Source organism: Lycium barbarum, chromosome 3 (assembly GCF_019175385.1).
Source record: "Lycium barbarum isolate Lr01 chromosome 3, ASM1917538v2, whole genome shotgun sequence".
NCBI classification, from domain to species: Eukaryota; Viridiplantae; Streptophyta; class Magnoliopsida; order Solanales; family Solanaceae; genus Lycium; species Lycium barbarum.
This window is the reverse complement of record NC_083339.1, coordinates 96659892-96731980: the sequence shown is the minus strand read 5'-3', so window position 1 is coordinate 96731980 and position 72089 is coordinate 96659892. Positions and strand designations below refer to the sequence as shown.

The following is a 72089-nucleotide window of genomic DNA, read 5'->3' as shown; positions in this document are numbered from 1 at the left end:
TATATATGTGTTGTTCATGAAAAATATTGATGCGGAAATATGGAGGAAGGCCACGGGAAAATATTGGAATTTCGGAAATTAGTTTCGTGAATTGCGAAATATGAACTAAAAGAAATTGGGCTTTAAAAATCAAAAATAAAATAACAAGAAAAGCCCAAATTAAGGGTGGTGGCCGGCCAACTTGTAGTGGCCCAAGGCCCATGTGGATCAATTTCATCCAAAATTATAAATAAATGAAGGGTCCTAATTTGTCTTCACTTTCTAGAGTGTTCAAGAAAAACAATATTGTGAAAGCACAAAAAAGGGGGCATACGGCTAGAACAAGGAGAGAGAAAAAAAAAGTTCCAAGCTCTTCAATCTTGATTTAAAGATTTGTTTCCTCATGTATTTCTACTAAGTGCAAGACTCCCTCCAACATGGTATAATTATTTTGGCAAGGAAACAACTTTGGTGGCAAGTGGAAGTTTTGGGAAAAAGATAAGAATTTCATGTTCTTATTATGTTATGGAAGGTTATATATGTTATAGTATGTAGAAATGAATGAAAAGTATGAAAATCTTGTGTGTTGTGGATATGGGTGTGTTGGCCGTGTGCATCAAGTTGGAGGGGGAATATGAATTAAATTATTTAGTATGTTAATTGTGTTGTTGTAGCCTTGTGATGAAAATGGAAGGTTAATGGTTCTAGTTGGCATGAGAAAATTGCTGTTAAGTTGTTATTGGAAAGTATGTGATTTCATTATAGTTTATGTAATTTTGAGAATGAAGTTGTAAGATGCAAATTGTTGTTGTTGTGGATGAAATTGGAAGATAAAAATGTGTTGTGAATGTTTATGTTGAAGATTGAAAGTTTTAGGTGAATTATGGTTTTGGTGGAACTATTGTATACTTTGTGAAATAATATGAACCGCTCTCTAATTGTATGTGAATGGTCTTAAATTAGTAAGCGAATATGAAAACGTTTATATGGGTTTGAAAATGTGAAGTTAGAATAGAATTTGTGACATTATGTAGAAAGGAAGACCATTTATGTTAGAATGTGTTTTGTAGTCGATGTTGATATTGTGGGTATTATTGGAGTAATCGTTGGTATTGTTGTTGATATTGTGGCCGAGTTAAATTCTCGGGTTTGTTGTTGTTGTATTTTGGCCGAGTTGAATTCTCGGGGATGGCGCATTTAAAGGAGAAATGCTGCCGAAATTTGTGTAGACAAGTGCTACTTTAAGATTCAACTTCTAAAGGCTTCAAACTAATGGTTGGTAAATGTGACCATTCGTAGATTTTGGAGAGTTTTGGATTTGAGTTTGGAGAAGCGTAAAGAGCGAATAAGGTATGTAAGGCTTCACTTTCCCTTGTTTTGGCATGTCTTAGATCTATTAGGCTTAGATACGAGCCTCGAGGCCAACTCTATTTCCAGAAATCCGCGTTTAAATTTGACCCCTTTTCATTCAGTAGAATTGAATTAGATATGTCATGAATAGTTGCATGAATTGCCTAAATATCTAGAACTTGCACATATGGAACCCGACTACCTTAAAACTCTCACAAGTGATGTCATGAAATGTAGCGTATGTAAATTGAGTGCGCCACCTCATTTGACCCGAGGTGGGCCCTTAATCCCCGACACCTAATTGTGTTGTCCTAGTTGACTCATTTCCGTACAATAATTAAGGAAAACTTTTGGTTACTGTTCCGAGTTTTCCGTGACTCGTATGCAACCTCTGAAATAAGCATCTAGAAACTCTGATACGAATATTCTGATTTGACTATTCTGATATAAATAGTCCGATACAAGCGATTTGATACGAGTGTTTCCAACTTTGACATAGGTATCCCGATATGAACATTTTTTATTCGAGTATTTCGATATGAATATTTTGATATAAGTATCTCGCTATAAGTGCTCTACTATGAATACTCTGATGTAAGTGTTCCGATATAAATATTTTGGTATAACTATTCTGTTATAAGTAATCTGCTTCGAATATTCCGATAGAAGTATCCTTTGTACACTTTGATGTCTTGATTTTCAAATAATAGCATTTACAATTATTCCATTGAGTCTTTGTAAGCGTTATATGATTGAGTAATGACACCAATATTCTGATACAAGTATTCGGATGTAAGAATTCTGATATAAGGATTCGGGTAAACGTATTCTGACATACATATTCTGATATAAGTATTCTGGCATAAGAATTCTGGTGCAAGTAATTGATATAAATATTCTGTTATGAGTAATCTTCCACGAATATTCTGAGGGTACGTTCGACTACTCCTTCGAGTCCTTGACATATTTTGACATGTACGTATGATTCCGAAAGTCATATTTACTTTGATCTATATGACGCCCGAAAGATATTTGACACGATGATTTACTTCGATTATTCAAAATAGCTTCTAAAACGCTTATGGAACGTTCTGTACTTCAAACGTTCGTAACTTTTTCAGACTAAGTCGGATCGACCCGAAACTTGTTTCTGAGCTTTCTGATGTCAGTAAGTATATGTCTCCATCGGGTCTTGATTATGTGAATATGGTTTCGCACTATTCTGTTCGTGCAATCTACAGTATGTCTTTCACTGAGCCCGGGCCAGGATATGTTATCGTGCGCACTCCTTTGCATTGTTTACCGAGTCCCTTAACGGGCTGGGTACGGTATATGTATATGATATGATTATGGCACCGAGTCCCTTAATGGGCCGGGTATGATATATGTGCACATGACTTCATTTACAGAGTCCCTTAACGGGCCGGGTACGATATGCTTACATTTACCGAGTCCCTTAATAGGCCGGGTATGATATGACTACATTCACCGAGCCCCTCACTAGAGGGCCGGGTATGGTATGTATATGTATATGTATATGCATGCATGATGATATGAAAATACGATGACATGATTTTCACTCACCGTGTCCCAGGGTGGGCCGGGTACGGTATGTGATATGAAAATGTATGATTCCACTCAGTACGACACAGGTATAGTAGTTTCTTGATTTTGATACTTGACTTCTGGAATTCTTTATTCTGTTTATGATCTTTCAGTTGCACTTTATGCCTTACATACTCAGTACATATTCTGTACTGACCCCCTCTCTTCGGGGGTTGCGTTTCATGCCCGCAGGTACAGACGTTCGTGTGAGAGACCCGATAGCCTAGGTTATCTGTTCTGCTGCTTTGGAGTGCTCCCTTGTTCTGGAGCTCATCCTTTGGTACATACTCTTCTGTCATGTATATGTATGTGTATATTCAGGGGTACGGCGGGGCCCTGTGTCGTCATATGATTCTGTTATGTCTGTTAGAGGCCTGTAGACATATATGTGGGTCGTGGGTCGCTGTTGTTCGGTTACGTTTGTGGTTTGCTACGACGGCCTCAACGGCTTGTATGTATTTATGCTTTGGTCTGATACGTATGATATATGCGACCATTTCAGAGTAAAATCCATGTAAATTATTATACGTTGAATATGAATAAGATATGGTTACATCGATTTGGTAAACAGGTAGGTGCGGGTGTCCAGCTCGGACACCAGTCATAGCCCACAGGGTTGGGTCGTGACAGAAGTGGTATCAGAGCGGTTAGTCCTCGGAATGTCTACAGGCCGTGTCTAGTAGAGTCTTGTTTATCGGTGTGTTGTGCACCACATCTATAAACAGGAGGCTACAAGACATTTAGGGTGTTACATTTCTTTGGATCTTAGATCGTGCGATAGAGCTGTGTTATTAGGATTATCTCTTCTGACAGATTGTTATGTTTTCAGCGATGCCCCCAAGAAAAGCGACAGCTGCCCAGAAGGGCAAGTCAGTAGCAGTTGAGGAGACCAGTCAGGCCCAGACAGTTATTCGGGCCCATACTCAGACTATACCCGGGGTTATGCCCCAGTTAGAGGGCTCTGCTACGCCACCATCATCAGAGGAGCCGGAAGCAGCAGCCACTACCACTAGGGATCAGGAGGCGGCCCCGCCATTAGCTCCAGAGGCTCCAGCGCCCGAGCCTCCAGCTCCTCAGCTAGAGGCAGAGGATAGGGCGATGAGAGAGGCAGTACAGTTATTGACGAGGATAGTAGCAGGGCAGGCTAGCGAACATGGGCTAGGAGGTGATGATGTGGATAGGCGCGACAGTTTGAGGGTCCGCGAATTCTTGACTTGTGGTCCCCTAGAGTTCTACGGGTCTAAGCCCGAGGAGGACCCCTATGATTTCATCCGACAGATGCAGCGTGCACTGAGACTGGTTAGGGCTTCCGAGACCGAGTCTGTCGAGCTGGCTTCACACAGACTGCGGGATGTAGCGGTAAATTGGTACGAGTCTTGGGAGCTGTCCAGTGGTGCGGATGCTCCTCCAACCGTATGGGCGGAGTTTACAGCAGCTTTTCTCAGCCACTTTTTGCCCCCAGAGTTGCGGCGGGCGAGAGTTGACAGATTTTTACAACTGAGACAGAATGGTAGGAGTGTCCGAGAGTACAGCTTAGAGTTTGATTCTCTGGCCAGATACGCACCTACCATTGTGGCGGATATGGCTGACAGGATGCATCGGTATGTGATGGTGTTAGATCGCTATTTGATTGACAGCTGTATGGCGATGGCGTCGCAGACTGGTATGGACATTGCCCGGCTACAGGCTTACGCGCAAGGGATGGAGGACCGACATAGAGAGGATCGGTTGGGTAGAGATGGTGACAGGAGACAGCCTAAGAGGGCCAGATCAGCTAGATATTTCGGGGAATCTCGAGGCAGTCAGCCTCGGCAGCAGCACAGTGGATATTTTTCTCAGCCAGCCCGCAGTATGCCTTCACAGTTCACGGGTAGGCGCTTTGATAGTATTGGGCATGCAGGAGTGGGCCAGAGTTCTAGGGCCTCGGGTTCACGGGTGGACAGAGGTTCCGGTCAGACGAGGCCACCTTTGCCTCGGTGTTCTCACTGTGGTAAACCCCATTTCGGGGAATGTCGTTTTGGTACAGACGCTTGTTTTGCTTGCGGTCGTCCGGGCCATGTTATGAGGGAGTGTCCGTTTAGGGGAGGTCCAGGTGGTTCAGCTCAGCCCACCGGATCAGTTGCTGGCTCATCTTCCCCTTCTGTAGCTATGCGGCCGACGCCGGTAGGTCGCGGTAAAGGTCGAGGCAGAGTCCCCGGTTCTAGTGGTCCTTCGAACCGCACATATGCTCTGGCCAGTCGACAGGACCCAGAGGCGCCACCAAACGCAGATACAGGTATGTTAATGTTCTTTTCCCGAAATGTATGTGCATCGACAGGTTTAGGTTCTATTTTGTGATATATTTTCCCCTCCTAGTCCCTGATAGAATTGGGGATAAGACCCAAATTGATAGAACCGTTTGAGATAGATATTTATACGGATAAAAAAGTGAATGTTGAGAATTTGAAAGGCTAATTTGGTAGTTATATAATCAGAAAAATGAACGACCCTCTCTAGATCGGAGTGGGACTCGCTACGAGAACTTTCTGGAAATTGTTAAGACCCCGACTTGTCCTAAATTATGTGGAAAAAGTCGTGCGGGGTAGTGGGTGCAATTATACTAGCATTAATGCATCAAAATGTACGGAAGTTACGAGGTTAAGAGTGCTACGGCCAGAGCAATTTTGGGATGGGTGACCCCCTGGGAAGTACACCAAAAATTTTTATAAATGTGAATATAAAAGACAGATGGGAAATCTGGGGTAACCTAAAGGAAATGAGAATGTACCGAACGGTCAGCAACCCTAAATAAGTCGAATAGGCTAGGACAGACTCGGCCGGTGAAGAAGAAGGAAGCGTAATACAGATCTGGAATCAAAGTAAGTTTGAATGAGTGTTTGGAAATGTTTCCTGAGCAAAATGATATTAAATGTATGTGTATACGTATGACACCCCATTTATGACTGTACCGATCCGCGGTGGGCCCCAGCGGCTAGTGTTGCGACATATGAAAGACGTTAGCTAAACAAAATTTAGGAGACAAGTAAAAGGTGTGATACAGATGTTACGAAATAAACGAGTACTGATCTCACTACAATAAGGGTAGAAGCTTCTGATACGACAATATTAGGAAAGAAGAGAAACGTAGGTAAATGGAAGAAAAGGGGATAGAAATTGCAACGTTTGGAAATTTTTGAAGGAAAGACCGAGACCTCCCCGAATGTATTAAGAGACCCTATAAGGTCAGTTTAACATTCGAGGACGAATGTTCTAAAGGGGGTGAGGATGTTATATCCCGTAATTTCGCGTATTCAGGAAATTCGAAATAATTTTGACTTGTGAGAAACAAGGCCATATTTTGATTCTATTAATATATATATGTGTTGTTCATGAAAAATATTGATGCGGAAATATGGAGGAAGGCCACGGGAAAATATTGGAATTTCGGAAATTAGTTTCGTGAATTGCGAAATATGAACTAAAAGAAATTGGGCTTTAAAAATCAAAAAAAAATAACAAGAAAAGCCCAAATTAAGGGTGGTGGCCGGCCAACTTGTAGTGGCCCAAGGCCCATGTGGATCAATTTCATCCAAAATTATAAATAAATGAAGGGTCCTAATTTGTCTTCACTTTCTAGAGTGTTCAAGAAAAACAATATTGTGAAAGCACAAAAAAGGGGGCATACGGCTAGAACAAGGAGAGAGAAAAAAAAAGTTCCAAGCTCTTCAATCTTGATTTAAAGATTTGTTTCCTCATGTATTTCTACTAAGTGCAAGACTCCCTCCAACATGGTATATTTATTTTGGCAAGGAAACAACTTTGGTGGCAAGTGGAAGTTTTGGGAAAAAGGTAAGAACTTCATGTTCTTATTATGTTATGGAAGGTTATATATGTTATAGTATGTAGAAATGAATGAAAAGTATGAAAATCTTGTGTGTTGTGGATATGGGTGTGTTGGCCGTGTGCATCAAGTTGGAGGGGGAATATGAATTAAATTATTTAGTATGTTAATTGTGTTGTTGTAGCCTTGTGATGAAAATGGAAGGTTAATGGTTCTAGTTGGCATGAGAAAATTGTTGTTAAGTTGTTATTGGAAAGTATGTGATTTCATTATAGTTTATGTAATTATGAGAATGAAGTTGTAAGATGCAAATTGTTGTTGTTGTGGATGAAATTGGAAGATAAAAATGTGTTGTGAATGTTTATGTTGAAGATTGGAAGTTTTAGGTGAATTATGGTTTTGGTGGAACTATTTTATACTTTGTGAAATAATATGAACCGCTCTCTAATTGTATGTGAATGGTCTTAAATTAGTAAGTGAATATGAAAACGTTTATATGGGTTTGAAAATGTGAAGTTAGAATAGATGTTGTGACATTATGTAGAAAGGAAGACCATTTATGTTAGAATGTGTTTTGTAGTCGATGTTGATGTTGTGGGTATTATTGGAGTAATCGTTGGTATTGTTGTTGATATTATGGCCGAGTTAAATTCTCTGGTTTGTTGTTGTTGTATTTTGGCCGAGTTGAATTCTCGGGGATGGCGCATTTACAGGGGAAATGCTGCCGAAATTTCTGTAGACAAGTGCTACTTTAAGAATCAACTTCTAAAGGCTTCAAACTAATGGTTGGTAAATGTGACTATTTGTAGATTTTTGGATTTGAGTTTGGAGAAGCGTAAAGAGGGAATAAGGTATGAAAGGCTTCACTTTCCCTTCTTTTGGCATGTCTTAGATCTATTAGGCTTAGATACGAGCTTCGAGGCCAACTCTATTTCCAGAAATCCGCGTTTAAATTTGACCCCTTTTCATTCAGTAGAATTGAATTAGATATGTCATGAATAGTTGCATGAATTGCCTAAATATCTAGAACTTGCACATATGGAACCCGACTACCTTAAAACTCTCACAAGTGATGTCATGAAATGTAACGTACGTAAATTGAGTGCGCCGCCTCATTTGACCCGAGGTGGGCCCTTAATCCCCGAGACCTAATTGTGTTGTCCTAGTTGACTCATTTTCGTACAATAATTAAGGAAAACTTTTGGTTACTGTTCCGAGTTTGCCGTGACTCGTATGCAACCTCTGAAATAAGCATCTAGAAACTCCGATACGAATATTCTAATTTGACTATTCTGATATAAATAGTCCGATACAAGCGATTTGATACGAGTGTTTCCAACTCTGACATAGTTATCCCGATATGAACATTTTTTATTCGAGTATTTCGATATGAATATTTTGATATAAGTATCTCGATATATGTGCTCTACTATTAATACTCTGATGTAAGTGTTCCGATATAAATATTTTGGTATAACTATTCTGTTATAAGTAATCTGCTTCGAATATTCCGATAGAAGTATCCTTTGTACACTTTGATGTCTTGATTTTCAAATAATAGCATGTCTGATTATTCCATTGAGTCTTTGTAAGCGTTATATGATTGAGTAATGACACCAATATTCTGATACAAGTATTCGGATGTAAGAATTCTGATATAAGGATTCGGGTAAACGTATTCTGACATACATATTCTGATATAAGTATTCTGGCATAAGTATTCTGGTGCAAGTATTTGATATAAATATTATGTTATGAATAATCTTCCACGAATATTCTGAGGGTACGTTCGACTACTCCTTCGAGTCCTTGACATATTTTGACATGTACGTATGATTCCGAAAGTCATATTTACTTTGATCTATACGACGCCCGAAAGATATCTGACACGATGATTTACTTCGATTATTCAAAATAGCTTCTAAAACGCTTATGGAACGTTCTGTACTTCAAACGTTCGTAACTTTTTCAGACTAAGTCGGATCGACCCGAAACTTGTTTCTGAGCTTTCTGATGTCAGTAAGTATATGTCTCCATCGGGTCTTGATTATGTGAATATGATTTCACACTATTCTGTTCGTGCAAGCTACAGTATGTCTTTCACTGAGCCCGGGCCAGGATATGTTATCGTGCGCACTCCTTTGCGTTGTTTACCGAGTCCCTTAACGGGCCGGGTACGGTATATGTATATGATATGATTATGGCACCGAGTCCCTTAATGGGCCGGGTATGATATATGTGCACATGACTTCATTTACCGAGTCCCTTAACGGGTCGGGTACGATATGCTTACATTTACCGAGTCCCTCAATGGGCCGGGTATGATACGACTACATTCACCGAGCCCCTCACTAGAGGGCCGGGTACGGTATGTATATGTATATGTTTATGTATATGTATATGTATATGCATGCATGATGATATGAAAATACGATGACATGATTTTCACTCACCGAGTTCCAGGGTGGGCCGGGTACGGTATGTGATATGAAAATGTATGATTCCGCTCAGTACGACACAGGTATAGTAGTTTCTTGATTTTGATACTTGACTTCTGGAATTCTTTGTTCTGTTTATGATCTTTCAGTTGCACTTTATGCCTTACATACTCAGTACATATTCCGTACTGATCCCCTCTCTTCGGGGGCTGCGTTTCATGCCCGCAGGTACAGACGTTCGTGTGAGAGACCCGACAGCCTAGGTTATCTGTTCTGCTGCTTTGGAGTGCTCCCTTGTTCTGGAGCTCATCCTTTGGTACATACTCTTCTGTCATGTATATGTATGTGTATATTCAGGGGTACGGCGGGGCCCTGTGTCATCATATGATTCTGTTATGTCTGTTAGAGGCCTGTAGACATATATGTGGGTCGTGGGTCGCTGTTGTTCGGTTACGTTTGTGGTTTGCTACGACGGCCTCAACGGCTTGTATGTATTTATGCTTTTGTCTGATACGTATGATATATGCGACCATTTCAGAGTAAAATCCGTGTAAATTATTATATGTTGAATGTGAATAAGATATGGTTACATCGATTTGGTAAACAGGTAGGTGCGGGTGTCCAGCTCGAACACCAGTCATGGCCCACGGGGTTGGGTCATGACATTTGCAGCTGTGAGAGCTTATATATATAGACTTGTGTTGCTTTGGAGATTATATATGTTCAGGTTGAGTATGATGATTAGCCTAATGTGAGGTGCTCGGTAGTCAGCTCCGGGTACCCATCATGGCCCCCTAATCGGGTCGTGACACATATGTATCCTCAAATATGCACGAGATACCGTATAAAGCATGAATGTGAAATGCACAACAATAAGAAATCAAGCTAAGTATTGAAGACTCAAGCTTTAGCTCTTTTAAACGAGTATTTCGGAGTGATAGGAACAATTAATCATAGGTAAGTAACATAGAATCAATAAATAAGGGATATCATGTCCCCATCAATATATAACGGATCTCATATTCCAAATCACGAATCACACAATCGATATATGTTATCATCTAATGCCCAAAGCACGACATTCAGACCGAACTATACAATGTATATATACGCAAATATACAAAACATGGCACCGTACCCGATACAAGTGTTCGTCACCTCAAAAGTATCGGGACTCCCTTAGTTACCCCATTACTCCCTCTTATTTAATCAAATTAAACCAACCATGACGCTTTAAATAAGGTCAACAAAGATCTTAAATTGCTTGATTTAAAGTTTGAAGCTCAAGCGATAACCACACAGCGTTTCCCTTCTTCAAAGCCTTCAAACGATCCCAAACTGTTCAAATAAGTAATCTATGTAAGTATTCCATAGACACCCATATTGCTATGATAAAAATTCGGGTCCAAAAAGTCACCCAAAAAGCCAATCCCGAGCCTCAAAGGTCAAAACTATAACTTCGTTTCAAAATTAGATCCAATATAGTCGTACTCTACGAGTCTAAATGAGTCCAATGATACCCATATTTCTATACTTTAATTTGAAACCCAAAAAGGTCATTCCGAGCCCCCAAGGGCAAAACTGGAATTTTATTTAAAAATGATTTTCTCGTAACTTATATAGTCTAGATCCATAAAATCACCCAATTTCATCCATGAATCGATCCCCAAATCGAGATTATTCATTCTCTTATCCTTAGGGCTCAAAACCCCAACTTCTACAACCCAAACACGGATAAAAATGATAATCAATGGAAACAATCATGGGGAAACACCAAAATAAAGATTAGATACTTATACTTTCATTGAGACGAGAGCAACCCCGTGAAAATCACCTCAAATGGAGCTCTAGCACTCAAAGTATGCTCAAAGTACTAATTATTTCAGATCTGTCAAATTTATATACTGCCCATGCCTTTTTTTACACCAGAAACCAGCACCGGGAATATTTAGAAAAATGGCCATATCTCTGTAGCGGGCGTTGGGAAATTCTAAGTTTAACCGACTCGCACATACCTCATGAAAGGAGGGAGGTGTCCCAGGGAAGTACGGTTGTGAATCGTACCGGGAAAGTCGGAAAAACCCGCCAACCACTTAATGGTGCTCTAAAGGACATATTTTAGAGTCGCCACCTAATTTTTAGAAAATTAGGAAAACAAGTTCGAAAAGGGTTCATTTAAAATATTTAAAAGAATCCTAATCTACCAAAGTCTGGGTTCTGTGATCCCCTGGGGACGGTGTTAGTTACCCCGATATTAAGGATTCATTCAATTGCGGTTTACCTACGGGTTCTAATAATTTACCTTGTGATTATAAATCGTTTTGGACAAAAATTGTTTAAGTCTAGATTTATGCAATAAAAGGGCGTCATTTACATGCAAAAGTTCATTTTTTTAAGAAATCGTCGAAGTATAGTTCTGCTCAAAATTGAGCATGGGTGTCGGACTTGAACACCTAAGCCAATACCCGAAGGCTCTTAGCCTAAGTAGGACTCCACGTAAGTTCACCAAAAAAAAAATGAAAAAAGGAATTTTAAGTTATGAAAATAGTTTTACGAAAATAGTTTTATCATAATATACATATATATATATACCATAATTAATTATGCTATGTTATTAATCTATCAATTATATTCTTTGTCTAACCAAAATTTCAATCCTATTTTTTATACATATTTGCATAAGTCCTTAATATCAATAATCAGTTCGCAAGTTTAAAACAGTCCCAAAACGGTGCCAGGCAGTTCAGTCTCAAAGTTCCAATAATGTCAATTTAGTCTAATAATTTTCCTAAGTCCAGCGTTCCGAGTCCAAAATAGTTTCTTGGTCCATTTTATTATTATTTTTTCACACGAGTTGGATTTTAAAAATCAATTTTAGCGACTTTAAATTGTATGACAATCATATAAGGGTTCCAATATATTGAATTTAAAGGCACAAATACGGAAATCGCATAAAGTAGAGAGTAAGGATTTTGGGCCGACCAAGCCCAAATGAAAGATTTATACAAGTTGGTCCCTAAGTCCATACGTATGCTCCATTTTGCTCTGAATTTGTTCGAATCAATCTAGATGCGTTAGTGGGCCCCGTGGGGGCCCACCAATGGGTTTGGAATGGACAAGGATGCAAACGACTATACACAATATTAGTATACATTCATAATTTGAACTAACTAAGAATTGAAATGTAGAATAATTATTACGTTGCCAAAAATGAATCACAATTATTGGGCCGAGCCTATTTATTATAACTGATAACAGTAGGTAATCAAGCGGCCAGTTAAAAAAAAAGACCAAAAATACTAGTAACATTAAGTCAAGCGTAGAGACGCTAACAGCTGACCCGAGGCCCAAACCATTTTTCCCTCTTAAAATTTTCATAAGTGTCAAAGCTGTGTATACATGATATACCACTAGTATAGTACCCCCCCCCCCCCCCCCCCATTTCTTGTCAAATTTTTCTAAGTGTCAAAGCTGTGTATACATGATATACTTACTGGGATATTACTAAAATATGAGGAGCAAAACCCTTTGAAGGGCATACCCTCCATATGCACTTGATATACATTGTAATATTCAATTAACCTCAACTCTAAACACCATATTCAGGTTATATACGAGCCATCACCACCACCCCCCCCCCCCCCCCCCCCCAGAAATTCACCCAATTTCAAGGTCAATTTCCAGTTTCAAGCCAAAGCAAATCAAGCAAGCAAAGAGGTCTATAATAATGCAACTTCATGTCAATTTTCAATGCATATAACGCAGGAAGGTTACAAAACAGCTCAACTAGTTATAGAAACAAATGAATCAAATAGTTTTAGAAATTATAAGAGTGATGGTGCAAGGCATATCAAATGTCAATGCTCAAAACAGCAATAGCACACTCAAGGGGAGCAAGGCAAGTTTCAAGGTGACAAAACTAGTAGGAGCAACGGTGGAAGAATAGTGAAGCAAAGAAATACAGAACCAAGAGGTGGAGGGGGAAAGGAACAACATAGGGGCAACAATCATCATGCTCATGGTCCATGTTCTTATCTTTAAAAGGACATCAGTAGTTAAGAGAGATAAGGCAATGAATTGTTTGATCAAGAGTTCATTTTTAGTCAATAAGAAGCTAAGCCAATACCATAAAACCATTTTTTAGCCCATTCTTCATTTACCTAAAAGTCACAGAGACTAGCTTAAGATCTAGGGTCCTCTTTATACAGTTTTGACTCAAGCAGGTCTAACTATCAAACAACACAGTGTGCAGGCTAACCAATTACTCCCCAGGTTTTTTGGATCTTGGTTTAAGTCCTATCATTTGATCCCAGAGGTCTCAATTAAATAATTCAAGGATTATTTAATCTATAAAGAGCCTCATAGGAACATCTGCAGAATTTTTTTTAAAAACAAATAATGGTTTAACTTGGTTTCAACCCTAGAATTAAACAGATAGATCCAAACACAAATGCAGGATCAAGCACAGTCTTTATAGACCATAAAGGGTAGTCAAAACAGGATCAGTGAGTTTACAGAAGAAAGGGGCATGAAACTATCTTTTAGACTTTGAGTACTATTTTCAAATATATCAAGACTGCAAACAAGTGAGGGCGGAAATCATGTGTTTAAGCCACAAAAGGGCTTAAGCAGAGTCATGAATTGTAATACACATACTACACTTACTCTTCTTATGGCAACTTTGATTTTTAACAATGCATTGGGCATAATAAATTCCAACTTTGACAGGCTTATAGTAAGTACGCAACTAAAGATAATGCACATAAATGACCAGATGCCCACATGGTAAACAAAGGAGGTACAGGCCAAGCTTTAGATTCAGTTTAGACCATTCAAAACACATGATGTTCAAAAGATAGGCATGGAATGGAATATGTAAGTTTTAGGATAAACCACATGGAAAACAAGTTTGGATGAAAGGACAAGTTACAGAAGAAGCATGAACTGCACACTACAAAACTCAAAACAAATAGCCTAGCCCCTTATCTATCAATTCTTCTACCTTCCATGATTTATTTACTTATTATACTTCTCAGAACAGATGATCAGCACACGCAAAGGACCAAACAGGACTTAGACTTTCCTAGAATCAGCATAAGCTTTTCAAGTCTCGATTTCTTTGCAACAAAAACTTTCAGTTTTAGAAAACTTCAAACCATGCACAGCAGTTCCAGGATTCACAGAGCAAACAAGTGAATGACTTTACTTTTTAGGAGCCTAGCAAGATCTAAAAATGACAGAGTGCATAAAAGTGAAGCCAAGCAGTCACAAAACATACAAATCCTCTTCTTATTATCTTGACATCCATTTAGTGAAGAATAGAGGAATCAGAGGTTTGAAATTTTTTAAAGGTTCAGAAGCTTTTACAGACAGATCTGTTGGTTTAGGGATTTGAAAACTGTATTTTTTGTTGCAAATCCTCTTTGTCTTAAAAGAGAACAAGTTCAATCATGGACATGGAGAAGACAAGCAAACCAGAGGCCTAAATAACTTTTAGTTCAATATATGTAAACAATACAGGGACAAGCATCATATTCAGATTTTCAAGGTCTTTTAAGTCTGAATTGATCATAGAGGTTCATATAAGTCTAAACAAGTGTCAGACCTCACAATCTTCAAAAATACACTCAAACAGACCACTTTAAGGGAAGGTAAAAGGCTTAAACTCCTTTTTCAAGAGGCCATATCTTGTTTAAAGATCACTTGACCACTTCAGAGATACTTCAAAACATCATTTAGCCTAAACCTAAATTACTAATCAATAAATATAAAAACATGAACTTATTTCAAAGGACCCTAGGCAGTTTTAGATGACAGACACATGGCAAACATCTATAAAACAAACCAAATGATACATGCTTCATTTAGGGTCATCCAACAACTTAGAAAAATGAACTAAATAACCATAATAGGACTGAGAATGCTCAGAAACTACAGAACAGTAACCAAACAGTCTGTAAAGATATCACCCCAGCCCCTTAAAACTAACAAATGAAACAATAAGCAAGAAACAAAACTATCAGCCACTTCATTTTAACTTCATTTTAACCTTAAATCTACCAGTTAATACTTAAAATCCCTTTTAACCCCATCATAGTAACATTATAGCACAACATTCTTACTAGGCCAACAGACAAACTACTAAGCAACCTTTAAGTAAATGTTAACCACATTAGCTATACAAAATAAGTCAACTCTATAAACAGCAACTAAACAACTTTTATACTAGCATAAGTACATGTGTACAAACTATATTCTATAAGAATAGTGACTTAAAACCATCTTTAAATAAGTCTAGTCAAGTTAATGCATAAAATGCATTAAAGTAGTTACAATAAAACTGGGGATACTCAGAAATCACAGAACAATAATCAGGCAGTCACTAAGATGGAAGGATAGCTCCCCAATCCCTAAAGATCCACTAATGAAGCAGTAAACAAGAACCTAAGCCAACACTTAACTCATTTTTACCTGTTTTAGCCTTGATACCTTAGCAAGTATCATTTAACAACTCCTAAACTCCATTGCAACTATCATTACAATATAGCAGATCAGAAAAATTTCAATGAAAGCAGTAAACAACAACTAGGACCAAAATCTTCTTCTTCTTAACTTGTTTTAACCTTATCACCTATTAATTGACACTTAAAATCCTTTTAAGCCCGATTATACTAGCATTATAACATATTAGCCTTAAAGTTTCAATAAAACATTAGCCAATCAGCTCTTATATTAACATAAACAACACTATTTCAGATACACAAGCTACATAAACAAAAAATAGCAACTTGAAACAACTTCTAATTCAAATATGAACAAGGTAGTGCATCAAATAGATTGAAAACAGGAAAGAGATGAACTAGTATGGGGCATTACATTTTTGTAGGGCAACCAAAAGATCAAAGGAGAGGGGTTGAATCAACAATTCAAATATCCACACCCAACGAAACTTTAAAACAGCCTTGTTTTGTTATTTTTTGTGTAATAAAGCTCTATTCCAAAAGTAGTGTAACCTTTTATAGCATTCTTATATATAGTATAGTAGTAATATTTTTAGATATTTGTGTAGTATATGGAGAGGAATATTCAAGACTTCTTAGAACTCTTGATACTCAAAGGGCTTTTTGAAAGAAAAATTGCGGATCCTTCCATGGTCATAAGACCCTCTATATATAGTAATAGGTGTAGGACTTAGGGACAAAAGAGGTAAAACAAGAATTTCCACAGATTTCCCCCCTCATTCTTAAACCCTAAATCAAACAAATTCAAATTTAATAAAAGACAAAACCATTTCTCCACAAATTGGTACTAACAGTACTATAACCTTATCAGATTCTGTACAAATCACACAACAACAAAAAAATCTGAAGGATTACACCCTAAAAATCCGAATAAAAATTCAGCAAAAATAGGAAATACTAAGATAGTACTGTGAGTCACACAAGCAGCCAAAATTAGTACAACACAACGTTCATATAGTACATTTAAAGGATAGAATTCCCAAAATCCCTAACCGATTCGGATCCCTTGGGCTTTTCCCCTTTAATTCCCTCCATTGTGTGTCATAGTGCCAAGTTAACAATAAGCTCAAAGGCCCCTGTCCATGGCACCTATGACACGGAGAAAACAAGAGTAAACTCCCAATTAAGATTTTGACTCGAATATGAAAACGTAATTAAAACTTAAAAATAAGCCTTCCATTAGGGCTAGGAAGATAAGGAGAACAAAACCCCTCAAGAATTTATCCGAAAGCAACTATGAAATGGCCATGGAAAAGATCGCGAAACCAGAACCCTAGAAATCACCATTAGAGCTTAGAGACAAAGAGACACACAGACGGGAATAGAAGGGGACCAAAGTTGCTCAATTGCAACTTTGGTCCTCTACGTAATATATACCCCCCACCCCCTCCCCCCCTTTAAAATATTTTGCAAGTTTGTTTTTAAAAAAAAAAAAAAAAACCTTGAGTTTTAAAACAATATTTAAAGGTCCCTTGCACACAACTTAAATAAACATGTACAATTTTATATAACGATGTATTTACATAAAACATAACACGTAACTTCGAAAAAATAAAAATAAAGTTCATAACGCGTCATTTAAAAATACGAGCTTCAAAATGAGCCCAATATTGACACGATTCCGATCAATATTTAAAAATGCGAAAAATGCGGTCAGAAGTGCCGTAGTTCATACGTTGTTTTAAATTAACAACTTTCTCGAGCTGGACAGAACGGAATGTATATTTTAAAATCAAATTCATAAAAGCAGATAACTCGTAATTTATTGTAATTGTTAATTTTACACAACTAATAATAAAACGTCAATTTTTGCAATTTTCAGGATTTTTATTTTATTTTTATTTTTATTTTATTTTTTGTAAAAGGCATCCTTACTCCGTCTTGGACTCGGGAAATATGAAAATTTAAACCATATGTCTTACGCAGTGAAAATTGGGTGTCAACAATCTCCCTCATACGATATCGAAATACGATGATTCTTATTGCTATAGTTTCGAAATTATGATACGGATCTAATAGTTCAATCGGACCACAAATCAAAGCTCGTTTGCTCAATATCGTACCCTTTATGCTCAAAATGACGTCGAAATAAAAAACAAACACCATACAACTCAAATTCAACCGAAACTCATTGGAATCTAACTAAAATTTGTGGACAAGTTCAAATTCATCATACAAACCTGCTTGAACTCTCAAAACATCCAAACAGGATCGTCTTGACCTGATGTTGTCCGTGGTAAAATCCAAATCATCTCAAAAGCTAGTTTCTCAACCAACCACCTAAATCACACCCGAACCTTTCGGGAACCAAACCAACTACTCGATTAAGTGAAAATCACATTCCGAACCTCATGGAATCAAAGAAACTTCAAAAAGACTCATTTACCCCTGGTGTTGACATTGGTCAACCATTCTCAATTCCTAACTTAAGGATTTCCAAAATATACTTTTCCTTATCCAAAACTCATCTGAAATCCTGGGGAATCATACCACCGATCTCCACAAGTCATAAACTTCAATACAACGCTAATGGAACTAATAAATTTCCAATCTAGATCTATTACACCCTATATCTTCGAAGAAGCATTTATCAAATTTGAAACGTGAGTACGTTGAGTTATGGTTAAGTAAAACAACTTTGAAATATAAGAAGCAATCATTATTAAGTATATTTAATGAGTGAAGGATATATATAAGGTATACCGGAAGGTTTTATAAGGAAATAAGTGGAAGAAATGGAGTAGTACGACTTTGGAAAAAGGATGGGTAATGTTTTGTGTGAAAATTTTGGTCCAAATTGAGGGACGAATATCTCTTAGCATATGAAGTGTTTTGAAGTGAAACAAAAGCCTAAAATTAAGTTCGTCGAGTCTAGTTGCCAACGCAATAAACCGCTCATCTATAGAACATTGGAATAGATAATTATGGATGTTACAAATTCGGCTGACAAAGCATAAACGCGTGCTACAGTACTGCTACAGTAACCGACTGCTACAATGAACCCGACCCGAATTTGACCCCTATATAAAGGGTAATAACCCCTTTTTTTCATCAGATTTTCCTAGAAAATTCTAGAAATTAGAAGAGAGAGAGTGAGGGAGTCAAGAAGTCAGCAATTTTCAAGTAACGGAGTAGTGGTTTAGGTCCGGGTAACGCATGGTTATGCTTCTAGTATTATTTTGGCGGTGGATTTTAGCGTGGATATTGAGGATATTGCTGTCTTAACAAGAAAAGGGGTATGAATCTTTCTCTTTTGGTATTATTTAAGGCTTATTTACGGCGATAAAGTCGTTAAATAATTGTACAGTAAGTTGATTAGTTATGAAAGTTGAAAAATAGTGTGTAGGCTGTTTTATGGTATAAATTGGTGTTGGAAATGATGTTGTTGATGTTTTTGTTATTGGTTGTTTAGTTGAGGTTTCGAGCTAGGCATATAAGCAGGGGAGATGCTGCCCGATTTTCGGCAGGATATAGAACAATTTTACTTGAAAGCTTAACACGAGTATTCTATGATGAGTCTAATGATAGTGTGAATCCTTTTAAATGTAGACTCACGAATTCGGACGAATAAGTGTGGATAAATGGAGGTTAAACAGGTATGTTAAGGTTCGTCCCTTTCTTTCAAAGGCATGATTCCTATGTTATGATTCCATAAATGTTTCCATAACCGCCTTGTTTTCAAAAGCTAGAAGTTTACGACTCTTAAAGATTTTTACGATGTTAAATGAAAAAAATGTTCTATGATGATTGTGACGATGATGATGATCCTCTTCTAGAAACTTCGAAACTATGATTTGAGAGCATTACGAGATTATTGAGTCATTCCAATGAATCCCTTGATCTTACTTATTGTTGATGGTCTCATCTCGTGCCATTCATTCCTTCGAGGTGAGATATAGCGAAGATCACAATTCTATTTTCAGTGCTACCTACGTTCATTATTCTCGAGACTCCCGTGACATCGTCGATTTCATCTTACGATGGTTGATCCTTCAAGGAATGATATCGTGACAATGGTAATGCTAATGCTAATGATTATGTTGATTTCATTTATGTATTTTTATTTGTATGTATGTATGTATATACATACATACATATGTCATCTGGAAAGACTTCTGGAAATTCACTGACAACTGGTACTGACTGAAGAGCTGGAGTCTGGGCATCTGTATCCCTGACTCGAACTAAGTGGTAAATATACCCCTTGGAGATCATCTTTATGGCTCTAAGGTAGGAAATAAATCTACCCCTGGGTGCTACTGAATTACCTTTCCATTTTATAATTTCATCGGGAAAATCAAATGTCACAGTTTTGGTTCTACAACCCACTGAGGCATAACAGGACTTTAACCCATCCATACCCATGATTACGTTAAAATCTACCATCTACAATTCTATTAAGTCTGCTATGGCGTTGCGGTTGTAGATTAACACTGGACAACCCCTATAGATACACCTAGCTATAAATGATTCCCCAACAGGTGTGGATACTTCGAAAAGTTCATGCAACTTTTCAGGTTCTATCCCAAATTTCTTAGCAATATATGGGGTTACATATGATTGAGTGGATCCTGGGTCCATAAGAGCAAATACATCGAAGGTGAAGACTGTTAGCATACATGTGACAACATCTCCATGAACCTCTGTATCCTGGCGACCTGACTGTGCATAAAGACGGTTCTGACCACCGCCCGTATTACCAGACCTTGCTGCCCCGCGCCCCTGCTAGGCTTGGGAATTTCGGGGAGCTGTTGAATTTGTGGACTGAGCTACATTACTGTTACCTCCGGTATTCTATCTTGCTAACAAACAATCCCACAGAAAATGACCTGGCTGACCACACGCAAAACAACCATCCATGCATGAATGGCATACTCTTGAATGTCTCTTACCACAAGTGTTGCAAGTAGGGAGTTGAAAACCACGGTCGGTCACGCTAGCCTGTGACTGTGAGCCTGCTATTCCGAAGTTTCGGCCTTTCTGGTTAAACTTGGACCTCTGAGATGGAGCACTAGCTGTAGGGGGAGCAGGTTCTGATGCCCTATTCTTAAAGAACTAATGGTTGCCACCTCCCTGAGATCCTCCCTGACTGAAATTACCAGCAGACTTATCCCTCTTGTTGAACTCTCTATCTTTTTGCTACTACAGCGCTTCTTCTACATTCAACCTTATCTCGTTAACTTGCACAAATGCCATGTCTTAGAAATTGTCATCTTGTCATTCTGAGTAGCAGTATTGGTGTCCCTGTGCAATTCAGGTTTAAGTCCAAGTACAAACCTTCTAACCATGGCCCTCATATCCGGAACCATGTGAGGAGCATACCTGGACAATGACACAAACTTGAGATAATAGTCCTGAGCAGTCATGTCATTTTGCTTTAGATTTTCAAACTCAGTGGCTTTGGCTTCCCTGACCTCAATTGGCATGAAATGCTCAATGAAAGCATCTGCAAATTCGTCCCAAGTAGCAGAAAGTGCATCCTCCCCTCGAGATTGTTCCCATGTCTCATACTAAATATGGGCCACATCTTGTAGCTGGAAAGCTCCGAGTTCTGCTGCCTCTGTATCAGTAGCATGCATCACACAAAATACTTTCTGGAGTCCATGTCTTTCTCCTTTTTTGACCCTGTGAACACTGGCGGCTTCATCCGCATAAACTCCGGAGTCCTAGAACTGTTTGACCCACTACTAGCACCTGAGCTAGGGGTCGTTTCTTTTCGCTGGGCCTGATTAGCCAAAATCTGGGTGAGTAGCTGAATAGCTCCTCTAATATCCGCGTCTGAAGTATTAGGAGGCATAGCTGTAGCATTAGCTGGGGCGACTGTCTGGGCCTGAGTGCCCCCTTCTGTTGATGCATCAACGGTAGCCTTGGCTAGTAGCCGTATTTCTCTTGTTGTACTTCCTTTTCGGAGCCATTTCTGAAATACGTAACTCACACGAGTCAGAATAATTCCTAAAAGCATTGTTCTATCGGCACGAACTAGAGCATGAAAGAAGTGAAACAAATCGTGAATGTCTTGGTGGTCAACTATTTATATGTGTGGGGCCCTCACATATATAATGGTGACCTCACTGCACACGGCCTCATAAACTCCCTAAGACACTTGAGCCTAGTGCTCTGATACCAAGCTTTGTCATGCCCCGAACCTGGGCCTGGACGTAACACGGCACCCGGTGCCTGTCTGCATGTGACCGAGCGAACCAACTGGCTGGCTGAATCAACATGTGATATCAAAACATAACTGAATGTGGAAAACAACGAAACACATACTGATATACTAAAGGTCTAACTGAAATCATAATGGGGAAATACTTAGACAATCTAAAATATCTGAGCGTAGCCAACATGGCTAAACCAAAACAACTGAACAACTGCCAACAAGGCTAACATAATAAATATCTAACTGTCTAGACTGTGTCTATGAAGCCTCTAAGAATACTGAATAATAGATCTGTCTATAAACTGACATAACTGGATAGCTGACAACACCCCGAAGGAATTTGGGGATCACCAGTAGCTGATACGTGCACTCCTAAAGATCTTGGTCGTCAACCTATATATTGTTGCCTGCATAGCGAGATGCAGGCCCCCAAGCAATAAAAGGGACATCAGCACATTTGAATTGTACTGGTATGCAAAGAAACTGAAGCAATAAAATACTGGAACTAAAATTGAAACTGAACTAAATAGGAAAGCAAGAAGCTGAAGTACTCCATATTCTGGATGAAGAATCACCTGTAAAACTGTAAATATAACTGTGGCCTAGGGCCCAAATAATGTGCACAAAAACTGTGGCCTCAGGCCCAAGCAATATGTATGCATAAACTGTGGCCTAGGGCCCAAAACTACAGATACATGTGTTCAACATTAACAATTTACAAGACTGAGACTGGCTATAGTTGATTGCATGATAACTGTTTCTGATTATGGGACTCATGCAAATAACTGATTATACACTGACTGAGACTCATGTGATAACAATGCATAAGTATATAAAGATTACATGTTGAGTTCATGATGTTCAAAGTGACAACCATGAACGAATTCTGTAACTGCAACCCTAGAAGATAACAGTTCTATATCATATCATGAAACTAGGGCTAAACTATATTCTGAGTCAAATTACTGACAAGTATGAAGAATGAGGCATTGGGAGAATCATGAATATTCCCTAACATAGATAATTAGCCTCACATGCCTGTATACGCTCCAAGTCTTGCAACTATGGGTCTGAAATTGAGAAGAACCCCAACAGCTTAAGTCTTGAATCCTTTAAATGGGTTTTCTTGAAAACCCTATGTTATGAATGATGAATTCTTGCTTAATGCGCATTAACATATGTTAGAATCTAATTAAAATAGGTTGGGATTTCTTACCTTAGCGTATTCTTAAGTTTTGGAGAAGAAGATTTCGTCCTAGGGCTGGTGGGATTGAAAAGTGGGGGAAAAAATAAGACCATACCCATTTTAAATCAAATTTTCTGCCGAAAATGGTGAACGTACGGCCACAAAGTACGTCCCGTACTTGTAGCCCGTACTTTGGCTGCCAAAAACAGTGAGGAAAGGCCGAAGGACAGCCTAAACGGACGTCCCATACTTTAAAGGACGTCCCGTACTTTCTGGGCGTACATTGGGGCTATATTTCCCGAACTTTGATTGGACGTCCCATCCTTATATGCATGGAAAGGAATTTATACATACTACAACTTTCATTCAGAAACCTTTTCAAAATTCTCAACGAATCAAGGGGTTATGGGTTCCAGAAGTAGGCCTGTTGACCATTTTCGGAAAACGTTCAAACCTTCAGGTTTTGTTTTCCCACTAGATCTCTAATGATACAGGGTGTTACAGAATCAAAGGAGAAATACGGAGGGAAGAGTTGAAGGACAACACTAATGGCCCAAGGATGGATGTTGCAGGAAGAACTACCGCCATACGGCAGATTTCAATCTGATTTTAGCAATGAATGTGTCAACAAACGTTTTACGAGCTTAACGAGCGAGAAATAACATAAAGGAGTAGTATAGACGAATGGCTAGAAAATAGATGATGAAATAAGCTCGGGGAAATAAGGTTAAAGGAGTAATCAACGAGAACAATTCCGAAATTTAAAAACGGTTCACAACATGTCAAGCGGAAAGACGACGGCAGGCTAATCGATAATAGTCCACCCTTCACACTACTTATGAATATGTTCAGAAGACATCGGGAAGTCTCTAATTGGTATTATATAGGATTTAAGAAGCTTCAACAAGGTTAAATATGCGACAAAGGGGTTCTAAGTTCAAGCAATAGGGAAAGACAAAGGGAAGAAAGGTAAGGAAAGGAATGTTATAGATGCCACGAACTACGAAAGATGCTTTGTCTAGTGGAATTTATGGCCTATGAAGATTTCAGGGTAATATGATTCTTTGTAGATAAATAGAAAATAGGTGACGACGAAGTAGACTATGACATAATAAGTTTAAAGGAACCACAAAACATAAGGACATAGATATGGCATGATACACAACCGAAGATGAACTGAAAGTGCTCGGAAGTAGAAAGGAGGAATAGAAAGATGAGCTACAAGAATGGAGGAGTAAGAATAGCAACGCTAAGTCGTTAATAGGGACGATAAGTAAACTATTAGGGAATATTTATGTTATACGAAAATAAAGGAAGAAATGACGTATGAGAGGTATGATCACCAGATGTTAAGCCATGACATAACAGAACCCCTACGCATTGATAGATTGTACTAAGGGCTACTGTATCTCCAACATTAGAGGTATGAAAGGTGATGACAAAAAGATGGAACATTAGAAGATATGGCAAGGTGTTATTGATGATGAGTTATAACTTGATAAGAACGAAGAAAAGTTTTACTTGAAAAGCAGAATCGGAAGTAGAGATATAGATGGGAAACTTCATTAAGGATAACCAGGATGGAGTTACTAAAACATCGGGATGGAATATGCGGACGTACACAGAAAATAAAGGACTTGTTCAAATTAGAACTAGCAAACGAATAGATATGTTGGGAAACAATTCAAATTCGATTAGTTAAAAGAAATTGTTAAGAAGAAAGACATCGACAAAATGACATTATGACCAACGGTAATAACATGGACTAAGGTTGAAGAAAGGGAAGAACAATTAAAAAGGAGAAACAAAAACGGGATAATGAAAATGCATCACAGAAGTTGGACGAAGCTGTAATCACTAGACAATGAGGATAATAAGAAGAAGGAGATTGTGGATCACAGCGATAGCGAATTAAAGAGATTAAGTATTAAAAGTAGTTCAGAACATTAAAGTTGACTACGAGCTGGATATAACGGTTAAGCGAGGGCAGCACAATAACTCAAGTGGTATCTGATGAGCATACAAATAGAAGTAACAACATTGCAAAATCAGAGGACTGGAGTAGGATTACAATAATACCTTAACATTCAAGGACGAATGTTCCAAAGGGGGGGGGAGAATGTTACACCTCGGAAATTTTCACATCATTTGTATTATAAGTAAACTAAAAAAGCTTGGAGAGGCCATGGAACCCATGTAGGTTAAGAAAGACATTTAACAAATGTTAAGCATGTACCATAAGGTCTCGTGGTTAAACGAATCAAAGATGTTATAACCCATACTTTTGGGGTTAAACTAGGAGTGCTTAATATGGTAAGAAGGTCGTGTTTTAAGGTACTTGAATCATACAGTATTCGTATGTTAAGATTTGAAGTCAAGCAAGTTGTAAAATAAAAGTTAGCGAAAGCTGTTGCAAGTTACGTTCACAATTTTGCTGATGTTTGGGTCTAATGCCACTGAGATTTTCTCCCAATATACTTGAAGTTACGGGGTCATCCACCCGAAAAATTGAAGTTCTATGAGTCTAGTTCATCCATACAACCTTGGAGTAGAGAGATATTCGCGTTTTCGCGAGACTGTGCAGTAAGCTCCTTTGGGACCCACTTGAGGTGGTGGAAATATTCCGATACATATCAAACACCTACAGCCCATTTTCATGCGTATTTTTCACTATTTCCAGACCCAAAATACTCCCAAAGCCTCTCCTAAGATTCTCCTATCAAGTAGATCAAGTTTTACGGGTTTATAGCGTGGTTCTAGCTTCAGAAAGTTCATAAAATCCAAGTGCTCTTCCTCTCTCTTCTTGTTGACGTTTTGGAAGTTGTTCCAGTGGGATTCAAGGGTTGTATTGGGTTGTTTGAGGTAAGAATCTCTCTCTACTTCATGTGTTTGGATTAGTAGATGTGATAGTTAGCTTGTTTGGTTAAAAATGCGCAAGTAAAAGCCTGGAAATCGCAATTATGTTGGTCATCAAATATGGGACAGTTTTTAGGGTTGTTGTAAGCTAATGCAGCTTGGATTTCGACATGAACCTATTGTAGGAGGTAATCATATTTCGTTCTTGCTTGTGCTTGAGGTTATCTTGATGTTTGTTAATTTAAATGGATGAATTAAACATGGACTAGTGAATAAAGTTACTAATTGAGAATAGTTGGATTTGTGGACTGTTTTCTTGTCATAAATATATGGTATAGGGCTGGAATCATTGATGACTAACTTCATTATCATGTTAAGGATATTGTTAATTTAAAGTAAGAAGTCTATAAGGCGATGGCCATGGAAATTCCAGACTATCGCGTTCGCGAGAGGACCTCGTGTTCGCGAGGGTCAATTATTGAGTCGGTTTCCACCGACTTTTACCCCCTATATAAAAGGGTAAAACCTTTTTTTTCACCATATTTTTCCAAGAAAAATTCATAAATCTGATAAAGGTATGAGGATATCAAAAATTGAGTGATTTTCAAGTGGCGAAGTATTAATTTAGGTTCGGATAGCATGCAGTTGTGATTGTAGTATCGTTTTGTGGTAGATTTCGGTTTGGATTCTAGGCGAACACAGAAGATATCGCTATTTTAGTAAGAATAAGATATGAATCTCTCCCTATTGATATTACTTTAGGTTTATTTACGGAGATAGAGCGATTAAATGGTTATATAATAAAGTAGTTGGTTGAGAAATCGGATGAACATCATATGGAATGTTTTATGGAGTATTTTAGTATCGATGATGATGTTGTGATATTAGTGTTGTTGTTATTGTTGTTGGTTGTTGGTATTGTGATTTCAGGCTAGGGATATAAACAGGGGAGATGCTGCTGAAATTTCAGCAGATTCTAGAAAGAGTAATTTAAAGGCTTAAGATAAGCACTTAATAATGAGGCTAACAATAGTATGAATTCCCTTGATTGTAGATTTGCGAGTTTGAGAAGTAGAATTTGGGCGAATAGATAAGCCTCAAAGTATGTTAAGGCTTTCCCTTTCCTTCTTTTTGGCATGATCCTATGATATTAGCGGACAATGAATATTCGAGTCTCCATATTACTCTACTCTTAGAAGTATTAGGAGTATACCCGTTCTTGATGATCCTGTACCCCTTTGTTATGATTGTTCCTTCTGTTCATGGGTCCGGAGTTTGTATTATGATAATGTTAGTCCACATTTATGCATTGCATGCATTTACATTTATGCATATTGACCCGCGACCAGAAGGCGTTATATACACGTATATTATATTATATTATAATATACCCCATATATATATATATATATATATATATATATATATATATATATATATATATATATATATATATATATATATATGGGGTATGGGAAAAGGCCAGGCATTATATACGCATTACCACCTGATCAGCTGGTGCACAGTGATGATGATTATGATGCCCGAATGAGTCATTATGCTATTATGCCCGAAGGGGCCTATATGATATATGGATCGAGTCGTACGTTCCTCGGTACTATGACCTATGCATATCATACGCCCTCAGAGGCAATTTCAGTAAGCAAAGGTATACAGACGTGTTCAGATAATCAGACTTACAGAAGCATTCAGTCAGTCAATTTAGCTTATGAGTTTCAGATTTTCTTCATGACTCCTATGTGTATGTTACTCTTATGCCTTGCATACTCAGTACATTATCCGTACTGACTCCCCAATTGTTCTGGGCCTGCATTCATGCCCGCAGGTACAGATAAATAAAGAGGCGATCCAGCTTAGTAGAGCCTCTTCCCAGCTGTGGTTGGTGCGCTCCACTCGTTCCGGAGCTGCTGTTATTTTTGGTATGTTATGTTTGATGTATATGTATATGGGTACGGCGAGGCCCTGTCATGTCCCTTCTACAGTTGATGCTCCAGTAGAGGTCTGTAGACAGTTGAGTGCAGTTAGACCTGATGTAGCCTTATCGGCTTCCACTCTTTTGATGTACAGTATATAGCAGCCGTGTCGGCTTGCACTGTTATTTTCTGTATATATATATATATATATATATATGCTCATATGCACAGATGAATGATAGTCCTTAAAGTTGTTCTGATATGAGTTAGCATGGTTCAGCTATAAGTCTTATGGACTACTCACTTGTCCTGTAAGGTTCAGGTAGGAGAGTAGGGGTGTTTGGTCAGTAGTGGCCAGGCACTCGTCACGACACAGCGGATGGGTCGTGACATTATCTCATGGAGGCCCTAATGGCCCACCTATGCTTATGAATTACATTACGGATGTATGTCTAGTGGTACTCGGCAAGTAAGGAAAGGTGCCCGTCATGGCCCTCCAGTTTGGGTCGTGACACATTTGTTGTGCCAAAAGTTAGTACCCTTACTATTGTGGATGACATTAGTGATACCTTTGTTGCAAGTGCTCCATCCTTGGAGAATGGCTTTCTATGGTTTGGAGTGAATTGTTTTAGGATTTTGGCCCATTCTACAGTGTTTAGCAGTTAGGATTGATGCCCAGTTGGAGGTGGGGTACTTAAGTAATCTCCAAGCAAGGCTGGCCAGCAGGGCCTTATTTTTAGATTCGGTTTTTTGGATTCCCAGGTCCCCTTTACTTTTAGGTAAGGTAATGGTTTCCCACCCTACTATATGCATCTTCTTCTTCTCAGAGGTGGTGCCCCAGATGAAGTTCCTTTAGGCTCTATTGATGTGTTTTGTGAAAGTGCTTGGGAGAGTAATGTATGGCATGACATGATTTGGGATGTTGCTGAGAGTAGCTTTAGCAAGGGTGGTTCATCCTGCCATATTCATGAATTTAGTCTTCCATACAGCCATTCTGTTATTTAGGTTATCAATGATGTATTGAAAGTCAAAATTAGTGGGCTTGTTATGGAAAATAGGGAATCCCAAATTCTTTCCAAAACTATCACTCTGCTTGATACCCAACATGGTTGAGAAGTTTCTTTTGGATTCGAATGAGGTGTTTGAGGAGAACACAAATTTAGACTTCGAGAAGTTAATCTTTTGTCCTGACCTGGTACTGAAGGTGGTCAATGTGTCCATAATGGTATTGACATTCCTATTGTTAGCTTGGGCAAATAGGGTAAGGCCATCAGCAAATAACAGGTTGTGAGATCTTGGGGCCTCCTCTACTTATTCAGATGGGGGACCAATTCCTTTGAATGACTTTCTCTTCAATGTTTCTGGAAAGAAGTTCCATACACATAACGAAGATATAGAGTGACATGAGGTCCCCCTGTCTGATTCCTCTAGTGGGAAAGAAGGGTGGTGTCTTCCCCCCATTTACCAGTATAGAGATGGAACTAGTACTGATGCAGGACATGATGATATTGGAGAGGCTTGAGGGAAAGTCAAAAAAAGAGAGCATTTCTTTAATGAAGGACCATTCTAACCTATCAAAAGTTTTCTCTAGGTCAATTTTGAGGATCATGTTGGAATTTCTCCCTTTCATGAGCTTGAAAGTGGGAAATGTATTCTTGGACAATAATGGCATTATCAGAGGCTCTCCTATTGGACAAGAAGCTAGCTTGACAGAGCCCAATAATGTTGGGGAGATAGGGCTTGATTCTGTTTACTATTATCTTAGTGATGAGCTTGTACATGGTGTTACAAAGCCTAATGGGCCTGATGTTTTCAAGGATGGAAGCATCAGGGGTCTTGGGAATGAGACAAAAAAGGGTAGAATTAACTTTAAGGTCTATGTTTCAAGAGGAGAAAACTTTATGGCAAAAGAAGTGACATAGCTCTTTACAAGTTTCAGTACCTTTGATAAAAAAGGGGATGGAGTCCATCAGGCCCAGGTGCTTTTTTAGGCTTAAAGGAGAAAAGGGCTTTTTTATTTCATTGTCTCTAAGTGGAGAGGAAAGACTAGATGCAGCAACTTGACTTAAAATGTTGCCTCTAGAATTTTCCTGGTAAGTACTGTATATATATACGTATATAACTGTTACACCTCAAAAATTTTTGCGTCGTTTGCATTGTAAGTAAACTAATGTAAGCTCGAAGAGGTTATGGAACCCTTATATGGTTAAGGAAGACTTCTAACAAGTGCTAAGCAAGTGTCTAAAGGTTTCGGGATCAAGCGAATCGAAGAAATTAAGTTTGTCAAAAATTTAGGAAAACTTGGCAGAATTTTGGACAGGAATTATTGGTCCAACTTGAGAGAGGTATATCTCCTAGCGTATGAGGAGTTATGGAATGCATAACCTATGTAAATTCAAGTTCAGCGAGTCTTCTTTCCAATGAAACTGACAGATCGTAATTGTAAGAAGTAAGGCATAAAGTACGGCCCGTACAAAATTTTACGTCCTATACCTCATTTCTAGAATTTTCCATAACTAGGTACGGGCTGGAAGTATTGGACGTACTTCAATGTACGTCCAATGCATTTTGGACGTACTTTAAGGTCGGTGGCAGTTTCTTTTGGCCTATAAATTGATTTCCACGACTTGGGGTCCTTTTTTCATCAAAACAGATCCCCTAGTGTCTCTCTAAGCTCTCTCTAATACCCATAACCATTCCAAATCAAATCAAGAGAAGATCAGCCATAAAATCCTCAACTAGTTCATGAAAAGTGATTGTTCTTGCTTCTACATGATGTTGTGGTGAGTTTGGTCTTAAAGCAAGTTGTGTGAGTTGAAGTTCTTCAAGTATAAGGTGTGTTCTTCATCTTATCTCTTATGTTGAGTTGATTTGAAGGATTAGCAAGTCCTAAAAGTGAAAATAGTTATGGAGGAAAGGTCATAAAGTGTTGTGTTGTAGTTATTGAGTTCATGAACTGTTTTGAGCATGTTGTGGCTGTGTTGCTGAGCTAATTTCCATGTATATGATTGGTATCTAATGTTGTTGGTGTGTTCATGAGATTATGCTCCTTGATTGGGAAGAAAGGAAGTGTATATTATTATTGTATATTGGTATACTTTGGGTTGTTTGGTGTATATTCTTTGTATGGGTAGTGAAAGGAGCATTTAAGGACTTTTTAAAGCTTTTTGTTGTTATTGTGGGTGGTTGCATATGTTGAGGTGATTGGAGAGTAAGGGGAATGCAGCCCGTTTTACTTTATAATCAAGTTATCGTTGATAAACATGATATACTAGCGCCATCTAAGTTTGCATAAGTATTCCTTGTTATAGGATTGGCATGCTAGTTGTGATTAGCTTGATTGTTAGACTGCCTGGACGAATTGAGGTATGTTAAGATTGTCCCTTTCTTTCTTATGGCATGATCGTATTGATACGAACATATACAAATATCCTTCGTAATGACTCCATTCCTAGAAATATTGGAAGCATATGTTCTTGATCTTCTTATGATGCTATTGATCTTATCTTATGATTGTTGATCTCATCTTATAGTCATTGATTCCTTCAAGATGAGATATATCGACGATGAAAGATCCATAAAGATAATCGGAGGTATAACGACCTTACGTCACTACGATGAATTCAGAAATGTGTTCTCAAGGAATGTTTTGTAAGACATGTATAGTATGCTAGTTATAAGATCCCTAATGAGGTACTTAATGCTAAAATAAAGGCTTATGATGCATCTAGGAATTGACTATGGTTTAGTTAATCGGGAAGAAGTCTTAATAGCCCGGAAATGTGATTATAAGTCTTATGCAATCATGTAGGCATTAACGGATAGGTAATGATCATGAGAAGTGCATAGAAATTACCCACAGAGGTTCGATTATGATGTTGATTGTATTTACCACTGGTCTACGACCAATTGGGCAGATTATGTATCACTATTTACCACTATGCTACGGCTAGTTGAGTAGATATTACCACCGAGCTACGGCCGGTTGGGCAGATATTACCACCGTGCTACTGCCGATTGGGCAGTTACCACTGATCAGTTGGGTAGTTATGATATGCGCTCTACCATCAGGTGATAACCGGATGAGCAGTTATATAGTTACCACCGAGCTACGGCCAGTTGGGCAGTTACCACTGATCAGTTGGGCAGATAGCGCCATGATGATAAGTTTGTTAGGGCCACAGTTTTGTACATAGATGTAGTTAAGCATACAAGAGTATAGAGAAACATATGTGCTAGATTCTCATCGGTAAGTCAGAAATGCCAGGTTGATTCTTATCCTTCTTCTTTACAATATATGTTTATTTTGTTACATTTTTCGCCTTACATACTCGGTACATTATTCGTACTGACGTCCTTTTCCTGGGAGCGCTGTGTTTCATGCCCACAGGTCTTGATATACAGGTTGATGGCTCTTCCAGTAGGATGCCAACTCAGCAGACAGTGTTGTTGCACTCCACTTGTTTCGGAGTTGCTCTGTGAGTCAGCATGGTTACATATGCATTTGCATGGGTATAGTAGGGCCCTGTCCCAGCCACGTTATGTCACGTACTCCAGTAGAAACTTGTAGATAGATATGCACATTTAGATATCCTAAGGCCATCTTGATTTATATTCTGTTGTATCATTACTATGGATAGCCTTGCCAACATATGTACTTGGAATTAGCTTGATGACATATGTATATTATCTTTTGGGCTTGTGTCCCATATAGCTTATGATATCTATGAGTTAGCATTATGGCCCACTCAGATAAGACTATAAGATGTTTGTACGCTTTGTGGTGCTCGGTAGGTTAGCTCCGGGTGCCCGTCATGGCCTTCCGAGTGCACGTATATATATATATATATATATATATACATACACATATGTGTGTGTGTGTATAACGCCTATCAAGCCTCTGTGGGCATCCCATCGTATCACATCGGCTTTTGTGGGCATCATCATCATATGACCAGCTGATCACGTGGTAGTGCATATATAACGTCGTAACCTTCCCCATAACCCATATAGATATCATATAAGTATACGCGTATATAACACATGCGGGGTCATAGTATATATATATATATATATATAAGGTCGCTACACCTTTGAACATCGTTATGAGATAGCATTTCCATTAATATGTGACTATATGAAACATACGGAAGCTGGAGATAATCTTTCTAAGAATAACATTACGGGAACATAAATCAACATAGAGCATCTCTAGCTACTAAGAATGAAATCATTATGGAGTAGCGTTACTTTACGTTTCGTTCATATGGATCATGCCAAAAGAAGGAAAGTTAGCCTTAACATACCTCAAGTCGTCAACAAAATCCCACAACAAATTTGTCAAAGTAGTACTCCAATCCTATAACAAAGGAAGGCATTTACAAGCTTAGATGGTACTAGTATATCACATATATATCCAACGATAATTTGATTCAAAAAACAAAACGGGCAGCATTTCCCCTATTCCTGAATCATCACAACACATTCAATGGTCAACAATAAAAAAAACCACCTCATATAATTCTCTTTAGACTCATATCAACAACTCTTAGAGATATACAATAGAACAGCCCGATATACGTTTTGCATACTACACCTATACAATGTACTACCAGATACTAGCTGATATCTATTCCTCCTTATTGGATGGCCCCTGTTGAGTTAAAGGAACTGAAAGAGCAGTTGAAAGATTTGCTCGAGAAGGGCTTTATTAGGCCTAGTACGTCGCCGTGGGGAGCACCAGTGCTGTTTGTAAGGAAGAAAGATGGCTCATTGCGGATGTGTATAGATTACAGACAGCTGAATAAGGTGACAATAAAGAACAAGTATCTGCTCCCGAAGATTGATAATTTATTTGATGAAATCTGTTATGGTATGACGATTACAAATTATAACTACATAATTCATGTATACTCGTCTAGCTATTACCGGGTCTCTAACAGGTATAGACACCTCAAAAGGCTTAATCATCTCAGGTTCTATCCTAAACTTACATGCAATAAAAGAGTGACATATGATAAAGTAGAACCTGGATCTATCAATGCATACACGTCATGGGAGAAGATTGATAGTATACCTGTAAAAACATAGGGTGATGACTCAAGATCCTGTCGACCAACCAATGCATAGATGCGGTTCTAAGGACCGCTCGAGCTATTCGCTCCACCTCTGCCTCTACAGATGACGAAGAACCAGCTGCAGATCCTGTCGGCTGAAATACACCTCCACCACCTGTTGACGGACAATCTCGCATTATGTAGCCTGGATGACCGCAACTATAACACACATCGGAACCCAAACAAGACTGTCCTCCGTGCAACTTACCACACTGAGCACATCGTGGCACAGATGGTCTCGTCTGACCGAAATCACCCCTAAACTGGAAACCGGAAGCCCCGAAACTCTGGCCACACCCAGAATAAGTGGGTCAATCAAACCTCGATCCTGGAAACTGTGAAGGCGCACTAACCATTTAATAGGCTGGATGCGTAGGAAACTTCTATCTATAACCACCCTCGAAACTCGGCAAAGGAACCAGAATATCTAGCTCTCTTAATGTGACCTCTATCACGCTCTCGATCAGCTCGCTATTGCTACTTCCACTCCTCTAGGCCCTGGTCATATGCTTGAATACTAGAGATATCCATATCTTCTTAAAGTGAGGCTGTCATGCAATCATTAATCAAATGCGGCCCAAGACCAATTACAAATCAGTGTACCTGATCTTCCATCTGAGCTACAATCGTGGGAGCATACGTGGCTAGTGAGTTAAAGTGAAGACTATACTCCCGAACACTCATATTCCCCTAGCGTAGATTCAGAAATCTATCAACCCGAGTCGTCGGGTCCTCGCTGGCAAATAGTGTCAAAGAAAAGCCTCTGTGAGCTCCTGCCATACTGCTAGAGGTGCCTTATTCCCTCTGGAAAACTCCCAAGTCTCATACCACTGGACGGCAACATCTCGCAAATGGTAGGAAGCCAACTCTACTGACTCATTGTCAGAAGAATGCATTACCCTCAATGTTTTCTGCATCCGATCTACAAAATTTTACAGGTCATCATCCGATTTTGATCTTGTAAATACTGTAGGGTCCAAATATATAAAGTCTCGAACCCTGGCACTAATAGCCCTGTCAGCATAACCAGTACCCGTACCCTGGCGCGGACCTGAGCGGCCACTAACTGAGTCAATAACTGAATAGCATCTGGCATCTCCTGGCCAGGTGTATCATGTGCAGGAACTGGGGGTGCTATAGTTGCAGCCCCTCTGGGCTTCTTTGGAACGGAAGGGTTCTAAGAAGATTGAGATGGGGCCTCACTTGAGACTCACCCTGGCCCATATCTACTGGTGCCACCCGACTGGTACCCTCACCTATCACAGCCTTGCCTCTCTGGCTAGTAGAAGCTCTCCTCTTCACAGGCATTGCTGAAATCAAAATACGTTATTAGAAAATTAATCCTGATGATGCGGTTCTGACACACGATCTAAGATAGGAAAGAATGACAACCATCCAAAATGCCCTGCAGCCTCCTGTTTATAAGAGTGGTGCACAACACACCCATAAACAAGACGCTACTAGACACAACTTGTAGACAAACCTTGGACAGAACTGCTCCAATACCAAGTTTATCATGATCCAAACAGGAGGGCCATGAAGGGCACCCAGGCCCTACCTGCCGTGCACCGCTAGAACATGCTTTCATAACATAATCATACACAAGGGTGGACCACGAGGGTCATCAAATGGCAAACCTGCTAGATCATACGAGAGTTGTATTGAAAAGGGACGAGATCAAAAAGACACACGTAAATAACCTTGCAGGACAAAACTGTACGAGCCGACAAGGCCATCATAGACAACTATACAACAAAATATAGGCCAAGGGGGCCACACAACGTCTAACTACACCACAACTGTCTACAAGCCTCTACTAGAGTACATGACATAATAAGATTGGGACAGGGCCCCGCCATACCCATATGTACAACAAAAATAAAACGTATCAAAACACGATGGCAACTCAAAGACAAATGGAGTGCTCCAATATCAGCTGAACGGCAACCTACCGGGGTGGATCGTCACCCTGTCTACCTAAACCTGCGAGCATGAAACGTAGAATCCCCCAGGCGAAAGGGGCGTCAATACGAACAAAGTACTAATTATGTAAGGCATGAAAGTAACATAAAGAAGACATAAATTTATATATATATATAACGCCTGCTCATACATACATACATTTATATATATATAATATATATTATATTCGTATATAACGCCTGCCAAGCCTCTGTGGGCATCCCATTGTATCACATTGGCCTCTGTGGGTATAATTATCATCATATGACCAGTTGATCAGGTCGTAGTGAATATATAACGCTGTAACCTTCCCCATAACCCATATAGATATCATATAAGTATACGCGTATATTACGTTTGTGGGGTCATAGTATGTGTGTGTGTATATATATATATACACACACAAGAGTACATCCTGAATCGACCGGAGTGACGTAAGGTCGTTACACATCCGAACATCGTTATGAGATAGCATTTCCACCAATATGTGACTCTATGAAACATACGGAAGCTGGAGAAGAGCTTGCTAAGAACAACATTACGGGAACATGAATCAACATAGAGCATCTCTAGCTGCTAAGAATGGAATCATTATGGAGTAGCATTACATTTACGTTTCATTCATATGGATCATGGCAAAAGAAGGAAAGTTAGCCTTAACATACCTCAAGTCGTCAACACAATCCCACAACAAATCTGTCAAACTGGTACTCCAATCCGATAACAAAGGAAGGCAATTACATGCTTAGATGGTACTAGTATATCACATATATCCAATGATAATTCGATTAAAAAACAAAACGGGCAGCATTTCCCTTATTTCTTAATAATCACAACACATTCAACGGTCAACAATCAACACAACCACCTCATATGATCCTCTTTAGACTCATATCAAAAACACTTAGAGATATACGATAGAACAACCCGATATACGCTTCGCATAAAACACCTCTACATCTCCTTCTTCCAAATATACAAAGTATAGCAACCTCAACACAATCTCAACACCAACTACTATCCATATAACAAGATTTCAGCTCAAAACACATTAACAATCAAGGTTCAAGATAGATTACAACTCAAGATAAACTCAAGTTCATATTTGAACCTTTCCTCCAACTTCTTTCCCTCCAAATCTAGTATAACCATCACATAAACTCATAAACCTGGAAATAAGATGAATTCTTACCTCAGGGACTCAAGAACACAGCAACCCCAAGATTACTTCACCTTGAAGTATCCTCCAAAGCTACGACAAGAAGGAAAAACAAGCTTCAATCAACACTTGGGAACCTTTGGCACTTGATTCTCACTTTAATTCCTTAACTTCACTTGGGGGTTGATTACATATGTTGGAGAGTGTTTCTAGAAGTGTTTGGGGTCTGAGTAATGAAGAAAAATGAGATAAAATGAGGGGGTACAAAATATATAAAAAAGGAAGCTAGCACGGACTTAAATTTATGAGCCACATTTACGGACCGTAAAAACTATACTGTCGGTATAATTGGACCGTAAAAAGCCAAAAGTGACTCAACCCCACGGTTATCTTTTTACGGTGGAGATCAATATACGATCTGTATATCCAACCGTAAAACCCAACTTTGTTCGAAACTCATTCTCGTCGATTCATTTAACCTCTAATCCTTCCATCACATATTAAGCATGAACTTAAACACTCGTATACTCAATATAGACACATCTAATCTTATAAAACCTCGAAGATAATTCCACTCTCCAAATCTATAACAACCAACTCACGAAGTTACTAAACGTACAAAAGTACGAGGTGTAATAGGAGCTTGGATTTAACAGCACATCGTAATTTCCTGAGTTTTCTACTAAGGGGAACATGACACTTAGGAGTACCTTTGCCAAATATTTGGGGCATGTGGCTATGAGCAGCTCGCTGCATGGCCCTTTGAACTCTGTTAAGTGGCACTCCTTCAATATAAGGAATAACGGATTTGGTAGTTCCATTTCTGCCAAGATTTTCTCTAGTTGGGTGTTGTTTTGCCTTATCAATTCCAACATTATGAGCTCCTCTCTCTCTTTTTCTGTTTCTAATTTTCTCTTCCTTTTGCCTTCCTCTCTCACTTAAGAAGATGTAGCAGTTTGGTTTGGGGCGAGTCCTCCTTTGGGATGAAGGTTGGGCTCGTCGGTGCTAGTGGGTCCCAATGGGGAAACAAAAGAAGAGATTGCACTACCTAAGATAGCTGCATGTTCACATCTGCTTAGGTCAGCGGTGGTCCATCCGTCATCTGTGCTTGTGTCCAAGCCATCAGCTAGAGGAGTTGGCCATATCGGGTTAGTCCCCTATTCATCCCTGTTGTTATCACTCTTGCAAGGTATTCTGGATCATTGATGACTAGCCTCAACTATTGTCCTCTCACCGTCACATCGAGTGCCATGTCCTAGTCCTGTAGTGCATGTTCCAGCCATGATGCCGAAATGCAGTCCATCGGAGGAGGGGCAGAGACCAAAGTTATCGGTGGTTGGGTGTTTTGGGTGGTAGGGTTTTGATTTTGGTTGTTCGCCACGGATGGAGAGAGGTGGCTTCCAAGAGTTCTGGGTGGTATGTGATACATTAAAGGGGGTGGAGCAATTTTAAATTCCCTAAGCTCCGAGGAGCTCCCGTTCTCTTCTTCTTCCATCAAATCCCCCATTAATGCTACTGTGGTCAAGGCGAGAGTAGATGTCTTGTCTCTGCATAGGGAATGATTGCTGGGAAAGGTGGTGTTTAGAGTGGTTTTTGGTATTTGTAAGGAGTTGGCGTGTGGAGGGGGGGGGGGGTTGTCCTAGTCTACAAATAATTGGGAATAATAGGGGAATTTTTGTTTATTGGGTTATTGAACTTGATATTGGTATTTTTGGGGTGTACTTAGTTTGGGTCAAAGGGGGTTTTGGGGCTCTATTATTGAGGTAGCCCAAGTACAGACCTGTTAAGGCTGCAGGCCCTTTTCCTTTTTGCACTTGCATGGCACCGTTTGGTGATTTACATTTTTCCACAGCGTCGTCATTTTGTGGATCAACCTCTAGTGACCTAAAAGAGTTAGCAATGGCCACTTGAGGCGGATATTCTATGTTTCCACCGTTACCGGCGACTTAAGGTGGTGAAGTGCAAAACTTGTTCTGAAGAGAATGGGGCGTTGGGTTTTGGGAGTGAAAGTACATACCTTTGTGATTTGCAGATCGTTCCTTATTTTTTCCTTTTGGTGTTTTGCTCCTCTTTGCTGGCGATGGGGTTGTCCTTTTTTGGGGGAAAATCACTGTGGTCCACTTTTCCGATACATCTGGCGCCTGGGGCATTGTAGAACTGGTTGAAGGAGCATTTTAATTAGTGATTCTGTTTTGACACTTTTCCTTTGTATGGCCTAGCCTTCCACATCCTTTACATAGAACCCCTTCCCCTTCATAAACAATTGTCTGAGTGTGCTCCCTTATGGTAATGGAGGATTTCACCGGTGAATCGATTAGTACCTGTACACAAATTCTTGCGTAACGACCTCTAAGGGTCAAAGATGTACAAGTATCAATTTTTAAGAGTTTCCCCAATTTCTTCCTAACTTTTTCTAGTACTCTGTGGGGAGTTAGGGTAGCGTACCCAAATGGCAGTTGATTCAATGATGGCTTCATTGGACACGAAGTTTGGCTCCCGACTTCTGACAGTGAGGAAATGTCCAGTAATGAACCAAGGTCCTTCAAGGAGGACTTTATTCATGTTGCATTCTTCTTCAAATTTGACTATGAAGAAGTCCATTCCTAGATCAATCAGTACTAGGTTCTCCGTTGGTCGCCACATTTCTAGGAGCTTTGCTCGTAGAAATTGGTATGGTGTCCTTTTACCAAAAAGTTTAATGATTAGCGAATATTTCCATGGATGGTAGAGTTTGGATTTCTCCACTTCAGTGAGGGAGATTGAGTCATGTCCCTTTTATTCCGCTGTGGAAGGGGTTTCTCGAGCATGGGGGTCGTATGATTGTGAAGTTTTGTTGTTTTCCTCCGCCACAATCTTGCTGTAGCTCAACTTAGTTGATTGGACTTCCTCCATCCATTGGTCCTTGTCCGGCGGTTCAGGTGGTTCTAGAGGGAGGGGGGGGGGGGGGGTCTGGTGGGGTGTTTCGATGAGGCCATACAAAAAAGTAGTGGGATAGAGAGAGAAATTTTTTCCTCTCTCTAGAAATTAATTGCTACCTAAGATTGTTATCCCACATAGAATATGATAGAAAAATAATATTATAGTTATAGTATAATGAATTCCGAAATAGCTAATCTCAAAATAAAAAAAAGCTCAACCCAACATAGGCCACAAATTATTATTTCTCATCCCTTCAACTAAACGACCCTTAATGACATACATCAATGATATTTGTATTAATATTGAAAATACAAATGTAGGAGGGAACATTCTTTATGTCATTAGACACGCTGCTTTTATTTTAATAATATAAAATTGACACTTATTAAATGAAGAAATGCAAAAAGAATCTTCAAGGGGTCGTTTGGTATGTTGGACAAGTATTAATTCTAGGATAAAAGTTTAGTATTGACTTATCCCTCATTTGGTTGTTAATCTTGGGATAAGTTATATCATAAATTGAAATAATATCAGGATAAGTTATCTCTGCCAGATGGTGGAATAATAGCAGCAGAATTTATTAGCAACAACAATAACATATTCAGTGTATTCCCACAATTAGGGTCTGGAGAGGGTAGGATGTACGCAAAGCTTACCCTTACCTTTATGTGGGGTAGAGATACTGTTTCCGATATGTCCTTGCCTTGAGAGCAAAAGGACTTGAAGCATGATATCAAGAAAAATATGACAACAAAGTAGCAATATAAAAAGCAAAAGAAAAAGCAGATAGTAGTACACCTTGAAGAAAAAAAAAATCAACAAGATTAGTAACTAATACTACTAATAAGGAGAATACTCGGCTACCTACTAATCCCTATCATATCCTCCACCTCCACACTCGGCTACCAGAATTTGTTATCCCGAAATAAAACAATGAAAATGACACAAACCATTTTTCTAAAACAAACTTCTTCCTCTTAGAAGTTGCATAATGCATGTTATTTTTAATACAATAAATTAAATAGCCAATAAAAAATAATACCAAAATAATTACTAACTAATGTAACATAAATAAATTATAGGTTACGGAGAAAACAAAGAGTGGAAGAAGTAGCAAAAAATGATGTAACTGAAGGAGAAAACTCCAAACAAAGAGTGAAACCACACTTGCTCTGTTTCTATTCCAAAATCCAAAACAGAGAAAAGACAGAGACTATAAAGCACAAGAGAGAAAGAGAAAGTAAAGTAACAGAAGAGAACCGCTATTCATTTTCTGCTCAAAGCTTCCACCTATCCTAAACCCCAAAAAGAATTGAAAACAGAATGGAAAAACTTCAATTGAGCTTCGGTTGTTTGTAAAAAAAAATTCTTGAAGAAAATCTTTATATGTTGTTGATTCCTGCGTAAAAACAAACAGTTGGCAAGTTGCCCATTTGTGTTGTTTTATTTCAAGGTTGAGTCCATTTGGTTTGTTGTTTGGATAGTTCAATTGGAATTATCTTTTGATTAACGGAAGTTCATTTTTATAGAAATGCTGAGATATGATAATGCCAAAATTGAGAGTTTGCTGCTTGAGTATACTGTAATTTATTTATGCTTTCTCACTCTACTTGTGGTTTCAGTTATCTAAAACCTGAGGTTTAATTGTGTGTGCATTTGTTTGGCTCATGCATAACTATTAGCGATTATAGCTTATGCTGTTATTTGCTGATCCAACTTTTGTTAGTTGCATCATCAGGTACGTCTTTCAATTTGGGAGAGCTTGTGAGAAGCTGCGTCATGGCGTCCTCGGTACATGATCATTCAGGTAAGTTTCTAATGTATTATTTGCCTGATTGAATAGCTTTGTAGCTTTCAAATCTGTAATTATGGTATGTTTTTCATGTTAGCATATGATTAACTCTAATGGAATCAGCTATTTAAAATTTGGGGTGGGTCATTTGATTCTGAGTTTGACATGTGTCCCTCCATTAGAATTAAAGGCAAATTTGTGACGAAGTGCAGTGGGAGGGGTATAATTGGATCGAAAGTATAATGGAAAGGGTGTATTTAGACCGAAAGTATAAAGAGGGATATATTTAAACTATTTTTGATAGTAAAGGGTATATTTGACCCTTTTTCATTAATTCTATCAATCTAATTGGGACTGTAACTGGGTGGTACAATGATATGGTGTGTCTTTAATTAGCAAGTGACATCAACAGCCTTGCCCTCATTTAAGAACAAACATTCCCTACAAGAACATCACTTTATCATATCATGTTGCTTTCTTATACAACCATAGAGAAAATTTGAGCCTGTCCCCTCTTTGTTTCCTCCGATTTTACATTTCTTTTGTTTTGCTTCGTGGAAACACTTGCCGTGCCATTAGTTTATTTGATGTGATTTACAATTGAACATCTTCTGAAGTCTCACTAATTGTAGAAGGTTTCTTTCAAATGAGTGAAAAGTTCTGTTTGGTTTATTCCATTCCTCCATTAGAATGAAGTCATAAGGGGACAAATACGTTGCAGGAATCGTTTGACTCATCTTTTCTGCTTTGGGGCAAGTACATTTAGTAGTAAATTAGTATGTTAAACTTAAAGGTAAATTATTTCATTGGATGATTGTTATAGCTTTCTTTTGATAAATGAACTAGGATGATAGTGACAACTACTAGGTCAGAGTTACAAATGAGCTAGGACTGAAAATAGTAATGCCCTAAAGAAAAATTGAAAAAAACACGTGATTGTACAACCTAACAAACTGCAATGGAGATTGAACAATGCTTCAATTAGTTTCGGCAACCGGACAGAACTCCAAATCACTTGTGCTGGAGAGGGCTAATATAAGTGCTATGAAGTTTCCAACACTTGACAAGGTCAACTTGATTTCTTTCCAGAATTATGCTGATTTGTGTTAATATGGAGAGAGGCCGCTTCAGTTAATTCTCTCTTTTGTATGGAGCCTCTACTGCTCAGTACTTTCCTGCTCACTGACTGGATAACGTTAGCGTGGCTTTGGCCTAATGGAATGTCCCTTTTATTTCTTGACTGTTCTTGATTGAAGCTTTTTAGTCTACTGGAAAATTGTTCTGACCCATCAACTGCTTTCCTCTACTAGATCAGTTTACCTGGGCCAAATTAAATAAAGACAAGTATGGTAGAATAATCAATATCCTCCATCACATAAGGCTTGGTTCATACATCATAGAAAGCTTAGGTAGATCAATGAAATCGACATTAGCCCCAAAAGCTACTAATCATAGTAAACCAGGAGCAGGAATGTTATTCGAAGCAAGTTTACAGAATAGTAATACCATCATTCACAGATTATTAAGATGAGATGAAGTTCTTAACAATGATTTTTGAACATTTAAGAACATACCAACTTCAAAACAATATCTTTTGATAAGCAATTATCAACTTCAACAAAATTAGAAAATACTTCAGAAAGATTGAAAAGAATTATAGACTATGAGACTGAGAGAAAGTGAGAGAGAGCAATTTGTCTTGTCCTTGGTCTTGATTATCAAACATTGTAAAACTTAAGAGTCAAAAGCGCTTATGGATGGTTGATCTTTTTCTTCTTCCTATTTTTTCTTCATAAATGAATGGATAGAATTTTGGTTCCAAGTAAAAAATCCTTCCAGACCTCAGATTATTCTCTTCCTGTCCATTTTCTCTATATAAAATATGTCAATGGAAGGGAGAGAAGAAGTTTACTTGTATCCTGATCAACAACAACAACAACAACATACCCAGTGAAATCCCACAATGTGGGATCTGGGAAGGGTAAAGTGTACGCAGACCATACCCCTATCTCGGAAGACAGGGAGGCTGTTTCCGAAAGACCCTCGGCTCAAGAGAAATCACAACGAGAAAGGTTAGCTAAGCACAAGCAGTTCAAAGCAGAATGCAAATGAAACTAAAGAAAGCGAATAAGTCAAAATAGAGCAGTCTGAAAAAAGGGAAAAAAGGGAGCAGTAGCTACCACAGATAAATAAGATAATCGAAGTACAAGAAACCACATATAGTAGCAAGAAACAAAGGACAATAGACTATAGATCGAAACAACGACTACCTACTAGCCTTCTACCCTAATCTGAGTCCTCCAAAACCTCCTATCTAAGGTTTTGTATAGGAATGGAAATGATCAGAAAAGGAAAAAGGAATAAATCAACAAGAAGGGATCAAGACAGCAAAGTTCCAGTTTAACCAATTGGTTACCGAACTTGGATCCACCTTGGTAGTAGTACCGATCGATGCATGTCACTAAACTACTTTTTCTGCTGATCCACTCGATTTTATCTCTCCTCATTGATCAACTAACTCATGATTTCAATTGTTGATAGAGATTTCTGTTCATGAGAGTTTTTCTTCCTTGTGTGAAAATCACCTTTTGTTCTTTAGCCTATCATACATGAGCTTGTATTATATGTGGATAATATAATGTTTCCATGTGTTTGTTATATAAATTTCAGATAATAGCGAGAATGAACAGCCACGAGAGCAGTCAGAGGTGCAAAGCCAGTCTTCATCCCCTGCAGCTGAATTGTCCATTCCTGGGACTGTGCCACCAGACATGCACTACTTGATGCCTGCTCAACTTGGAAATGCAAATGCTATGGTATTTTTTCTGGGGATGCAGCCCCAACCCCCCCCCCCCCCCCCCTCCCCAACCACAACCCCCTATGTGATTCCTTAAGTTCTATAACTGCTATCTTTTTTCAGTATTAGATTTCTTGTTAAATCTGGTTCAAGAACTCAAAAAATGAGGCATGTGAATGTATTGATGTTGGTTCAGGGAGTCTTATCTTCAGGCAGTTAGTTGTTATGTTCCTTCTTCATGTTGTTTTGTTTAGTTGATATGCACATAAATGTTGTATATTTAGGTCATTAAAATGGAAACAAAGAGAAACAAAGTAAGTATATATAGTGTGTCTTTGCATATATTATTTAAAATCACATGATCCTCTGAACTCTACAAATCGGCTACCATAATTGGAAGCAATTTTTCAAAACCTTTTTCATCTTGAAATGCAGATTGAAATAAGTTTTGCTGGGAAGCATAGAAACTAATAGTGCAGGAATGTAAATTCTAGAGATCAAATTTACATTTTTTTCGTACTATGTCAAATTAATAAGCATCTAATCTTCTCCAACTTTTTTTTTTTTTTCTTGAAATTCTTGAAGTATTTTGGCCAATAATTAGTAGTTACAAGATTTTCAAAAATTCAAACAGTTAAAATGTGAACAATGATATGATGTTTGCCTTTTACTGTAAATGTCATAATGCCATCCATTAGTTAGCACATTCATCTACCACTACTATTTTAAAACTAACTCCTCAATCATCATGGGTTATGTTTTTTCAAATAAAATGGGTAAGAATCTATTGTCATTTTTCATGTATTTCAGGCGCAAACAGCTTATCCTTACCCAGATCCTTACTGCAGGAGCATCTTTGCACCCTATGACGTGCAGCCTTACCCTGCACAACCGTATCCAGCACAGTCAATGGTGTAGATTTTCTGACTAATTACATTTTTCATTTGGAATCTAGTGAATTGTCCACAAAGTTTATAATTAACTGACCCATGGTTTGTCAGGTTCAACTTCAGTTGATGGGAATTCAACAAGCTGGTGTTCCTCTGCCATCAGATGCTGCAGAAGAACCTGTTTTCGTTAATGCAAAACAGTATCATGGCATCTTGAGGCGTCGACAATCTCGTGCAAAAGCTGAATCAGAAAATAAACTTCTGAAAGCTAGGAAGGTAATTTGTACAAAATGCATTCTGGTGTCATTTTACTGCAGGGTCAGTTGCTTCAACAGGCCTGCATTTCAGGCCATTTGGCAGCTTATTGGTTCAATGGCTGATATATATTTCCCAGTTCATTAGCTTACCAGTTTTACCAACCTGTAGAGTTCTATTTAAGTCCTTTTATTTTGAGGTCAGTACATAACAGTTATGTTAAAGCCCGACATTTTGTTTCTAATGTACTGTATCGTGACAGTAACTAGCACAGAATAAAAACGTCACTTGAGAAATTGTCAAAAAGCAGTTCTTAGGTTTATGGTTTAAGGTCTAGTGCCAGTTTATGCCCCAATACTCTCTTGGTACAGATAAAATTCTTAGGTTTTAATACCATGATACATCGTACCGAGGTTTTTGCTACACCATAAGGTGTTAAACATTAAAAATGGTATATTGACAAAATCGGGATCAAACTCCAATCTAAGAGACAACAGTTATCATGATTTTTTGGGCCAATGTCAATTAGATGTCTTCAATATCAGGATGTTTGTGGCGCCTCAAAAGGAATTGTCTACCATTAGTAGAGAATACACTCGTTGGGTATCTTTATATGGAGATTAATCTCTTCGTTACCTTTATATGGAGCATTAAAAGAAGTTGCAGGTGTAATGTGCTATGACCTAAATTGTCAGGCTAAATTCACACTAAACTTGATTCAAACATGAGTAAACATGCTATTGGACTAATTGTTCCGTCAACTTCTTATAGTCTATTGTCTATCATCCCAACACGACACATTAGAAACAATAGATGGAGTTAAAAGTGATAAAAATATGGATCATGTAAACTAAAAGTAATACTGATTTAATAAAATGTGATGCTCAAAGATGTATAGCAATTTGTTGAGAAAACTTGATCGATATTGGCTTTGCTCCTAGTTGCAATCAAGTTTGAGTTTGCTTTAAGACAATCCAATCAGGAGTTAGCTCTTTTTCAGGATCACCATTGATTTTGAGAAAGAAATGGATTATCTCCTTACCAGACTAGGATCTGAAAACAGGACATAAAAAGGATTGTACTGACTCTTGGTAGGTTTGGATGTGAAGAGGTCTAGAACACCTATCTAAGGTTTTTTCTAATATGCTTCTTAGATATTGGAGGACTAAATAGGAACAAGTGCAATTGTACCTAACTTTTCTATACTTTCTAAACACTTCCTGACTTTCGCTTTTTGTGCTTCCCCTTTTCAGCCACATGAACGTAGTCACAAGTGTTCCTCTGCCTCTATTCTTTTGATGGTGCATGCATTAACTTTTTTAGTTGTACAAGTGTCCAAACAGTTGAGAAATGCAACTGAAGAAATTGGATTGTATAAGGCTTGAAATTTCTCTGAGCTGGAAGCATTATATATCAGGAATATCTTGGGCTTGATCAACAATGTGGTTTATTTCCTAGTAAATAGCAAAAAGTCAACTTTACGATTAATCGATTATGTCTAATAATATAGTTTGTTAATATGGTGCCTGCCCTATTAAGACTTGTAATCTCTTTTTGAGGCTGTGTTTCGAGCACCAAGACCATGGGGGTCTTACCGTGCAAACTGATCTTGCAGCCCTACTTGCATGAATCTCGGCATTTGCATGCACTAAGAAGAGCTAGAGGATGTGGGGGTCGATTTATGACTGCAAAGAAGAACGACGAATCTGGTGATAAGTCGAAGGCAAACATCAATACTGACTCCAACAAGATTGAGGTTACTTCTTCAGAAAATGCTTCTTGAATCATGGCGGGCAGTTCTGTTTTGAGGACTTCATGGGACTAGACACTGGAAGAACTGTGTACATTCATTGACAGTTAAAAGCTATGGTAGTTGGGCAAGTTCAGGCAGGTTATGATCCGTAACATTATCTCAGTATGAAAATATCAGGAGTGGATCTTATGGAGTTGCAAGGCTAGCAGCTGGACGTGTATTTTCAAGATGCTGTTCAAAGTCTTCTTTCTGAGCTCGGTTTTAGATATTCCTTTTTTCTTTTGTAATTACTTTTAGCCGTTCTTTGCGCTAGAATTTTGATAGCTTTTGGAGCACATCGTGTCAGAAGATAATGGTCATTAGCTATAACATGTAAGTGGACGTTTTTCTTTTAAGTTAGGAAGATAAGCTAGCAGCAGTGCAGGTCCTTTCATTCTCATTGTCTAGGATCAATGCATTCTCTTTGTCAATATCTTGGTAATCTTTTACTTATTATAGTCATGTAAATCAGGTTGGGGGAGGGGTGTGTGTGCGAAGGCCCCGGGAAGGGAGGCATGGTATGAGATACTATCATAGTACCGCCCTGTATTTCAGAGTTGATGTTATTTGTAGTTCGGCTATTATTCCACTGAAGCCGTAGTGAAAGTGAGTCTTTATAGGGTAATCGTCACCGCGTATGAACTCGAATATGGTGACTCATCCATGTACCCTGTGAAGTTTGGTAAAACCAAGTCGAGGTTTAACCGATTGATGTTGAAGAATACCAAGTGATTTCTGGTGCTGGCAGAGTCATTGAATTTGAGGTCAAGGTGGTGAATAGTTGTTCCAAGTTAAACCATGACTAATTAATTGCAACTCCCTCAATCTCAAAATATTTGTTGCATTTTTTATTTACATGCCCATTAAGAAAGCATTTATAAGGGTAGCATTTTGACTATTTTACCCTCTTAACATATTTCATCATTTTCTCTCTCCTCGATAAATATTTACTCTATTAATAATGAAACCTCTTCAATGTTGGTATGTGAACTCACAAAATCAGTCCATTAATGTAATTAATACACGGGTAAAATGGGAAAAAGCTTCTTAATTTTATGTTGGATAAATAAAACGATAAATATTTTGAAACATATATTTTTAGTAAAGACGACAAATATTTTGAAACGGAGGGAATATGTACTAGTTACTTGTACAACTAGGGCACATTTCCCATCAAGGAATTTGAAACAATTTCTATTTGAAAATTAAAAATTTCTCTTCGGTTGATTTTTTGTAAGACCCCACGAATCCACCAAAACAAACCAAGGGACTTGGTCCCTAAACTATTTTCACATATAATAATGACAAGTAAATGAGGCAAGATATTTATGTGAAAAACTCCTTGCTCAAGGGATTAAAAATCACGACCTACCCCAGTAGGATTTTCATCTTCACTAAACTGAGCAATGTTTCATAGTACAAGCTTTTGCAACCTAGGAATTAGACCACTAATCCCTCCTCTTACAATAACTCTATTGCAAGCACCTTCTTGACTAACTCTAATCAACCACCAAACTAATTCAACTAATTCTAGCTGAACCCTTACACCACTATGACTAACTCTAGCCAAGTGTTTACAAGAAAAGCTTGATAAAGACAAAATACCTACGAAACTCTTCTTAACGGAGTGTAGGTTTATAATGTAGAGATCATAAAGACTAGACAACTCTAGGACTCAAAACATCTTCAGTTCTGGGATCAGGTCCTTTGGCTTGTTGAGGCTTTGCTTTTTAGAGCACCTTGAGAAAGGTGGCGGCTGCACTTGTATAAGTCTGAACTTTTAGGTTTTCAAGTGTTAGGTCAAATAATCCCAACATGTTGTGTATATATATGAGACCAATATAGAGAGCATGTGAGAAACATGTGACAATGGATGGTGACTTTCCAAGGGCTTTTAGTTTCTAGCACACATACAGCTGTGCTGCTGTAGTTCTGCCTGAACAATGCAACAACTTTACAGCTGTTAAGTGCCGTGCAGTACTCCTAGGGAACTTGAGGGGGGACCTAGTCCTTTGTCCGTTTGTCAAATCATTAAAAGTATGAAATGTTATAACTTATCAATTTCCCCCTTTTTTATGATAACAAACTTGTACGGATATTCCCCCTGAGGACCAGGTTTCTTCTACATAGCAAGCTCAGGTAGGCAGTGCAGTATTCAACCAGCTTGTATCCAGGACCACCCTAAGGACATGTCCTTCAACCATTATTTTTTTTTTGAACCATGGTTGGAGAGTTTGAACCAGGTTGCTATCAAACAAATAAGCACAGCACAACCCACAACAACTCACGCACAACTCAATTTCCCCTTTTTAGCATCATCGAAAAGAGACACAAGATTAGCACAAGCTTAAAGAAGTTCAAAGATATTAACTCAGGCCACAGGGGCAGACTCAGAGGAACACTAACAAATGCAACCAAAACAATACAAGGGATAAGCATATGCACAAAACAGATAGAGTGCCATTAATAAAATTTCAAAAGAGCTTAGTAGTCAATTTGTTCCACAAACATACACAATAAACTTGCCATACTGCCGAAGTCATTAGTCAGACCAAAAAGAGTATTTGGAAAACAAGGACGAGGGTTAATAACGAAAGTGAACTAAGGGGATTGAGTCATGGATTTGCAGCTTTGATGGGGTTGAAAGCTTTAAGCATCATGTCCAACCTGGTATCTACAGCATTGCAAGTGTCCAAGATTTGCCCCTGAAGTTTTTCAACCTTCTTCTTCTTCTTCAGCTGAGCATTATCTTCTCTCAACTCAGCAACCTCTGTTGTCTGCACGTCACTCGAACCAGGTCCCTCTAGCTTCAACTTAGCAATTTCAGCTTTTAATAGAGCATTCTCACCCCGCAACCTCTCCACTTCAGCCAAGATCTTCTCGTTTACCTCAATAAAACTAGAAATAGTAGAGGTGCATCCTACTCCTCCTTTCCTTTGCACAACATTACACTCCTCTAAGGTGCCCAAGGAAAACATTTGTTTTTAATTCCTTTGGTGACCTTTCCAGTGATTACCTTGAATTGATCAAAAACTTTAGTCAGAAGGAAGCCATAGGGGAGACCATGCTTGCCATCCTTTGTGTCTACAATTTTTATCATGTGCTCGATTATGATAGAGGGTAGACTGACCAAATGTCCTCCATCTAGAATTCCATTAGGAACATGTCCTTCTTAGATGCTATGTACCTATTTTCAGTCCTAGGCAATACCGCTTTGTTGACTAGCTCGAAAAGAAGCTGATACTATGGCTTTATCTATTTCTTGTACAGAGTTTCAGTGGTCACCCACTCTCCTATTCGTACTATGATACTTTTGAAGTCGTCTGAGGCCTTGATGTCCTTGTCATTTCCCAGTTTTTTTATTCCTTCAGTTGAGACATTCAGAATTTTTCCCAACTGAGCTTCATCTAATGTAAACTCAACTTTTCCAACCATGCAAACCAAGGTATGGCCATCAGTATACTGCAGATTTACAAAGAAATATGCTACTTCCTTCTCATAGGCTAATGCAGGCCCTTTAAGAAGATGATCCCAACTTTGAGCTTTCAAGATCTCCATTAAATCGTTAAATCCTTGGTGCCCAATTGCCTCCGGATCAAACACTCTTCCAAGCAACACTTTTTGACCTCTTAGATTCGCTTTTCTCAAGTTCTCTTCATCCTTTTTAGATTTTCTCTTTTTACTGGAACCAGGTACCTCAGTCAAGATTACTTTTCTTTTCTTAGAGGAACCTGCTTCCCAACTAGCTGGGCTCTTTCTCTTCTTAGGAGAGAGGGTCACTTCTTTTACCTTTCTTATTTTTTCAGTGACTTTCTCAGCTTCTACCTCACCCACATTTTTTTCTTTCTAGAGGAACTTCCTCCTCTACCTCTTCTTCTTCTTTATCAGGCACAGTCACAACTTCCTCCCCATCTATCAAACGACTCACGTTGACTGCTTTTGCCAACTTTCTATTCTTTCCAGTACTTTTCTCCTTGGTACCTTGAAGAGAAAAGTAGATTTGTGTTGTAACCCTTTGTCTAGTAGTAGGAGGTCCTTTTTGTTGAGCAGATATGGGTTTACCCTTGCTTTTACTTCCTTTTGATTTTGCACTTCCAGTTCTATACTTGAGGAACATTCTGACAATGTCATTAAGGTAGTCACCAACACTTACATTATCACTTTCCATTTGCAATTCCTGTCCATATTTGTCGTTGATTTCCACATTTTCAACATTTACTTCTTTTAATCTCTTTATGTTCCCACCCACTACAGAACCCTTCTGTCTCTCTTCATCCTCAGCAGCTATGACATCCATAGTTGTCTCTTTATTAATAAGAGTACTCAAATTCTCCGCACACCCAGCATTTAGAGGTTCTTGATTAACACATCTTTCTACAACTTTCTCACTATTCAGAGAATCTGGGTTACCTAAATTTGGAGACGTTTCCTTTTAAACCCTCACTTCCGTTTTGAGTAGGTCCTCTTCTACTATTAAGTGGTTTTCAGTGATATCTTTGCTTGTCACTTCTATCCTGTCATCCTTCTCAACGGTTTCCTCAGAGAGATCAAGGTATTGTGAGGTTGTAATACTCCCTTGTGAGTCGAACTTTTCTGAAGGTTTTGGGATTATGGCGATCGAGGAGTATTTTTCATGAGTTAAGCACTGGTCAGTGGTAGAGGGACCGGGAATATCTGTTATAGGGGAAGACGAGATAGGGTTTTGGTCGGATAGGTTTTGAGATTTTGTGGAAGAAGGGATTGATTTTGGGTCCGAAGAAATAAGTGGTTCGATAAAGGAGGATGAAGCGTTAGCTTTAGTGGAGGTGGGAGATAAAGATTTTAGGTTAGACATGGTTAAAATTGTGCTAAGGGAGAAGAGATAGAGTAGAAACGGAAAGGGGGTTTGAAGAATTTGAACTTGCAAGAAGAGAGAGAAAAGAGTGATTTTTTTTTTTGGCTTAAAGAGGAGAAGAGACTTGGTTCTTATTGGTTAAATAAAATAAGCGGGTCAGTTTTGAGAAGATGGAAAATTTGGCTCATTTTAGAAGAGGCGGGAACTAATAGTGACATGGCACTCAGGCAAAATTAAAGCGTATGTAAGTTCTTGAAAAGACTACTAACCTGAGTCAAAGGGACCTGGTCCCTTGACACTTTTAACAACAGCTCAGGCACAAACTCTGATGAGTGCTATGTCTCCAATATTAGGTTGTCCTGAGATTGCCATGTGAGCATACCTGTAATGGTATATGAGTGGGTTAGATATCTCCAAAAAACGCTTCACGCATTGTACCTTTTCTCTTATCCATAGCTAGTCACAGAGGAGCCGTTAAATGATCTTGAATAACACGTACTCCAAATGATTTCTATTGATATGCGCCCAACTTAATGCCTTGATGATAAAGTGATCAAACCGATATATGATGAAAATCCTTATGTAAGATGTCATTTTACATTCACTCAAGATATCTCATTCCATGAGTACTCTTCAAATTCATTAGGAATTCGGTTCAAAAGATTTCAGCATATCTGACGGATAGATGCTATTCACTGAGAAGAAGTAGGGACCACGTCCTTTCTTTCCTTGAAACACTGTTGTTCCTTGTTAGCTATTTCCAAAGAGAAACCCTTGAATATAGTTGAGTTTTACCATCCATCTCAGCACTTAGTACAAGAATTGGTGGGTGCTAATTGTTAAGAGATTCACTTGACACCTCAATGATCTTAACACCCTTTTATCCTAGCCTTTTGAGCAGATCCTTGATTCCACTTGAGTTGACTAATCAAAGTACCTTTTGATGGCTACTATTGGTAAGACCTGGAGAAGATTCCTTATTTTTCATTTCTTATGCAATATTCTTCAGACTTCGAAGGAGCTTGGCTGCACATGCTGAAAGAAGCAGGCTCTTTTACATCTTCTGAGCACTTTGCTATCCTCAACTTGAATCATCATTTTGACTTTTCACTCTGTGCTCTTCTGCTTTTGTGATTAGTTTTCCCTTAGTGTCGATCCCTTTTCAAGTCCTTCTCATAAATTTAGACTGAAGCATTTGTACTAAGCTTGGGCTTCTTTTCCATTTGACAGCTTACATAAGGTCTTTTAAAGCAGAGACCAGATCACGCACCCATTTAACACGTAACATACAGAGAATATTATCCTTCATCAACACTATCTTGACCGCTTCCTCAGGAGTCATGTCTTTCTTTTCCTAAAAAAGGTAGGGGCATTCCAGGAAGAAAAGAACACATATGAATCATCTCATTTTCAGCACACGATTTGTTGTTATGTGCTATTGATTTTACACGGACCGAATCCTTCATCTACATTACTGAGAGAAATCAAGTATCCACTTAGCACTTAACAGTAGGTACTGCTTAGTGCACTTGTAGTTCAAATCTTCGGCTTGGTGCACACATTCAAATTCATGGGAGAGTGTCTTGCCAATTTTGCTCACACAAAGAATATATCATCTCTTCATGTTATTACTTGACATACTCCCACTATCTAACATACATGCTTGGGAAAGATATTGTTAGATTAGAGAAGGATTAAATAGGGCATGATCTGATTATCCCTACAATTTGGCTAGGATTTGCGGCTAGGATAGGAATATACTTAGGCGCCGCGTTCAATTAAATACCGTACACGAATTGCGTTCTTAACAGGTCAATTTCCTAGGAATATAGGCGGCAAACTTTTTTGAATAGGCAAGTAGTAGTTCAGGAGAATGCTACGAGAGTTAATAATCCGGTTAATTAGCAATCATCGATAATTCGGGTTAAGGAGAAATAGTCCGAGAACTCAATAGGATTGGTGAACCAACCACAACCCTGGGACATTCAGCTCATTGATAATATAAAAACCCGCTCTTTCTTTTTTGAAGTTCAGTATTTGTTTTCTTTTATTTTTAATTAGTTTATAACCAAAACCTTTGTATATCATCTTTTGTATAGATAATTTGGATCGTTTAATTTGGTTGACATTTAATCATAAGTCCTTGTGGGTTCGACATTCGATTTCTAAAATCACTATATTACTTGTACCACCACGTATACTTGCGTGTGCGTTTGGGAGCAATAAGTTCTTGGCGCCGTTGCCGGGGACTTAGAAATTAACTATTTTTCTAGTTTAGACTTTTCCTTCTATCTTTACAAGTTTTTATTTTCTTTTACATGGTTTTTTCATCTTGTCAAGACTTGGCATCTTTGGAGTACAACTTTAAAACACATGCTGCTCAACATGACATACTCTCGAAGTGTTTTACTCACATAGCTAAAGAAAAGACTGAGTTCTTATATGAGTTTGAAATTTTTTGTTTGGTTGTTCACTACTTGAATGAGGATTTGAGTGCAAAGGTTGATGCGTGTAACACTCAACAGTTTAGTGATAAGTTGTGTGTAGCTGAAAAAAGAGCTTAAAAGGAAAATTGAGAAGCTAAGAGTAGAGTGTAAATTATTAGACCATATTTGTCTTGATGATGCCAATATTGTGACAAGTGATATAGAGTCCTGTGAGGAAGTAGATAGTATTATTTTTTATGACTCTAGATTGTGTATATATGAGGATGTAAATAGTAATGCAATTCATGAGTCTGTGCGCATTAGACCTCATTCCTATCATTTTTCTACGTTGTGTTTGGATAGTGTAACATCCCGTAAATTCGGGTTAGGTGTGAAAGTGTAAAACTAGTAATAACATGATATTTTATCTATATTTATCCATTTGATATGAATTTGGGTGATAAACAGTCATTTTGAAGTCAACCCAAATAGTGAAGTTCGTAAGAGTTCTCAAACACGTTTAAATTTCAGTAGGTATGACTTCTAAGCCAGTTTTGTGAAAATTAGATGGGAATTTGGGAAAACTTCCTCAATAAAAGTTGTAGGTCTTTGAAACACCTTTCCAATAGTAGGTTTCCCAGCCCTAATGAAGCTATGTGCTAGAAGTTATGCCCATTTTACTGAACATCATCTATGCCGTGTAAAAATTAGGCGTGCGTGGTGCCCTAGGCGGCACCCCAGGCCAAATTTTTAGGAACATCAAAATTTTGATAACGTCAAAATGGATACACTGTGTGCGCCGCCCTGGCCGATACACCAGGACATTTTATGCCTGAAGCGATTTTTCTCGACATGTATAAAAGCCTAACTTCGTTATATTCATTCCCACTTCATTTTGGCCTACGTTTTGAGAGGAAACAACCCTAGTGTTTCCCCAAAACATATAAGGTGAGTTCTTGATCAATTCCCATCATTAATTCATCAATCTAGCATCAAATTAACACTAGTTCATCTTTCAAAAACCTTAGATTCTTGAAACCCAAGAAAGAGAAGAAGAAAGGGACATTTGGAGATGTTGAGATTCCTTCAATAAGGTATGATCCTTGACTTTTCTAATGTTATTGAAAGAGCTTAGACTAGTGTAGGTTATCCTATGGGATAAGAATCCATGATTGATTCATGAAGTTTTTAAGAACACATTCTAGACATGAAAACCCTAGTTTTTCTATAAAGGGGGTATATGGGTAGCATTAGATTAAAGCTCTAATATTTCTCATCTAAAACCATGGTAGTGTGATTGTAGAACCTTGGGAATTACGTTTGAGCGGGATTTGGGGTATGTCTAGATTTTTGCAAAAATCTTTCCTGAAGGATGTCTATATTTCAAAATTCGTCTTTTCAAGTATGTCTACTTTTGAAGTACGTTTATATTGTGAAAGCATGCTTTGTATTTGAGAATCCTTCCTTGATTGTTTGTATGAGCTATACCTCTTGTTTGGTGGAAGTTCTTTTGGAATTAAAGATGATTTCTTTTAGACAAGGTCATGCGTGTGTAGGGTCAAGCCCGCATCGAACATTATACGAACTATAGTACTTTGTAAAACTCATTTTTCCCATTATTGGATGATTGAACACGGTGAAACTCATTTTTCCCATTATTGGATGATTGAACTCATTTTTCTAAAGGTTGGACCTTAAACTTATTTTGTTGTTGAATGGATTTCTTGAACTTGAAAATTGAATAAGATTCTAAATCGGTTATAACTTGAAATGCCTCTATTTTGAGATGATGACTTGAGAAGTGGGATTCGGCTTTAAGCCATGATTAATAATTTGGTAATATGCCATGATTTGTATTTTGTTTGTGTTTGGGCTTGTATGGGCAAGCTGTGCTAGTCTAGAGGACCATTAGCCGTTTTGGATCCTAACGTATTGATACGAGTATTGCTGTGTCAGTCCAGAGGACGATTGACCTCCGTTGCTTCATAGCCCGGAGTATCTATTGCTGTGTCAGTACAGAGGATGATTGACCTCCGTTGCTTCCTAGCCAGGAGTATCTATTGCTGTGTCAGTCCAGAGGACGATTGACCTCCGTTGTTTCCTAGCCTGGAGTATCTATTACTGTGTCAGTCCAGAGGACAATTGACCTCTAAGGTATGTCGCCCGGTGCATTTGTTGTTGTGCTAGTCTAGATGACGATTAGCCTCCGTTGGAGTATCTATTGCTGTGCTAGTCTAGAGGACGATTAGCCTCCGTGGTTTTCGAACCCGGAGTGTCGAATGATTGATCTGCCCGTGAGTGGCTTGTTTCGTACTTTGATTATCCTGTGAGTGGCTTGTGGTGATAGTGAATTCGTCAGTGAATAACTTGGCCTGGTAAATGGTAAGGAGTTAAGTTAATGTGTCTGTCATTGTTGGATTCTTTGATGACTCTTTAATGTTGCTGACTCACTTTATTCCGGGGTTTGAACTGTTATTTTCATTAATATCATTTTATTGATTTTATTTATTATATCTTGTTTTGTTAACTATTGCCCCTTAGACACTCACTGAGTACCCAGTACTCAGGCATACCATTGTTGTTTTTTTATGGTATGTTAGGTATCATTGAGGAGCAGGTTCTTGATATGCCTACGACTTCAGAGAACTTGCTGCTTTCGAGACTATTTGGTGAGCCCACATGATTGTTCATGGGGCACCATTATATTTTTACTTTGTTTCTTCGTATTTCAGTTTCGGGTTGCGTACCGATGTTTTTAGACACTCTTTATTGTCTTAGAAGCTCCATATATAGTATACATTCTTGCGGGTAGTTGTCGAGTTTTTTAACTCTTGGGCACGTGATACGTTTGATTTAGTTTTATAATATTAAAGACTTCCGCTAATTTAATTCATATTTCATGATTCGCTTGAATTTATTTTATAAACTGTTGGAGGTGATTATTGAACCTGACAGGTTCAAGTGTTATTATTGCATCTTTTAGATTCTTCCGATGTTGTTCATGATGTCGGATGCCGGTCACGTTTAGGGTGGGTTTTGGGGCGTGACAAGCTTGGTATCAATGCCTAGGTTTAGATATGTCCTAGGAGTTGTCTGTTTCTGTGGAGCTTTGTCTAGTAGAGTCTTGCTTGTGCAGCTTGATCACCTGCATGATCGAAAGACTACCAGGACATTAATAGGTCGTTCTCATTCTTCTTGATTCTAGATTGTGCTATAGAGCTTGAACTTCCTTTAGGATCATTCTGACGTGTTCGTTACTCGTGCTTTATGGAGATGACTTTAACTCGTGTTGCAGATGTTAACCAAGTAAACAATGGTGTTATGGAGTGCACATTGTTCTGATGCGTAATTTGATGGATGGTACGGAGTCGCTAAAATTGTATTGTAGGTGTTTGGTATATATGGTTATTGTAGGGTTTGGTTGTTGATAAATTGAGACAGGTATAGAAACAAAAGTAGTCCTTGTTATAGGGAGAACTCTACCGAAATCTTGGTAGGGTGAAAGGAATAATTAAGGTGTGATATGTTTCAAGTACTGGAGGTTAGGGTGAAGGGAACAATTGAGGGTCTCTTGTAGTGAATTTAGAATTATCGTACATTAAGGTTATATTCTTATTGGGTTAAAAGATCTGTACTATTTTGATGTTTAGTGGAAGAACTTTATTTTAGGCTTGAAACTCAAAACAACCGCTTGTGGAATAATGATTTAAGAAGATGATGTAGTTGATTTAGGCTTTAATTTTTTATTTTCAGTTTTGGCATGAGGTAAGTTAAGCTTGAATCATGTGTTGTTGAATTAGCCTCCTTGTCAGAGTATATTGTCTAGATTGATATATTGGGCGCTTCCTAGTCAATGCACAGACATGTTGAACCTTTTGAGTATCTAACTCTTGGGAAAGTGAGATAAAGGTAGAAACCCCCTTATTCGTGTTGAGACTTGAGTGTTCTAGTCATTAGAAATCCCCGTTAGGGCTATGTTGTTCTTATTTGGGTGAAGATGTATTTTTATCTTTCCGGGGTCGTTTTGTACCAAAAAAGCTCTACTTCATGATTTTCCTTGTAGGGAGTTGGCTGGAGTATCAGATGTTATGGTCACAGGTATTCTCACTACTTGTTCTTTTGATGCATAGTCGTTGATCGATCCAGGTTCGAAATCCTTCTTACGTGACTTTGTACTTTACCCTTGATTTAGGTAGGGAACCCGAACAATTGTTGGCACCCTTTTCCTATGAATACCCTTGCTATTGTCCTTGTTATCGCTTCTAGAATATATAGAGACTGCGTTTTTATAGTTAAGGGTCGTGAGATTACTTTTGATGTGTTTGAATTAGAAATTGTGAACTTTTATGTGATTTTGGGGGACAGACTAGTTTTCCGAGTGTTATGAAACTCTAGATTGTCAATCAGAAATAATTAGGCTTGAATTTGCTGATGGACCCGTTATAGAGGGAAAAAGTGATATTGTTAAAACCTCGGGGTAGACTTATGTCGTATATTAAGACTTGTGAGATGAGCTCGAAAGGGGCGTAGTTCTATCTAGTTGTTGTAGTGTTACTCAAGTCGTGTTACCTTGAATTATTCCCTACTGCATGTATGTGTTTTCCTGTGAAAGTTTAGAGTGAAGTATAAATCTCACAATTGTGTTTAGGCTTGAATGATGCATTCGTTATATGGTTAGTCATATGTTATCTCTGAGGATGTTTCACCTTGCTAGAAGAACTCTTGAAGTTCTGAAATTTGAGGTTTAGTAAAGAATCCTGGCCATGACTTTCATTCGGGGACGAATGATCTTAAGGGGGGATAATATAACATCCCGCAAATTCGGGTTAGGTGTGAAAGTGTAAAACTAGTACTAAGATGATATTTTAGCTATATTTATCCATTTGAGATGAATTTGGGTGATAAACAGTTATTTTGAAGTCAACCCAAATAGTGAAGTTCGTAAGAGTTCTCAAACTCGTCTAAATTTCAGTAGGTCTGACTACTAAGCCAGTTTCGTGAAAATAAATTGGGAATTTGGGAAAACTTCCTCCATCAAAGTTGTAGGTCTTCGAAATACCTTTCCAACGGTAGGTTGGCCAGCTCCAACGAAGCTATGTGCTAGGAGTTATGACCATTTTACTGAAAATCGTATGTGTCGTGTAAAAAATAGGCGTGCGCGGCGCCCCAGGCCAAATTTTCCGGAAACTCAAAATTTTGATGCCGTCAAAATGGATACACTGTGTGCGCCGCCCTGGGTGACTCCCCAGGCGACGCACCAGTCCATTTTATGCCTGAAGCGATTCTTCCCGAAATTTATAAAAGCCTAACTTCGTTATATTCATTTCCACTTCGTTTTGGCCGACCTTTTGAGAGGAAACAACCCTAGGGTTTCCCCAAAATATATAAGGTGAGTTCTTGATCAATTCCCATCATTACTTCATCAATCTAGCATCAAATTAACACTAGTTCATCTTTCAAAAAACCTTAGATTCTTGAAACCCAAGAAAGAGAAGAAGAAAGGGACGTTTGGAGACGTTGAGATCCCTTTAATAAGGTATGATCCTTGACTTTTCTGATGTTATTGAAAGGGTTTAGACTAGTGTAGGTTATCCTATGGGATAAGAATCCAGGATTGATTCATGAAGTGTTCAAGAGCACATTCTAAACATGAAGACCCTAGTTTTTCTATAAAGGGGGTATATGGGTAGAATTAGATTAAAGCTCTAACATTTCTCATCTAAAACCATGGTAGTGTGATTGTAGAACCTTGGGAATTACGTTTGAGCGGGATTTGGGGTATGTCTAGATTTTTCCAAAAATCTTTCTTGAAGGATGTCTATATTTCAAAATTCATCTTTTCAAGTATGTCTACTTTTGAAGTACGTTTATATTGTGAAAGCATGATTTGTATTTGAGAATCCTTCCTTGATTGTTTGTATGAGATATACCTATTGTTTGGTGGACGTTCTTTTGGAATTAAAGATGATTTCTTTTAGACAAGGTCATGCGTGTGTAGGGTCAAGCCCGCATCGAACCTTATACGAACTATAATACTTAGTGAAACTCGTTTTTCCCATTATTGGATAATTGAACTCTGTGAAACTCATTTTCCCCATTATTGGATGATTAAACTCATTTTTCTAAAGGTTGGACCTTAAACTTATTTTGTTGTTGAATGGATTTATTGAACTTGAAAATTGAATAAGATTCTAAATCGGTTATAACTTGAAATGCCTCTATTTTGGGATGATGACTTGAGAAGTGAGATTCGGCTCTAAGCCATGATTTATAATTCGGTAATATGCCATGTTTGTATTTTGTTTGGGTTTGGGCCTGTATGGGCAAGTTGTGCTAGTCCAGAGGACAATTAACCGTTATGGATCCTAACGTATTGATACGAGTATTGCTGTGTTAGTCCAGAGGAAGATTGACCTCCGTTGCTTCTTAGCCCGGAGTATCTATTGGTGTGTCAGTCCAGAGGACGATTAATCTCCATTGCTTCCTAGCCCGGAGTATCTATTTCTGTGTCAGTCCAGAGGACGATTGACCTTCATTTCTTCCTAGCCCGGAGTATCTATTGTTGTGTCAGTCTAGAGGACGATTGACCTCCGAGGTATGTCGCCCGGTGCATTTATTGCTGTGCTAGGCCAAAGGACGATTAGCCTCCATTGGAGTATCTATTGCTATGCTTGTCCAGAGGACGATTAGCCTCCGTGGTTTCCTAACCCGGAGTATCGATCGATTGATCTGCCAGTGAGTGGCTTGTTTCGTACTTTGATCTGCCCGTGAGTGGCTTGTGGTGATAGTGAATTCGTCAGTGAAATACTTGGCCTGGTAAATGGTAAGGAGTTAAGTTAATGTGTCTGTCATTGTTGGATTCTTTGATGACTCTTTAATGTTGCTGACTCACTTTATTCCTGGGTCTGAACTGTTATTTTCATTAATATCATTTTATTGATTTTATTTATCATATCTTGTTTTGTTAACTATTGCCCCTTAGACACTCACTGAGTACCCAGTACTCAGGCATACCATTGTTGTTTTTTTTATGGTGTGTTAGGTATCGTTGAGGAGCAGGTTCATGATACGCCTATGACTTAAGAGAACTTGCTGCTTTCGAGACTATTTGGTGAGCCCACATGATTGTTCGTGGGGCACCATTCTATTTTTACTTTGTTTTTTCGTATTTTAGTTTCGGGCTGCGTCCCGATGTTTTTAGACACTCTTTATTGTCTTAGAATCTCCATTGATAGTATACATTGTTGCGGGTAGTTGTCGAGTTGTTTAACTCTTGGGCACGTGATACGTTAGATTTAGTTTTATAATATTAAAGACTTCCGCTAATTTAATTCATATCTCATGTTTCGCTTGAATTTATTTTATAAACTGTTGGAGGTGATTATTGAACCTGGCAGGTTCAAGTGTTATTATTGCATCTTTTAGGTTCTTCTGATGTTGTTCATGATGTCGGATGCCGGTCACGTCTAAGGTGGGTTTTGGGGCATGACAGATAGTGAGATAATAGTCGATAATCCATTTGAACCTTTGATTGAATCAAAGGATGAGGAACAAAGTGCCTATATTCTTGAATTTGTTGAGCCAGAAAGACAGAATTACATCCCTTATCAAAAGGCCAGGAGGTGCGGAAGACTACATTGGTTACTTGGCTCAATTAGATATGTACCTCCACCCCTGAATCATAGCCGAAAGCTTGAAGCAAAATTGGGGGTACAATTCATAAGTTCGAGGTGAAGGAAAAAGCTAGTCCATGTCGTGTCGCGACGTTAAATCAAGCGCTTTTTGGAAGACAACCCATCTTGTATTTAATTTTTATTTCATTTTATTTTTATAGTGTTACGTTTTGTTTTGTTTTTATTTTGCAGATCAGGGGAAGTCTGAGTACCCGGAGTAAAAGCCGAGGAGCATGTTTGTGCTTAAGTGTGGGGTCGTGCCGACCCTTGATCAACCCTACTTACTTTTAATGCTTGGGCTAATTATCAACCCATGTTCACTTTTAACGCATAGGCTCCACTTTCAACCTGTGCTAGCTTTTGACGCACAAGGCTCAAATTTCAACCATACATATTTTAAACCATGACAAGCATGCAGCAGTGATGAAGAATATATGAGGATGGAGAATCAAGATTATTTTGCCAGAAAATTCAGGCCAAGGGGAGATTTGTTAGGGTTTTCCCTAAATTTCTTATCTTATTGAATTTTACCATAATTGTGTTTTACTTCAAAAAGAATTTCTGGGTAGAAAAGGTTTTCTTCGTGGAAAAGGATTCTACCATATATATCCCTTTTCTTGGAGGAGAAGTTTTAGACTTTTATAAATAGAATATCTTCCTTCTATTCTTCTCATATAATAACACAATAGCATCCACAATGTAGTCGTTTAGAGAGTTTTGTTTAGGGGAAGATTTTTCTCTCAACAGTATTTAAGCATTTATATTAGTTTTTCATATGTAGATCAATTGATCAATATTTTTCTTTGTGCCTGATTTGTTATCATTCAAGGTTTCAAATTATTAGCTTCCGCATGACGCGCTATTATTTCGATCCCAACAAGTGATTATTCAGCCGAGGTTGAAGACAGGTTCAAGACGGATTCAGATCAAGTTGCATCCAATTTGATGATAATGAAGATTTTTAGTAAAAAATAGTCCGAATTACTACACGTGGAAACAAAATCTCAACTATATTTTCAACAATCCTGCTGCTCCATCTTTAAAAATAAAAATAAATTTTCAACTCATGCTTAATTTTAAAAGCATGGCCTCCAACTTTCAACCCTTGCTTACTTTTGACGCTTGGACTTCAATTTTCAACTCATGTTTACTTTTTAACGCATGGGCTCCACTTTCAACGCTGCTCAGTTTTAACACAGGGCTCCAATATTATTAACCCGTGCTTACTTTTGACGTATAGGGCTCCAATATTTAACTCATTTCTACTTTTATTCATAGTAAGCAGCAGTGATATATGACGATTATGTAAAGAAGGAAGATAAAGTTTATTTTTCCAGAAAGTTCAGGTGAAGAAGATATTTTTACGGTTTGTAATGAGTATCCTACCTTATTTGGATTCTACACCGTAATTGTGTTTTACTTAAAATTTTTTTTTTTAGAAAGGTTTTCTTTGTGGAAAATGACTCTACTATAACTATACTTGGAGGAAAAGTTTTAGACTTCTATAAGTTTTAGACTTCTATAAATAGAAGACCTTTTTTTCTCATAAACAACACAATAGCATCCACAATGTATTCGTTTAGAGAGTTTTTTTTAGAGGGAGATTTTTCTCTCAAAGGGTTCTATCATTTTATATTAGTTTTCCATATGTAGATCAATTAATCAAGCCATATAAGAATATTAGGTCTCTTTTTTGAAAAAAGAAAAAATCATCCTAAGCCTTAGAAACTTAGTATGCTAAAAGAAAATTACTGTAGTAACTGAAAGCTATTATCAACACTATTGACAACATGAGAAAATTACAATTTTTTTAAAGTAAATTGTGTTTAAAAATAATAGCTTGCTTCGGAACACCTAAGCTTTTCTATTTGACTCTTGTGTTAAATTTTTGGAAGAATTTTGTCCTTGTTTGTTAAGTAGAGGGCCAATGTGGATCCATCTTGAATCATGAGTGTGCCACGTGTGGTGAGTAATTTTTGTATATATTCCATGTCTCATATTGATGTCTAGAGCTTGCCCGGTATGTCTACAAAGTGAAACTAGGTGTGTTAAGTTAGGAGATGATATAGGCATTTCTTTGTTAGCCATGATTGTTGACCATCTTTATGCCTACCCATATGTAATATCCTTTGTTAACCCCTATTATCCTTTAGCCTATTTTCTTTGGTAGCCACGTTTTAGCCATCCCCTGTTGGTATCACTTGTAATATTTGATCTCGAACTCCTAAAGTACTTTAGAAATTTAGTGCTTGAAAGTAAATGGGAAGTCGATATAAAGGGACGTTAAGGTGGAAACTTGAAAAAATAACGTGGAGGATACACTTGTTGAATCTAGTTAGCGTATGTTGTTAGTAGGGAGCAAAATAATAATAATAATATTTTGTGTTCTACTTGAAAAAGATGAAAATAAAAATTTGCTCCTTGCTATAGTGGCGTACACAGAAAATAAAGAGAGTGCTTAAATATGGAAGGGTGCATAGAAAGAGTGGTTGAAATATTGACGAAAAATTGAAAAGCGCATAAGAATGATAAAGTGTATGCCTTAAAGTGCTTAGGGAGGTTAGTCACTATTTACCCAGATAATTCCTACCCGTCCCTTAGCCGACATTGCAATCATAAAAGTCCTATTTGATCCTATGCTTAATGTGCTTTTGTTAATAGAGTATGACATGAAGGGCAAGCTTATGGTACGTCGTATGTGCATGTGAATTTTTCTTGTTAAGAGTGAGCGTAATTCTTTCTATTCACTGCCCATATTGTGTATTGATTAAAAACAAATCGGGAAACTCTCTTCAAAGTGAGGGCACATAATTGGTGTGAGATTGGTGACATGTTTGATTCCTTTGCTAGGCGGCAAGACCATTTTTGCCTATATTCATACGAGCGAGTCAGTTTTAGAGGTTAGGATGTTTTGTTGGCATGTGTGCAACTGAATGTTCAGTTTGAGATCTTTTGCTCGTAAATGTTTAAACTGTCATAGTGACCTTACTCTGATGCATAACTGTTCAATTTGGTAGCATTCAATTGTCGTAAGGGAAGTCAGGTGTGTTTAGTGTTTGTTTGAGGACGAACAAAGGTTTAAGTGTGGGGTAGTGATGTTAGGCATATTTATACGCTTTTCCGCCATCTTTTACCCATATTTATACCTTTTTTCATAGCTAAATGCATTAAATACACCTAACATCTATTGACTATTTGATATGTGACTAATTTGTGCTTTATTGTGGAATTTAGGTACTTTACGTTGAAAATGCTACGGTGCGAAGATGAAGAAATTTGGAGCAAAATTGAATAAAAAGTGAAAGAAAAAAGAAAGAGAGGAGATAAGGAAGAGACATGATGCAGTGGCCTAATGATTGGAATGATTATGGTATAACAATTGGGCATACGAATGTTTGTAGAAATAATACTTGCTGGCAGAAAACTTTGGAAGGAAAAAAATAGAAGGCACATGGGAACTTATCAATGTGGCGCATGGATTGTGAGAATTAATGACCAGTGGCCTCGCTGAGCTTAGCTCAAATCGAGGCCCTGTCAAGCTTTGAGGTGAGGTCAGCACAAGGGAGGACCAAATTGCACTCATGCAAATTTTTAGATCCGTTTTGAATGGGCTTTGGAAGATTATTTTCCAACACAATAAAAGTTGTTTTTCCTCCATGTCTATGTGGAGCTAAACTTCTCGTTCTAGGGTTGTGGTAAACCATGAATAATGGTGTTTGATGATTATTTCTTATCTTACTACAAGTTGTTGAATTGGATTGTTTCTTTAATTCTGTTCATAAAGGCTGATTGTTTGGCCAACGGTTAGGTTCTATCGACTATCTAATATACATGCTTAGGAAATATGTTGTTAGATTAGAGAAGGATTAAAGAGGGCGTGATCTGATTATCCCTACGGTTGGGCTAGGATTTGAGGCTAGGACAAGAATATACCTAGGCGCCCCATTCAATTAAATACCGTCAATGAATTGCAGTCTTAACAGGTAAATTCCATAGGAATATAGGTAGCGAACTGTATTGAATAGGTGAGTAGTAGTTCGGGAGAATGCTACAAGAGTTAATAATCCGATTTGTTACACCTTGAAAATTTTCACGTAGTTTGTAAAATAACGTAAGCTCAGAGAGGTTATGGAACCCTTATAAGGCTAAGGAGTACTCTTAACAAGTGTTAAGCAAGTGTCTAAAGGTTCTGGGATCGAGCAAATCAAAGAAAATAAGTTTGTCAAAAGTTTTGGGAAAAACTTTGCAGATATTTTGAGTCAATTTTAGAGAGGTATATCTCCTAGGATAACAGGAGTTTTGAGGTGTTTCAAAAGCCTAGAATGAAGTTCGTCGAGTGTAGTTTCCAACGCAACAAACCATTCATCAATACGACATCGGAGTAGGGAGTTATGGGTGTTTTAAGACGGACTGCCAGAAGTCGGCGAATCTACGCGAATTCTCTAAAAACTCACTTACATCCCACTAATTCGGCCCAATGGAGCCTAACCCGACCCACACACCTATAAATACCCCTCTAACTCATCCTTTTTCACCATTTCTCATCTCCACACCTCTCTAGAACTTTCCACAACTTTCATCCAATATCCAAACCTCCCTAAACATATCTCAAATCCTCTAGAATCTTCCTTCAACTTCCACAACTTGCACATATATTCCTACAAGTCTATATGAAATTTTTTGTCATTTGTATTTTATTTTTAACATAGCCCCAAGTCCTAGAAACTTCTCCAAACATATTCCAACATATTTTCAAGCCTAAACCAAGGATCAAAGTGAATAAGTGGTTAAGGGTTCCAAGTGAGGTCTACACTTGTCTCCTCTTCTTGAAGATGTTTGGGTGAGTATTTTTAAGATGAATTAACCATGGAATTGAAGTGTTGTTGAATTTTGAGGTAAGATTTCATCTTAGTTTCATGTTTATGAGTTTGTTTGGTAATTATGTTAAGATTTGAGGAGAAGAAAATTGGAGGAAAAGTTCAAATATGCATTTGATGATATTTTGAGATGTGAATTAACTTGAGTTATAATTATTAGTATGTTTTGAGCATAATCTTGTTATGAGGGATAATAATGATGTTAAGGAATTGTCGTATACGAGTGTATTAGGGGTTGTATGAAGTTGTTGTTATGGATTGATTATGAAAAGAAGTTTTGGAAGTTTTGGGATTGAACTGAGTATAGTTTGAATGTAATCTTTTGATTATGGAATTGTTGATGTTTTATTGGGCTTTGGGAGTTGTTTTGAAAATTAGAGGGAGTAGAAGATATAGGGGAGATGCTGCCCAAATTTTGGCAGATTCTAAAGGGGTCTAATTTTAAGGCTTAAGATAAGCATATGATGATAATCCTAACAATAGTATGAATTCTCTTGAATGTAGATTTACGAGCTTGGGAGGACAAGCGTTAAGTAGTAAAAGTTAAGGCGACCGAAAAGGTATGTTAAGACTTGTCTCTTTCTTTCTAAAGACATGATTATTTTCTTATGAACCCATACATGTTTTCCATAATACCCTTATTCCCAAAAAGCTAGAAGTTCATGATTCTCAAAGTTCTTATATTGCTAAAGATAGATGTTTCCTATGCTGATAATGATGATGATGATCCCATTTCTAGAGATTCCAAAGTTTACAGTCTTGATGCTATTATGAGATTATTGAGCTTATTTCATGATTTACTTGATTTTATTCACTGTTATTGATCTCACTTTATGATAATTGTTCCTTTAAGGTGAGATATAGTGATGATGATTGCTCCATAATATAAATAGGAGGTTACCGACCTTACGTCACTCCGATTGAGTAGTAACATTTAATTGGGCTCTTGTGCATGTTATATTTATTTATATATGTGTAATTTAGATACTTACTGCGCCTTAACGGTCGGGCAAGATACTATACATATATTACCGCGCCTTAACGGCTGGGCAAGATACTATACATATATTACCGCGCCTTAACGGCCGGGCAAGATACTATATATATATCTATTACTGCACCTTAACGACCGGGCAAGATTCTATATATATATATAGAACACCGAGCCTCAATGGCGGGGCAGGATACTACATATGTATATGTGGAAAAGTTTTTTAAGAAAAGCTAAGCATGCACGACATTCGTCTTAAAAAGGCATTCGGAGGCACAGGTTGACCTCTTCTATATTATGTTATCTTCATACTTTCATTATGTGGTTACTCATGCCTTACATACTCAGTACACTGTTCGTACTGACGTCATTTCTTGTGGATACTGCGTTCATGCCGGTAGGAAAGCAGGGAGGCGGGTCAGATCCTTAGGAGCTTCATCAACGGAGTTTCAAGAGTGCTCCATTTGCTTCGGAGCTGCTGTTTATTGGTATTACTCTTTTGTGTACATACTTGGGCATGGCGGAGTCCTACCCCGTCTTTATGTATTCCTGTATTCTATATAGAGGCTCGTAGACAGATGTGTGTTTCCAGAAGTTTCATATCGTTATCAGCTCGTATTGTTGTATTATATTATGACAGCCTTGTTGGCTTGTGTTTATAGGCATAGCTTTTGATGATTATATAGAGATGTGTCATTATCTTGTAATATGTGCCCTTACAGAGTATGACTCCCATGAGATATCTTTGTGGTCTACCTAGAAAAGATTATGACATGTATTTTCTTAGGTGCTCGGTAGATTAGCTTCGGGTGCCCGTTATAGCCCTCTAGTTGGGTCGTGACAAAACTGGTATCCGAGCAGTTCGTCCTAGGGTATGTCTATGAGCCGTGTCCAGTAGAGTCTTATTTATGGGTGTGAAGCGCACCACACTTATAAATAGGAGGCTGCAGGGCATTTAGGAATAATCGACCTTCTTTCTTATCTTAGATCGTGCCGTAGAGCTAAATTATAGGATGTCTTGTCCCTGATACTAACCCTAAATGTTTTGATTGTGGATAAGCTGTTAATTATGCCACTATAAGGTAATTGATGAGAATTGAAGTTGATACTCCGAAAGGTATGTTTCCTGCCTTACTGATATTCATAGACTTTGATATAAGAACTTGAGTTAGATGTTACGGGTAATTGTGATCGCTCTGTGAGGCAATGGATGTGTTTTCTGGGCTGTGTGCAGGAATGAGGCAGTAAAAAGTATAGAGGAAACTCTGCCAAAATTTTTACCAATTGAATTGTTTGAAGGTCTATGCTATCGAGAAAGAATGAAGGGAAAAGGTGACAATCAGATGTTTGGTAAGTTATGATTGAACGAACAATTGTGAGACGCTTTCAAAGAGAAGTTTTAGAATGATTTTAATTTAATTTAAGGGAAGGACCTTGGAGGGGAAAAATGATCAGTAATTAAAGGAACTGGAATGAGTGCATTCGAGATTTCGGAGAATTGAGACTCATTGAGGATATAAGGAAAGTTGACACTAAGAATTCAAATGCAGAATTACGATTTATAGATAGGTGAGTAAGAGATAACGAAAAGATATTGATATGGAAAAGGAAGTTAATGAGTAGAGGAAAGTTTTACTCTAGAAGTTTATTGTTACATCTCGGGAATTTCGAGTTGTTGTGCAGTAGATAGACTAACACTAGGTTAAGGTGAACATGAAGTCCTTATGAAGTAAATGGGAGTATTTGATAGCTTTAAGTGCGTACTACAAGATTTTGAAGTTGCACGACTCGGTGGAACTAAATTCGTCGAAGGAAATGAAATGTAAGTTGTGTTTGGGAAGGGTTCGCATCAATCGAGCTAATGTTTATTTAGAAATGTCTTGACAAGGAGCTATAGGGCTCCTTATATGGTTAATGAAGTGTTATATAAGTGCCAAGAAGGTTCCATAAGGATTGGAAGTCAAATGAATCAACGAGAGCAAGTTCAGAAAAAATGGGTTGGACGACCACTTATACGGTCCGTATAATGGTCTGTATAACTATTCCAGAGAGGGTTATCCCATGGTGGGATTATACGACCATTTATACGGACCGTATAAAATTATACGGACCATATAAGTGGCCGTATAATCGGGTCGGGTCACTTTTTTCTATTTTTTTATATAGATGACCCTTGTTCTTATTTTTCATTTCCCACATTTTCCCCAAGTCTTGAAAGCTCTAGAACCTTCCCCCTATCATATTATCCCAAACCCAAGAGAAATCAAAGATTAAATAGCAAGATTCAAGAGAGTCAAGTGTGGGGAAACTCAATAGGGTTTGTAGAATTCAAGATTTCCTTTGGTATTGAAGTGGGGGTTTCATTCAAGTGAAATACATTAACCCAAAGTTCATCCTTATACGATAAAAGGTGAGTTTTACATATATTTCATGTTATTAAGAGTATTTGGTTGTTGAATAACTTAGATGAAGGAAGAAAGTAGAAGATAAAGCTCAAATATGGATTTAATGATATTTTTGAGTAGTAAATTAACTTGAGTCATGATTCTTAGTATGCTATGAGTATAATCTTGTTGAGAGGGATAATAATGATGTTGAGGAAGTATTGTATGTAAGTGAATATGGTGTTGTGTTGTAGTTATTGTTATGAATGACCTTAAAAGGGAGTTTTGAGGATTGGCCAATGCTTAACTTGAGAGAAGCCTCTTGATTATGATATAATGGATGTTGCTATTGATGTTTTGGAGTTTTTTATTTTACGAAGAAAGTCAATGAAACAAAGGAAATGCTGCCCAAATTCCATTAGCCCTTAGTTGCTTTAGTTTAAACTTAATCATGCTTCAATGACCTAACCTTAGTACGAATCCTCTTGAATGCAGAGTCGCGAGCTTGGAAGGAGAGTGTTCAGTCGTTAAGAAGACAAAAGGTTTGTTAAGGCTAGTTCCTTTATTTCAAAGGCATGATTCTTATGTTATGATTCTATATATATTTTCCATAAACTCCTAATGCCCAAAAGTTGGAAGTTCACGATTCTTGAAAGCTTCTTATAGTACCAAAGATGAGACGTTTTCTATGATGAACATGATGATGATGATTTTAATGCTAGAAATTCGAAAGCTTATGGTTTTGATGCTATTAAGAGATTATTGAGTTATTTCATGAATTCCTTGATTTTATTTGTTGTTGTTGATCTCATCTTGTGAATTGTTTCTTCGGGGTGAGATATAGCAATGATAATTATTTCTTAAGATAATCGGAGGTTACCGACCTTACGTCACTCCGATAGAATTGTAGCTTTTAATTGGGCTCTCATGCATGCTTATTTTTATGTATGATTACACCTGGCCTAGTTGGCCGGGCAGACACCACTACGGTGGGCGTAGTGGACGGCTTATCGATAATGATAATGACACCGTGACTTTATGGCACGGGCAGACACCACTAGTGGGCGTCATGAGATGGTTACCCCGGACGCGGGCTAATAATGATTACACCGTACCTATATGGTCTGGCAATTTATATATATACATGTTATGATGTTGTGTTAAAAGTAAAAATTAGCATGCATGGCTCTGCCTTAAGGGCCAGTCAGTTACAGGTTACCTTTTTATCTCACGTTTCTTTATTTCTTTATTATGCTATTATTCATGCCTTACATACTCAGTACATTGTTCATACTGACGTCCTTTCTTTGTGGACGCTGCATTCATGCCCGCAGGTAGACAGGGAGACTTTAGATCCCTAGGAACTTTATTAG

The 72089-nt window shown here is 38.2% G+C and overlaps 1 protein-coding gene across 3 annotated transcripts; it reads left to right on the top strand.

Moving 5' to 3' along the window:
* The first annotated feature begins 41112 nt into the window (after positions 1-41112).
* On the top strand, positions 41113-47962 carry LOC132631647 (nuclear transcription factor Y subunit A-7-like). Of its 3 annotated transcripts, none has more exons than XM_060347304.1 (6): positions 41113-41458; positions 41744-41812; positions 44468-44613; positions 45405-45506; positions 45596-45760; positions 47355-47962. In XM_060347304.1, the coding sequence occupies exons 2-6, from the start codon at positions 41785-41787 to the stop codon at positions 47520-47522; spliced, it is 609 nt and encodes a 202-aa protein (XP_060203287.1). In that variant the 5' UTR covers positions 41113-41458; positions 41744-41784; the 3' UTR covers positions 47523-47962. The 3 variants fall into 3 exon arrangements, with proteins under 3 accessions (XP_060203287.1, XP_060203288.1, XP_060203289.1); XM_060347305.1 differs by having other exon boundaries at positions 41115-41245; XM_060347306.1 differs by lacking the exon at positions 47355-47962 and adding an exon at positions 46993-47348 and having other exon boundaries at positions 41115-41458.
* Positions 47963-72089: the final 24127 nt, after the last annotated feature.

What these genes read in the sequence shown, in the direction of transcription:
- LOC132631647 (XM_060347304.1), top strand. Translation starts at nt 41,785, where the DNA reads ATGGCGTCCTCGGTACATGATCATTCAG. An exon ending in CGTATCCAGCACAGTCAATG is followed by an intron (nt 45,507 to 45,595) that starts GTGTAGATTTTC and finishes ATGGTTTGTCAG; the next exon opens with GTTCAACTTCAGTTGATGGG. An exon ending in AACTTCTGAAAGCTAGGAAG is followed by an intron (nt 45,761 to 47,354) that starts GTAATTTGTACA and finishes CTGATCTTGCAG; the next exon opens with CCCTACTTGCATGAATCTCG.